The 64,547-nt window shown below is 52.8% G+C and overlaps 2 protein-coding genes across 2 annotated transcripts in view; one reads left to right on the forward strand and one right to left on the reverse strand.

Annotated features, from left to right (window-relative positions):
* The first annotated feature begins 9,786 nt into the window (after positions 1-9,786).
* BAZ1B (bromodomain adjacent to zinc finger domain 1B) lies at positions 9,787-60,633 on the forward strand. The gene is made up of 19 exons (XM_075439895.1): positions 9,787-10,025; positions 15,978-16,094; positions 18,198-18,342; positions 20,543-20,741; positions 24,777-24,898; positions 25,767-25,964; positions 27,692-29,384; positions 33,795-33,933; positions 34,432-34,562; positions 36,408-36,519; positions 43,809-43,907; positions 44,345-44,522; positions 45,524-45,709; positions 50,045-50,192; positions 51,757-51,904; positions 53,478-53,596; positions 56,273-56,424; positions 58,042-58,145; positions 58,620-60,633. The coding sequence occupies exons 1-19, from the start codon at positions 9,913-9,915 to the stop codon at positions 58,984-58,986; spliced, it is 4,470 nt and encodes a 1,489-aa protein (XP_075296010.1). The 5' UTR covers positions 9,787-9,912; the 3' UTR covers positions 58,987-60,633.
* Positions 60,634-63,851: 3,218 nt separating this feature from the next.
* The window catches only part of FZD9 (frizzled class receptor 9), a 1,726-nt gene continuing 1,030 nt past the window's right edge, over positions 63,852-64,547 (reverse strand). The window contains 3 exon segments of the mRNA XM_075440510.1: positions 63,852-64,328; positions 64,331-64,441; positions 64,443-64,544. Coding sequence (XP_075296625.1) covers positions 64,227-64,328; positions 64,331-64,441; positions 64,443-64,544 — 315 coding nt within the window. The 3' untranslated portion in view covers positions 63,852-64,226.

The raw sequence follows: 64,547 nt of genomic DNA on the forward strand, positions 1-64,547 counted from the left end.
CTTTCCACTACAGAGTTCTGTTTCTGCCCCAAAAATAATCCCTAGAGTTTGCTTTCTTGCTTTGAAGGTCAGACCTTTCTCTAGCTGGTTTCTCATGCCAGGGATCCTCTCGTTTGAGAAGATGCTCCTTTTGGTTGGCTCTCTTTGGGCTCAGCTGTCTCCAGACTCAGAAGCTCTGTCTGCAGTGTATTTGCGACCTGCAGTCTCTTTGCAGGTGCTCTGCGCAGCACCACATCACCAACACCAACACCGACGACCGCCGTTCTAGGAGAACGACAAAAGGAAGAAGAACTGGGGAGCCGCAGCCGAGGACAGCACCGGGGAGGTGAGGCACAGCAGCCTGTGCCCAAGCAAGTGACACTGACTGACGCGTTCGTTATCTGTGCCTCGCTGAGAGGGAACTGAGATGGGTTCAGTGATGGATTTCCTCGACAGACTCAACATTCTGCTTAGCAAACAGATCATTTGCCATCATCCCAAGTGTAAAAGTCATTTTTAGTGCCTCTCGATCTGTAACAGCAAAGGCAAGTCTGCAGTAATCCAGAATTAGATCTCAAGTTGTTGCTGGTTCTCTCCAGCAGCCTCTGTGATGGGCTGTGCATTAAGGACGGCTCCTCGCACCCTTCCAGCAATGGTGCCCCTTGCTCAGCTCTGCTCTTCCTCGCTTGAGCAGAAAACTGCTCCACTGGGAATGTCACCTCTCAGGGACCAAAGGGCAAGAAAGGTAAATGAGCGTGGGGTGGGAAACAGAGAGAAGACAGAGCTCCGGAGCCGGGCTGGAAAGAGGACAGGGAGCCCCGGGCAGGACAAGCGTGACTTGGGGACGCTGGTGAAGATGAGGGAGGATGCAGAGCGAGGGGGAGGATGATAACACCTGAGGGCTGTAAGTGGGGAGCAGAGGGCCAGATGGGGCTCCCGGCAGGGGCAGGGGTTGGCAGTGATGATGGTTCCCATCACGCTCTCCCTGATTGAATGCTAAAGGCACCAGCCGTGGCTCCACTTGGGAAGAGGCAGCCAACAGTCAGGCTCCATTACGGGGGGCTCAGTCCTCGCAAGGGTGCTTTCATCTGGCTGTGATCAAAGCCTTCAAACCCGGAGGAGCCGAAGCCACACAGAGACCTCGCATCTCCAGGTCAGCTGTGGTGATAACTCCTTGGCAGCGACGCCGTCCCATTGCTGAGGTTTGCACCATTAACACGCTCCCAGGGACACTTGCCTGCTGAGCACAGGCTGTTCTCACTGCTGCTGGCTCACCACCCCAGTTTCGGTATCTGACAGCCTAGGACAGACCATCAGTCCCTGCAGATGTAGACTTCTCCTTCCCCAGGAGAGCCAAACACACAGCCTGTGACTTGGGTTTCCTTGCAAGCCTCAAACCACTCTTCAGACGATCTCAGGCGCCGTCTGGAGACCTGCTGCAGGACCGCCATCTCCTGGGCACCCGGGACACCGGGTGTGCAGCAGCCCCAGAGAACCACCCCGGGTAACTCCGAGGCCGCAGCAATGGCTGCTACTGCCTACGAAGGGAAACCCAGCCTTTGGGTACCTCAAAAGCAACTGCAGGACGAGCTCCAGGGTCAACTCACTGCTCTGTGGCCAGCCTGTCTCCAGACACTCTTCTGTCTGCTACGGAAGCGAATGGCACCGCTGGCTCTGCTGCTCGGGGGCAGAGCTGGTTCCAGGCTGCATGTCCACCTGTGCCAAACCCCCCAGGGCAAACGGCACCCGGCGCAAGCGGGTGACACAAGGGTGCGTGCGCCTTGCGGACAGCAAGTGGAAAGGCCAAGGAGCAGAGGGCCAGGGGCTGCAGGAGGGACAGGGACAAGAAGCAGACTTCAGAGCAGACTGTAGCTCCCAGAGCTGGAGACCGGACAGAAACCTGCGGTTTGCCTTGGGACGGCTCTTATGAGATGTTCTAACTTACACTGAAATAAATCACATTTCTTAATAAGCTTGAACCACATTTTGGGACAGCTTCAGGATTTAAACTGTATGTAATTTCTGCATAAAAGGGGTCATTGAGGAGCAAAAGTGACTGGAAAAGCCATGAAAACAAAAAAAATCAGCCAAGTCCTGCTCCTGTTTCTCAACAGAGCTATTTTCCACAAAGACATGAAGACTTGTCAAACAGAGAAGCTGCATATTTAAATTTAAGCAATGGGCAAGTTTTCTATGTTATATGTATTTGTAGGAACATAAAATTGACATCTTCTGATATCTTGGGTTACAGCTGAGGCCTGGGGGCAGAGCACGAGAAGAGACAGGAAATCTCAATGAGGGAGTACGCGCAGCAGTTCAAAGCAGTAATGTATGGGATTAATCACCCCCCCCTCACACCCGGGGAAGTCAGCAGTGAGTTACACACACTCCAGGGTCCCTTCACACCGTTACAGCGACGGGAAAAGGCCTTTGTGCTCCTGAGCACCACGGAAGAGATCTCCATCAAACCAAAGCGGGCTTTAGCTCATTCTGTCCAAAGGGAGAGCGCAAACTGATTAACTCACAGAATCACAGAATGGTGGGGGTTGGAAGGGACCTCTGTGGGTCACCCAGTCCAGGGTCACCTACAGCAGGCTGCACAGGACCTTGTCCAGGCAGGTCTTGAATATCTCCAGAGAAGGAGACTCCACAGCCTCCCCGGGCAGCCTGGGCCAGGGCTCCGTCACCCTCAGAGGGAAGAAGTTCTTCCTCGGGTTCAGACGGAACTTCCTGTGCCTCAGTTTGTGCCCATTGCCCCTTGTCCTGTCACTGGGCGCCACTGAAAAGAGCTTGGCCCCATCCTCCTGACACCCACCCTGCAGATATTTATAAGCATTTCTAAGGCCCCCTCTCAGCCTTCTCTTCTCCAGGCTGAACAAGCCCAGCTCCCTCAGCCTCTCCTCGTAGGAGAGATGCTCCAGTCCCCTCCTCATCCTCGTAGCCCTCCGCTGGACTCTCTCCATAGCTGTCAAGAGCTTGGAGACCTGCAGATTAATGGTGCTGGCTGCAGAACTGTAGAGCATCAGCAGCACAAGCCGGCCCTGCCACACTGGAGACTGCGGGGAGCAAGAAGAGCTGGGTAGGAAACTCCCCCAGCCTCCTGGTGATGTACCAGGGCAGGGGCAGGCTCCTCACCACATCCACAGAAAAACCCCAAGCTCAGCAAAAGCACCAGCCTGAGCTGCCCGGTGCTTCCAGCCACTTCCAGCACCGCGGAGTTTGGGAATGGGAAGGGAAACGCACTGAGCTCGGGGGGGGTGCAGGGCATCTCTCCTAGGACGTGACAGCACAAATGGCACAAAATCTGCCTTTTTCCACATGCACAGCCAAGCTTTAGCTACAGCAGGGCTGTAGCAAAGTGCAACTCCTGCCATGCAAGAGTCAGCACCTCCCAAAGCCCCGCGACACTGGCAGCAGAGAACCGGCAACGCAGGGACATCGCTCCGGGAGACCAGAACAAGGCTGCTCGGGGCCCACAGGCATGGGGAACCAGGAGGCAACTCACTGACAACCCTAAGCACGCTTCTGCACATAAAGCCCTGCCACCTCTCCTGCCAGCTTGCCGGTGACGCAGCTGAGCTGGTGTAAAGCCGTCCCTGGCCAAGGGAGGAGAACCCATCTCACCCAGTGCCACTGGGTACTGGCTGCCACTTTCTCCAGCAAGGCACGTGGATTCTTAGCACACCAAACCGTGGGCCTCTTCAGGATACGCTTTCACTAGGGGCTTTGTGACCCTTAGATGACAAATCCCATGTGGGTGCAGAACATCAAATGCTCACCAGTCCTAACTCACAGTCCTTGTCCCAAATCCTGGACTCCCTTCCCTGTCCTCCCCGGGAGTGGGCCTGTTGGCACGGCCAGAGGCCCACTTGCTGCCACAGGACACGTACTGGATGGATCTTCCTTCCGTGCTTTCTACCACGACTTAGGGCACATCAAACAAAAAGCTGAATCAAAACACCACGACGGGCACGAGTCCTCCCAGGTCAGAAGCTGCAAACACTGAGGCAGTGACTGCACGCGTAGGTCTGTCTCCGCATCATGATCTGCTCTTGGATTTCACAGGTGTTTAGGGACACTCCTGCACACACAGACTTCTGAACTTGCCTTGTTGCCCATGTGGCCCTCCTGTGCATGACCAAAGAGCAAAACCTTTGGGCTTTTCTCAGGCCAAGAACGGCAACTTGGTGCCATTCTGATGGCATCAGCTCTCGGCAGACCACGCTGCTTCACAGCCACTCCCCACCACAGACACCCACGTCTGCGCTGACGACAAGACCCCTTTTGCTTCACCTTCAGACTTCACGCCCTTGGTTTGCCTACGGGAACTTCTCAACACCCATTTCCAAGCCCATCCTCTTCCCACACCAGGCCCTTTGCCAGGACAGGCAGCTGAGCTGCCAGAGGCATTGACAAGCGAGGCACAGCCACCAAGGCCCTGCTGACCTGGAAGATGCCATCACGCAGCCCAGAAGGGAGGCAGGAGCCTGGTGCAGACCCTGCCTCAGGCGTCCTCTCTCAGCAGCCCCTGAGGGAGCAGCGAGCAGGGCTGGCTGCAGGAGGTGGGTGTGGGGAAGGTGGATCTAGAGGTGGAGGTCTCTGCTCCTGGCCAGCCACAGGGTACAACAGCCACTGCGAAAGCTGTCTGGCAACCATTGGAAGGGCTAAAGCAGAAGGATCCAGGTGCGGAGAAGGACAAGCAGGGTTGGCAGACCCCAAAGCATCTAAGAGGTGCAGTGGAGTATGGGATCACGAGGGGGTAGCTGGGGGAAGAGAAGCAAAGATGCGCATGAGAAGGCAGTCCAATACCACTCTATTGCACAGCCTGCAAGCAGAGGCCACATAAATATTACTAATAAATGGCACTGTCCTTCTGAACTCATTGCCCGCCCCCTTCAAACATATGAACAGCTGAATTAAAAAAGATCAAGAGTCTATCTGGCCCAGCATCATCTCTGTGACAGCTGCCCCAAGTCTCTAGAGAAGCACAAGAACAGGGCAATGAGATGTTATAATTTCCAAGAGAACATCCAAGCCCCTAAATACCTTCAGCTGAGGGATTCTCTGGGCTGGACGTGGTTTCTGTCCTCCCTTGCCAGCTATTAAACTGGTGGGAATGGTTTCTCAGCTATCACAGGCTTTCCTTCGTGCTGGGAATCACATGAGGTCATTCACAGCGGCTCATGAATAGCAATGGGTCTCCTAAGCCCCCATGCCACAGACTCACTATGCCGTGCTGCCTTGGAGGGACAGCATTCAGGTGACAGGGTCCTTCCCTGCAGCGCCTGCCTGGATCCTCTCATGACCAGGCTAGAGTGCGGGGGCTGGCAAAGATCCTCCTGCCCCTCCCCTGCTTGGCTAACGCTGCAAATTGCTGTCTGGAGCAGGACTGCAGCGTGAGCAGCAGCGCTGCACCCAAGAGTTCAGGGCTGAGAAGGCATGGGGGAAGGCACGGCGGCAGAGTCTGCTGTTACCCGGGGACCTGCAACCAGCTCCCGTGCCCCTGGGTCCATAGCGCAGGATTTCTCCCAAGCACCACGCTCCTGGCTCTGGTACCCAAAAGGATTTCTGCCACTACAGCTGATTTTAGAAGCAGTGGTGAAACTACTGAGGCCGTGGACAGGTGGGAGGCTCCTGATTCTTCCTGCTGTGACAACAGAAGTGAGTCTTCATCCTAAGAGAAGACTCAGAGATAGCAAACCTCATCCTAGAGCACAGTCTGGGTTTTGTATACTTGGAGGTGCTTCGGCTGGGCACGTGAAAAGACTTCAACTGCAAAAGGAAAATTCTTGATTACCAAGAATCATTTTACTAAAAATTTTTGAAAGAAATGGCTGTTTTGGTAGGTAACTTAAATATGGAAAAAGAACAACAGCAAACTCTGCTCGTGCCTTGGCTTCAGGGATGTGAAGAGGATGAGGAAGGTCACTTTGCAGAGTGCAGCAAAAACACAGGAGAGCTGTCAGCTATGGGAATAAAATGAAGTTTCAAAGCTTTTGTGAGTGTGTGAGGAGCTAAAACACCTGCTACACATACCCTGCAGAGTATACCCAGGAAATAGGATATCTTCATTTTGGCTACGGATGCGAGGAACTGGCACTGCAGGGATCAGGAGACGCACAACTGTCTCACAGTGACAGAAACCAGGCTCTTTGCAACGCAGCGAGACAGCTGAGGAGACTCTTGCACCTAGAGGATTGCAAAAAACATGTCACAGCTCTTAGACACACGATAACATCTACCAGCACAAGGGTTTTGTAGCCTCTTTGAGGGGGTATCTGTTCCCTGAACCCTGCACAGATGCCATCCACCACTGTAGGCATTCTGTATGGGTGTGTACAATGTGGTGTTCTTGAAAAGGGCATTTGGCTGGCTGACCTTAGGAAAGTTGCCATTGCTCTCAGAAAGGAAATGGGCCCAGAACAAACTTTACTGCTCGAGCTGAGCGGCTGAGCACACAGACACACACCCAGGAGATGGGTTTGAGTCAGCGGGGCGCAGCCCTTCCACACACAGCGTTTCCCTTTCTGCTTGTAAGTGTGTTGCAGGGCACAGCATCTTTTCTTCAGCACAGAGGAAGGAGCTCAGTCTCTGGCAGAAAGAGCTCTGGAAGTCTGCAGTGGGGTTAGTCAAGGCTCCAGGCTGCGCCCAGGGGCGGAAATCTACAGAGGGAAATGTCTGGAATAGACAGGTGCATTTATCAGGTATTTTCTGCCAGCTGGAACATGAAATGTTGGAGACAAACATTCACCTGCTGAAAAACTGGCTGAGATGGAAAGCAGCTTTCAGGCAGAAACTAGGCTCTGCAGGCTGAGAGCAGCAGCCAGCAGCACTCTCGCTCCCGGGGACTCGCAGGGTCACTACCAAACAGGAAAACCAGAACCAAAGCCAGCCTTTGAGCAGCAGCTGCGTGGAAACACCTTCCCAAACCTCCCACACCCCCCCAGACCACGCGCCACTGCGGCGAGATCACGTCGGAGCTCTGGCTCGGCACATCAGGTAAACTGAAGAGATAAGGAGGATGGCATTTTAACGCCAGCGTTAGGGGCAGCCCTCCGGCAGCACGGACGCGCTGGCAGGCGGACACGCTCTGCGTATGGCAGCTACACGACCTTCACTGCTGCTGGGTGATCGACCTCCTCTACACCAGAAGAGAGCACCTGCTCACAGCGGAGCGATGCGCCTGCCCCGCGCGTCACAGCTGCTCGCTCTTCCTGAGGAAGGAGCTCGTCTTTCTGGTAACCTGCTTGGAAATGAAGGCTTCAGAATGAAAATCACGCAAGAAGGGAATGCCTCTGTTGGTCTGAACGGCAGGGACGCAGAGTCTGCTGCTGGGTCATTCAGGATAACTGGAAAAGAACAAGCTCTTCTTGGGATGCACCAATTTTCCTTCCTGCTCAGCTTTTTTAAAGCAATCGGCAGTGTCAGGAAGCAGGTGCTTTGTCTGCAGGGCAACCCCTGCAGGCTGTCAGGCTTCTCCTCAGGTCAGCTCAAAGGTCAGTGACTCCTCGCGCTCTGCACAGAACGGTCCTCAGGCAGGACGCCCGCCAGCCCCTGCTCCACAGCCCAGGGAAAACCCAGCACCCGCCAGAGGCAACCCCACGGCCGGCCGTGCACTGCGGGAGCAGAGCAGGAGGGGAGCCAGGACGAGCGGAGACAACAGCCGGGCACGAGGCCGCGGCACCCGGCAGGCGACGGCAGCAAGCGGAGCCGCGCAGACACCCAGAAGGCCGGCGCTGAATTCTTTCGGCTGACACGCAGGGGAGCTGCTTGGCCTTCAAGCGTGCGAGCTCTGGATTTAAACATGAATAGCCAGGGCTGCCTAGGGAGGGATTCTCGTATTCTGTGATCACACCCAAACGCCGCAACATTTGGCAAGCTCCCAGCTCCACCGGTTCAGTTTCCCCTCGTCAGGCTCCTCCGAACTGCTCCGAACTGCTCTCTGTGCCCAGCCCATCTGACCCCACCGCTCGTGGGCCTGGTGCCAAGAACAGGGCTCCAGGGACGGGAACAGCAGTGCTGCACCATCTTATGGGAACACTGCACCCAACACAACCCCAGCTTGCATTTGGCTTTTTAAACGGCCACATCGCAACGGCCCCTGCCCACGCCGTCATCCCACAAACAGGCTCGTCCTCCCGTTAGGTCCAACCCAGGAAGCTCCTTCAGGACATGAGTTTGTCCTCTGCATTGGTTTTTTTCCTCTGAATGAGACCCCCCCTCCCGATCGCCCTGCACCTGACCCTCCCTGGACACGCAGCCTCTCAAGACCTTGTACGCTGCGTGACAAATTAACAGAATTCAGCTGCTCTCCAAAACCAGTTCCTCATGAACCTTTCTCTACCTGACTGCCCCTCCAATAAACTGTCACCTTCTACTCGGCAAGACCCTCATCATTCGTACATACCGCCCTGGAAGTCACGTAACATTTCAAAACCACCAGATCAGCTTGCAGTGAAGCGGCACCACGCTTTAACGCATTTTTCACGCGTTTTCCCTGCCCTTCCCACGTGCTGAGGAGAACGGGGCTTGGCCAGGGAGGCGGCCAAACGCCAAGCCAGCGGGACCGGGACTGCTGGCCGGAGGCGGTGGAGACGTTCTGCGTGTCGGGGCCCGGCAGAGCTCCGGCTGCCAGTGAATTCCCAGGGCACTTCCACCGTCGGCTGGCAGGGAGCGGGGGGCACTCGCTGGTATCACCTGCTCTCTTCAGGGCCAGACCACGCCTTGGGGACAAACCAGTAACTCCTACGGTGACACCCTACGCAGTGACGCTTCTCCAGTGGCGATCCGTACCTGGAGGACGCAACGTTCACCCTCCAGGCTGCGCAGAGGCTGCACCCAGCTGTACGGCCGGTCTGGGGAGCTGAACTCATCCCGGGCAGCTCCAGCTGCCAAGGCGGCTTCTCTTCACCCCGAAGCAGCTGCAACCGGGCTGCCCCCCCCCCCCCCCCCCGGGGCCAGGGCTGCCCCAGCGGCCCGGGCTCACGGGCACCCGCTTCAGGACCCCCCCCACCCCGCTCCTCACGCCGAGACAGGCCTGGAGGGGCCGCCGGGCTCCGAGCCGCCGGGCTCCGATCCCCAGGAAGCCCTGACGGGACAGAAACTCCGCAAGCACCGCTCCTTATAAAACAAAACCAAAAAACCCCACCACAAAGCCAACCCCAAGCCTCTCCGCTTGCCGCCGCTCCTCCCCTCGCACGGGGGCAGCTCCCGAGGGGGGCCCGGGCCTCCCGCCCCCCACCGCACGGAGCCCCCGCCCTCGCCGGGCCCCTCACCCGCGGCCCCCCCCCAGCCGCCCCTCCGCCTCCCCGAGGGAACGCTCCGGTGGGCCCAGCCCGGGCCTCCCCCGACTCCGCGCTCCCCGAGAGGCCGCGCCCGCCGGCCGCAGGACCCCCACAGTCCCACAATGCCCCGCGCGGCGCGGCCCCTTTAAGAAGCGGGGGGCGGCCCCAGCCGACCGCGGAGGACAAAGCCCGGCGCGCGGCCCTGCCGCGGTACCCGGATGGGCGGGGGGACGGGGGCGCGCCCCGATTGGCCGCCGCGCGGAGGGGGGCGGGCGGATAACGGGGACACAAAATGGAGTCGCGCTCTCTGCCACTTACATAACGCGACCTCTCACCCCGCGCGCGGGGCAAGGCAGCTTTGCTGCGCCGGCGGGTGGGGCGAGGCGGCGCGTTTGGCGGGACGCGCAGCCAATCCGAAGCCGGCGGCGCCGGCGGTCAGCCAGTAGGCTGCAGGGGCCGCGGCGGCAGGGGCGGGCCCTGCGGGGCGGGAGGCACGTTCGGGTGCGCGCGGCGCGGCGCGGCCCGCCGCCCGCCCGGGAGGGGGAGGGGAATCTCCCGCCATTTTTCAATCCTCCCGCCCGGGTCCCGCCGCCGCCGGGGTCGTCGCGCGGATCCGCCGGCTCCGGCCGGGTCCCCGCCTCGTCCCGCCATGGCGCCGCTGCTGGGCCGCAAGCCCTTCCCGCTGGCCAAGCCGCTGCCGCCGGGGGAGCCGGGGGAGCGGTTCGTCATCCCCCACACGCAGGAGGCCTTCCGCACCCGCGAGTATCCGCTGGGCCCGGGGGCGCGGCGCCGGGGGGCTCCGGGGGGGCACCGGGCCCGGCCCCGCCGCGCAGAACAAAGCGGCAGGGAGCGGGGGCCGGGGTCTGGCGGGGGGGCCCCGGCCGCTGAGGGGGGGGGCCCGGCCGGGGCCGGCGGAGCTGCTGCCGCGGCGGGCGGCGATGCGGGGCCGGATGGCGCTGAGGCGGCGCGGCCGGGGAGCACCGAGCCGGTGCCGGGGACTGGCGGCGGGTTCGGCGGGCGGGGGGCCGGTCCCGGAGGGGTCACTGGAGGGGGGGGGGGGGGGTTGCTTTGGGTAAGGGCCCGCCTGGAAGTCCACTGAGGAGGGGACTGAAGCAGCGAGAGACGCAGCTGGCCGGGGCAGCCCCGGTTCCCGGTCGGGGCTGCTTTTCCAGGGAAAACGTTTGTTCATTTTCTTTTTGTGCTCCCACGAGGGTCGGGGCGAGGCAGGTGGCTGTCCCGGGCGGGCAGCTCGGCGGCGAGCGGCTGCTGCGGGAGCCCGGTTGGTTCTTTGTGCCGCGGAGGAGCCGAGGCCTGAGGAGAGGCAGGAGGGCAGGAGCGTACCTGGGAGAGCTGGGCAGCGCCGAAGACAAAGGGACTGCGGGACTTAGCGGAGCCCCGCGCTGGAGAGCGGCCTGGTCCTTCAGGACGCCGAAGCGAACGGGCGGTGGAAGCCCCGAGGAAGGATTAGATGGCTTCCGAAGAGGAAATGCGTGTCTGAGTGCGGATAGGCATCGCTAAGGCGTTCAGCCCGGTGAAGTGAGATTGGGGGGAGCGTTAGGTACTTGCTTTTTTAACAGTATTTTAAATTAAAGCGTTCAGTCTGTGACTCAAAAACCTGCGGTTGTGGTGTGTGCAAACTGAAAGTAGCTCAGTCACCCGTCTGACCAGGCAGAGGTGACTTCTTTCATGTTCCTGCAAGGAACGGTCAGTGATCAGACAGACGGAGTTTAATCCTAACTACTGCTTTTGTAAAAGATGGTGTGGCTGTAAGGTTTTTCTGCCTTGTAGGAGCAGCGCAGAGGAGTTACAGAGCACCTTTTGAGAGCACGAGTGTGTTGGTATCGCTCCTGCGAATCTGTGAGTAGATGGAGGATGTGTTTCTGCAGACACTTGCATGGTATTAACGTTAGGGGGGGGGAAAGGGGCGGCTTCTCATCCTCAGAAGGGATGGCGTTAGCTGCAGGGTCAGGAGGAGAGAGGAAACCAGTGCAAGCAGTGAGGTTCAAGGGGGGTGCTCTTCTCTTGGAGAAAGTACTGCACGGGATGCCGTGGGAGGCAGACAGCCTAGCGTGTTCTAGAAAGTTCATCTTGCCAGATAGACGTCATGGAGCTAAAAAGAGAAACTAAGTAACGTTGGGTTTCTGTCCTGCTTTGTTGACTGTGTATAATACAAGCTAGGCAAAAAGTGGAACAGAAAACTGCAAATGAGTCAGTAAGTTGAAGGGAGATGTTACCCAAGGAAGACCTGGAGGGGTTTTTTTGGTCACTTCTGTTTATCCTAGATAGCGCAGAGGGATGGCTCCTGTGGATGGGAAGGGCCTGCAGAGGAGGCGTGCCGAGAGGTACCCGAGCCTTCGCCCCAGCGGCGCGTGGGCGGGTTGTGCTGAGGCCTGGCAGAATACGGTCTCCTGAGCTGGAGAAACTGTTCATCAGCTCTTCCCCTAAAGGCTGTACAGGTTCTTGCACTGCACAGCTACGAGTGAGGTATTGGAAAGACATATAAAGTTCTTAAGGCTCTTTGTTTTTTTTTTAGGATTTGCAGCTGTAGGTTGGGTTGAACAAATAATGGAGACTGGGGTATTCTAGATGAGGAGAGGCGTCTGCCCCGTGGGCATGTGTTAAGAAAGCGCCTGGAAGCAGGGGACGGATGGATAGGCTGGTCGTCAGAGCTGGGGTGTTTGCTTGGGTCTGATATTTCCCTGTAGCTTTATGCGACTTCCTTTGACTGCCACATCTGCTGAAATCCTTTTAAGAGAAACCATGCTGGCAGAGCCGACTACATCCTGGCAAAGCCTTGGGCTGCTGGTGCACAGCTCACCCCGAGTGCTCACCTGATTGTGTGGGTGCGGGTGGATGGCTGGGCAGTCGGAGATGGACTCATCCTTGCAGGGCTCTGTGGGATCCCCTCTGAGATAAGGGAGGTTTCAGGCCCATGCTTCACGTGTGGTACGAGCTTGTCTGGTTCATGTCACCCGTCCAGCGGTCTGTGGCACGTGTACTGGGCGCTTGATACCTGCCAAACACCAGATTTGTTCCCCAGTGAGCAGGTCACTCTTTCATTAGCATGTGGGACTGCTGCAGCGTGTGTTCTGCTGTACTGGCTGCGGTTTGGAAAGCCACACTGCCAGCTCAGAGAAGAGGTGCTCAGTTCAGAGAGCTAACCATCCTGGGCTGGCGAGACGGGATTATTCCAGCCAAAGCTCTCCTGCAGCTGTCAGTGTGTGGCTTTGGGAAGCTATGTTGCTTTCCTCCCCAGGTAAAAGTTTGCTGTCTGTCTTTAGTTGGTGTTTTTGTATGGTAGGCAGCACAGACAACTTGAGGAATCGGACCACGTTTGGCACACGAGTTAAAGGCTGTCATTCTCATCTTCACGTGTGGTGTCAGCCAGTTCAACTCTGGCTGAAAGATGGCAGCACCAAAACGCAGTCGTGTCACGCTCTGCAGCTCTAGGAGAACCTTGCCACCCCCTCAGGGAGTAGTGTCCTAGAAATGTACTGGCCTTTCTGGTAAGTTTGCCTTCTTAGCTAATGCAAGTGGAAACGGTTAAGATACTCTAAAGCTGTTTTGGAGTTGATAGTCATTTCTGGGAGAGCATCAGTAACCCAGGGAGAAGTAAACTTTGTCTGCTTGGTAGTCATCTTGTGCAGTGATTAGCTTGTTTGCTTTTAAAGGTTTTTCTTTAAAAGGCTCCCTTGGTTTTAATGTAACTTTGTTTTCTGCCTGATAACAAACAGATGTGATGTATTAACTATTACATGGTGCGTAGTCAGCTGTTTAATTTAACATGTGTGTTATTCATGGCTTTTGCGGGGATGCTCACAAGTAGCTGGTGTCCAGGGTGTTTTTAGTTATTATTGTGTTGGGAATTTGTGACGATGGCAGCTCCAGCTGTGTAGAGAGATGGGTTGGTTGTGGCATACCAGTAAGCCCTTGCTTGTAGTCTTGAAATTTCTTTGGGTTTGTTTCCAGTCTGAGTGGAAAGGACAAATAGCATGTGTGGTGGAAAGTCTGAGCTATAGTAAACTTTGCAAAAACATCCTGCTGTGATTTGGCTTTGTGCTGGGCCCAGGATTCCAAAGCAGAGCCTGGCTTGGGAGCTTGTGGCAGAGCACAAAGGTGGGGTGGGCACTGGGGGCAAGAGTCTCGAGCGCTGTGTCCAGGGGTCAGTGTTAGACGAGCTGACCACCTGCAGGTGGAATTAAATTGCATTTGAGAGGCAGGCCTGAGCTGGATGGGGAAATTGCTATACATGCTGCTTTTAAATTTGGTATTGATCTGAAAAATATGGGTCCTGATACGGTGCGATGGAGCTTGTTGTGACAGGCGTGTACAGGGAGAGGAAAATTCTTGGGGAAAATTCTCATGGCTCTTCCTGTCAATATGGGAAGTGGTGTTGGGAAAAAAATGCAGCTTTCAGTTATTTTTCAGCTGGAGATGAGGGTTTATTTGCTCTCCTTGCTGGAATGAAAGGAACCTCCTCAAAGATCTAGAGAGAAGAACGTTGATAAATGTAGGAGGGAAGTTGACCATAACTTAATTTCCCAGTCCTATCTCAGATACTGTTGATAGTTAGCCTGCTGAGGGTTTGTTAAGGCAGTGTCCTGAGCTCTTGCAGTGTCTTTCCTTTAGCACTCGTGTTCTGGCAGCTGCGGGTCCTTCGTACCACAGGGGCGCGGAAGGAAAGCCTGGGGAGAGTGACAGGGGGGTGCTGAATGAAGCTGGAGACCGCTGTTGCTCGTATGTTTAGTCTCCTGTCTGCTGTGAGGATTGAATTTGCTTTTAACTCTTCTCCTTGTGGGAAAGGCATAGGAAGGAACAGTGTTATGGTTGCAATTCGGTCATTATTGAAGTGGTTAATTGCTATAAATACAGGGAGGACTCCTGATTTCTTGTTTGGAGACCCCTGGTTTCTTCTGTGATAGTTGTTTTTTTTTTTTTATTCCTCCTGGCTCAGTATCTCTACAAAAATTTAAGATCACCCTTCTGGTCTGGTCGGCAGTGCTGTGCAGATGAGTTCCTCTGCAAGCTGTGGTTGCTTCTTGCCTCTGCCCCACTGCAGCGATGGCTCTTCCTGCCCCTGCCCTGTGGCATCTCTCGTTTCTACGGAAACCTAAGGGTCTTTGAAACCCCATGGAGGGGTAAGAATTGACCAGAGGGAGCAGAACGTATTGGTGATTTGTTAGATCGCTGTTCATCCGCTGAAAGAGCGGGAGACTCCACAAGCTGGGGAACTGCAGGGTTGCTCCTCAGGTTTAAGACCTGCAGAGGGGATCGTGTCGGCAGCGGCAGCCGCCTCTGGAGGTGGCTCTGTTCCTGGCGTGCAGCGCGGGTTGGTGTGGCTGCGAGATGCCCGCATCTCAGCGTCCTCAGTGCCGCCTCTGGGCTCTGTTGTGCTTTACCTTGGGGCTGGGAAGAAGTGTCTGAGAAAACGTGCTTTGCTGGAGTTGTGATTGGGCTTCCTGATAGGAATCTTGAAGAAAAAAAAAAAAAAAGGTTAGTTACACTAAAATTTTCGTGAAAGACAAAGCGTATGCAGGATATGATGAGTGATTTGCTGTGGCTGGTGGCTCTGCCGTCGCAGGAGCGTGGAGCAGTCTGCTTGTTCCCGCAGAGACTCTCGTAATTAGTACTTGAGCTGCAGCGGGCTGAGCCCCGGTAGTTGTTACAAATATGCTTTGTGCTCTGTGCTTGCTTTGCTGCTGGAGGGGATGCTGAAGGAGAAGGGAAAGACGCTTTTCTCGCCTCTCATAATTTCTCCACTTAAATTACCATCGGTAAGCATATGGCAACTTAAGCAGGCTGGCACGGGGTAAATTGGTGTGGATTTACACTGTGCTAGCTTTTCTGATAATTGTGCCTCTACGTGTTCTACCCATAGAAAGTATGAAGTAGCTAATACCTGTTTACACCGACAGTTAATTACCGCTTAGGTGGAATGGGTCGGGCATCGCCGCGGGTGCTTGCAGCCGGGTGGCTGATGCAGTGGTTCGTAACGCTGGCTGCACCGCGGTGCCTTGCCTGCGCACCCGGGAATCCTGCCGGCCTGCGCCGGGAGCCTGGCCGGGAGCCCCGAGCGGGTGATGCGCGTGGTGAGAAGGGTCCGCACGTTGTGCTGCCGCGGGAGGCTGCTCTGGCTGGAAACCGAAGGGAAGGTGGCCTTTCTAGTGATTTCAGTTTCAAAGCTTTTGGGCTTTTCTGGGGGTACTGGGTAGGCTGATAATTTGCATCTAGAGGTTTAACACCACCCTGAGGCAGTAGCAGCAGTAGTTCCTGGTTCCCCAACAGTTGTTGCCGGGCGTTTAGCGGCCGTCCGTGCCGCGTCTCCTGCAGGTGCCTGTGATATTGCTTGTGCTGTTTTCCAATGAATTGGACTGGAAAAGCTGAGGAGTAACATAGCGATGCCACGAAACACAGCCATGTGCATTCCCCTTGTGCAGTTCAGCTGAACTGGCGGTGGCGTGGCCCCTTCTGTACGCCGGTACCGAACAGGACGGGCATTTCAGATGCAGAAAGCTCCAGTGCGTCCTGGTCTGAAAGCCCGGGGGACTTAACGCGGCGTCTCTGTGGCAGGCTCGGGGCCGGACTGTGCTGCGGCGATCCTCAGCCGTTGTGCGTGCCATTAGCAAGGGTTTAATTAAATTCGATTGTCTTGTGCTATCGTGATGATGCTCTCAACTGCATAAATCCTGTTTTCCTGAGCTGCCGCTTCTACAGAGAGTATGAAGCGCGTCTGGAGCGGTACAGCGAGCGGATATGGACGTGCAAGAGCACGGGAAGCAGCCAGCTGACGCACAAGGAGGCTTGGGAGGAGGAGCAGGAAGTTGCTGAGCTGTAAGTACCAGGGAAGAAACTGGTGTCTGCCTATCTGTAGGCACTGGGGCAGGAGAGCGGGCTTGGGAAGGATACCTGGTTGCGAGTCTGAGGTGAGGTTAGTAGCTTCTTGCTGGCTGTAAACAGCCTTGGGGATTCTGAAGTTGAAAGCAAATTAAGTCCAAATTTGGTGCTGTCACTAATGCAGTTGAGTAATGTACTTATTTAGTGCTGTGTCTTGGTATTACTTGAACCAAAATAGCTTGGTGCATGGTACATGGCAGATTTCGAAGCCCCTTGAGTAATGGGAATTTTTCAGAGGGGGAAGAAAATGAATCTTGAAGGAGCAAAAGTAAAAATACAGTAAGAAGAAGCCGTTGAAGTGTTTCACATCAGCCAGGTCCACAGCTGTAATTATTTTTTCAAGATCTGCATTGGAATCAGTTGTACTAAATAAAAAAAAAATATTTTGGAGTGAGATTTTGGGGATCTGCTCTGCTTGACACAATAAAGAACAAGGGGAAACCAGAAAGAGTCATTACTCTGTTCAGAGCACCCTGAGCCCCCAGTCTAGCACCGCACAGGCCCCACATCCGTGGTCGAGAGCCAGCGTGACCCTTGCCGTGGAAGTGAATCTTCTGTAAAGGCGCAAGCCCTTGGCTCGGCCAATGTGCGTCACTTCGTGGTTGCCAAGTTTTCGGAATTGTGCCAAACGAATGGCGTTGTTTCTCCATTCTGTGAGCTGGTGACTTGGAGTTCTGTGGCTTCTTCTTGGATTTACCGTGGGGGGGGGTGTCAGCAGTGCTACCTAGGAGGTGACATTTTCTGCTGCCTCTCTTTCATGAAGAATCCACAAAAGAGCGAATAGCCTTAGCCTAGGGAGAAGTTCCCCATCATTTGAGGTTAATCACATCCTTAAAGGCAACAAGTAACAATCCTGTTTGCTGGCAGTCCTGATTTCTAGAAGGGCTGAAGTACTGCAGTCTTCAGTCTTTCCTCCCTAGCATTCTTGTTTGAGAGGAGGGTGCAGAGCCAGCTCCCTGAGCTTATAGTCCTGAGTCAAAACCCCCTGGTCTAGTGTCACTTACGTTTGGTGAACAGCGTTGGATTGGCTGGCCCCTTCTGAAAACCGTAAGAAATGTACACGAAATAGAAATGGAAGATTTCTCAGTAACAAATTTAGCTACAGTCTCTCTAAATGTGGGGGGAAAAAAGACTCTGTCAAAGAAGATTTTGGTCTTGTCTCTTTGAAACGGGATTAAAAGCTTCCCAGGCAGTTTACTGGCTGCTTTAATACCTGACACTAGTCTGAATAAAAAAAGTTAATTTGGGCAGTTTGCTAAAGGGGTGGATTTGTTCATGGCCATTGTAGAACAGCAAATACAGCTGAGGATTGTCGGCAGTGGATCCCAGAGTCTGGGAAGCCAAAAGGGTTTTGGAAAAATGGAGTGTTTTGCTCCTCCGCACGGTAACTTGAAACGGACTTTACTTTTTAGCCAGAAAGCTTCATGCAATGTATTTCTCAGTACTCCTGTCAGCTAACTGACCTGACCTTTTAGAAAGGATATCAGTCGAGTAAATTTGTAACAGTCCTTTCTCTTCTGTGAATGGAAAAGTTTGGAGATCATGACATGGTGAAACACACAAAATCTTTTTCTCTGGAATGATAACTGGATTGTGCAAGCCTGCCTCTATGTTCTTCACTGTCTGTTTGGGAAGAAAGAAATGCTAAATGTTCCTCAGCATCATGTTATTGTTGGAAGCAAAAATTGTAAAATAACAAGTCTCAGAATAACGACATGGCCTTGGTATATACTGAACAACTAACGGAGAGGCAGTAATAAGCAGCAAGAAAGGGCTCCCCATCAGTGCTGCTCTTCCAGAATGCCTTATGGTGCTGCTTCTGGGAGGGACAAGTATGATTTGTGTTGTCATGCCACTTAACGCTTTGGGGGGTGCTGGGGGGAGGGCAGCAAAAAGCCCATGGATGTTTGCATGCAAATGTGGCATCTGCCTCCAACGTGGTCCTGGCTATTAATGTTCCCAGAATTGCGAAATAGAGGGCTACTGTGCGTTTTGGCTTTTATTCCCTAAATAATGCAAACTTCTTATTTGCTTGCTCAGCTTGAAGGAGGAGTTCCCCATCTGGTATGAGAAACTGGTACTGGAAATAGTCCACCACAACACTGTGTCTTTGGAAAAGTTGGTGGATGCAGCTTGGCTGGAGATCATGACCAAATTTGCAGTGGGAGAAGAGTGTGACTTTGAGGTGAGGATCTGTTTTCCATTTTATCCTATGCTTTTGCACAGAGATCCTTTGGGATATCTAAAGGCAGGAGATGGGAAGAATATGTTAGCCTCTTACATTACCAGGAGGATGGTGAGAATTTCTTTTCTATAGAATCCAATTTGGAGTGGTTCCATAAGCAGAGCCAGCGGATGACCCATACCGATGGCAAGAGAAAAACAACAGATCTATGTGTGTGTGTGGAGAAATAGAGATATATTTGTCATACTGATTAAATATGTTATGGTCTGTGTATATATTTAAATATATATAAAAATACGCATTTTAGTTAAAAGACATTAAAAATTATAATCTGCCATAATCTTTTCACCTACCATGTTCCCAGAAGGAGTAGTATTCGTAAACTGATGTGGCTTGAAGTCAACTGCTTACAAAACTGGGAATGATGGGGGAAACTCAAACTTGTTAAAAATAAGGGAAAGTTATAAAATCTTTTCTGTTAGCAGTCTGTTTAGGACATATTCTCTCAAGTGGCGCTGCTGAGAGAGCACGCTTGCACCTTGCACACACACTCTTTCCATGGACTGAGAAAGCAGCATTATTAAACACTGGAAGAACTTGGGGCTTGGCAGTTCTCTCTTCCTTAGCACTTTGTACAGAACTTCCTGTCCTGACTTTGTTAGGGACGGCTTCAGTTGTACAGAGCTCAGCGATTGTGGTGACAAGGTCGAGTGCTTATGGGTAAAGATAAGGGAGAAAGCCGACAAAGCAGACATCCCGTTGGGAGTCTGTTACAGATCACCCAACCAGGATGATGAGGTAGATGAAGTTTTCTACAGGCGGCTGGCAGAAGTCTCTCAGTCGCTAGCCCTTGCTCTTGTGGGGGACTTTGACTTATCAGACATCTGCTGGAAATACAACACAGCAGAGAGGAAACAGTCTAGGAGGTTCCTGGAGTGTGTGGAAGATCAGCTGGATAGTGAGCCTACCAGGGGAGGTGCCTCGCTTGACCTGCTGTTTACGGACAGAGAAGGACTGGTGGGAGATGTGGTGGTTGGAGGCCGTCTGGGGCTTAGCAACCATGAAATGATGGAGTTCTCAGTTCGTGGTGAAGTTAAGAGGGGGGCCAGCAAAACCACTGCCCCGGGCTTTCAGAGGGCGGACTTTGGCCTGTTGAGGACGCTGGTTGAGAGAGTCCCCTGGGAGAGAGTCCTGAAGGGCAAAGGGGTCCAGGAAGGCTGGCTCTTCTCCAGGGAGGAAGTCTTAAAGGCACAGGAGCAGCCTGTCCCCATGTACTGCAAGACAACCGGCCTGGCTGAACAGGGAGCTTGTGCTGGGGCTGAGGAAAAAAGGAGTGTCTGCCACCTATGGAAGAAAGGGCAGTAAATCTGCAGGAGTGAGGGGAAAGGCTAGTTTCTCCTGAAAATGGATGGTGAGCTACTGAAGGCAGGTTCTGCAGCTTGGGCAGTGCTTGGAACGAGTACTGCTTTGGAAAATCCAAACTAAGTGATGAATAGCAGGAGACAACAGCATATGGATGCTAAGGAAGTTCCAGTAGTGTAGTGGCTGTCAGTTTTATTACAGTGCAGTGCAACAGCAAGCGAAGCATGCTCTTGTGACATAACTTTAGGAAGGAATGTACAGTGATTCTTCCCCGCCACCGAGTTAGCCAGGTGCTGTTTGGTGGAATTCAGTGTAGTCATCCCTATTTCTAGAGGTCGCTTTAACCTCACTCAAGAGGAGTACAGGGGTCTCGTTAGGTCGTGCAGAGAGGAAATTGGAAAGGCAAAAGCCCAGGTGGAACGCAGACTGCCCACTGTTGTAAGGGACAACAAAAAATGTTTCTACAAATACATCAACAACTAAAAGAGGGCCGAGGAGAATCTCCATCCACTGTTGGTTCAAAAACTGTGTAGATGTGGCGCTTTAGGACATGGTTTAGCAGGCATGGTGGGGTTGGGTTGACGGTTGGACTTGATGGTCTTAGAGGTCTTTTCCATCTTTAATGATTCTGTGATTCCAAGTAGGAGTAGTAGAAGGAAAACTTGGAGTTGTTTCGTGAGACAGATCATGAACTTCTGTCAAGGAGGATGTTAATTAAGGGTTTTGCCAAATTAGTTTGTAGGTTGTCTTAGCTGCTTTTTTTCCTTCCCCGTAGTGTTAAGGCTCATTAGTTCACGTGTCTTGCTCAGGTTCAGTTTTCATCAATATTTCCGTGCAGGTTGGTAAGGAGAAAATGTTGCCTGTGAAAGTTGTGAAAATACATCCCCTGGAGAAAGCTGATGAAGAGGCCTCGGAAAAGAAGTCTGATGGAGCCTGTGATTCCCCGTCCAGTGACAAGGAGAACTCCAGCCAGGCAGCCCAGGACAACCAGAAGGAAGCTGTCCTGAAGGAGGATGACAACAGAAGGGAGAGTATGAGTAAGTAGTAAGACAGCACGCCAGTACGTAGCACCTGGAAGTATTTGAATTTACGTACGTCTTGGGCCTGGGCTGTGGCCGTTGTAGGTGGGGTGTAGACAGTGTTGTGCAATGCAAATCCTGAACTTGTCACTGTTGGTGGTGCAGCTTTGGTGGCATCAGTGCTGTTTGTTTTCAGCTGTTCTTGCCCATTTTCAAGCAGAAAATGTCCTGTCATTCTAAGGTGTAATATTCTAAGGTGTAATACTAAAAGCTGTGCATGAAACATAGAAGCTTTGAAAGTCCAACGTGTTTTGGTTTTTTTTTAAAAAAAAAAAGGGGGGGGGATCGGGGGGAACAGCGAAGGTTCATGCAGAATCATAAGATTCGGCTGTGATGTTCATCATCAGAACAGGTATCTCTAGTTCTAAAGCCTGTGGGTCTGCAGAGGCAAGCTCTAATTCTCTTTCATGTCCCCAGCTGACATAAAAAGTAGGGATTTTGTTTGTTTGTTTATCCCCTTTCGAATTTTCAAAAGCTGGGACAAAATTCATGCAGAAAAATGCAGATTTCATTTTCTTTTCTAAGGTTCAAAAAAAAAGCATGCTTTCAAACTTTGTTCCCCTCTTTCATAGCTGTTCCTCCTTGCTGCACAACGAAACAGTGGATGTCCAAGGCTTTTCTTGACTCTGAGAAGGTGCTTTTGAAAGAGGGGGGAAAAAGTTTCATATCCTGTGTAACTCCTTAAAAATTGAATTGTAAGATTCTTTAAAAGAGATTTCAAAAAGTGTTTTAAAGCAAACCAAACAAGCCCAACCCCGCAGCATAGTTCTAATCGGGATAGCTTTATTTTAAAGGCACATAAATGTAATAAGCTGTTCACACCTGTAAGTAGCTGCTCCGGCATCTGGGGAACGTGTCTGCAGCCGCCTCTGGTGGGGAGAAGAGGAAGCTCGGGAAACAGCCCAGCAAGTTAATAGTGAAGTCAGGAGTGGAAGGCAAGTTCTACCAAGCTCTAGTCCCGAGCTTGATAATTGTCAGCTGTTCCTGACCGGTACTGGAAAAAGTTGTGAGCTGTTTTGATATCATGGCAGTGCTCTGTACAACCAAGAAGGGAAAAAAAGCATTGCAGAGCAATCTGGCCTTACGCTCATGCTTCGAACCAGTGCTCAGAGAGGGACTAATGCATGCGCTTTTTTTTTCTGTTCAGTGGTCGTACTCTCAAACTACCCCATAAGAGGCATGGGAAGTACTTTTTACTTTAAAAATGCTCATTGACCAAATCTACAGCAGCATTTGTGGGCCTGGGTGTTTACTGAAGCCTGCCGTAGTATTTTGCTCGTCGGTGCGCAGCGTTCTCGCCAGCCGTGTTCAGCTCCGCTCTTGCTGGCGTGGCAGCACAGCACTCTGAGACCGGGAGAACGCTGCGGGAACGCGATTCCGGTGCCTCTCCCGTCTCTCACTGGGCTGATGGTCTGGCCCCTGCTGAGTCGTCGCTACAGACTGGGACTGTCCAGCCCTTTCTGTAAAAGATGAACCTCAACATTTTCAAATCGGAGATGCTGGCAGAGTCGTAACATAATCAGTAAAAGCAGTGAGCACTCATTCTTTTAACTCTTCTCCTTGCACATACGCATTCATTAAAAGGACATTTTATTGCTATAACGCTTTTGTATTCTGGGTTGTAGTAGAACATAGGTTCATAGTAAACTCGTGATATTCCAGAGTCCATGAGAAGAGCTGCGCAGCATCGGTTACACTTTTACAGCGTGCTGCCGAAGCGCCGCAGGCTTGCTTTGCTTTAGAGGGTTCAGGCCCTGGATTGCAGCTGCCGGAGGCTGCGTACGCTGTCGGGGGGGCCCTGGCCACGCTTTGACGCTTGGTTTCTGACCATGTGCGTTCTTGAGCACTGGTGATACAGGTTGAGGTCGGTGAGCATTGAAAAGCCATGACAGGCTCTGCGTCTGACGTCAGAGCTGTGTCTCTGTGCACACACGAGGGGGCAGGGTTAGCCTGAGCATTTTTAGTAATGCCGGTGTCAAACTCGCTGGTTTTGTTGGAGGAAAGGAGAGGCAGAGAAGAGAGCTTCAGTCTCTCTGGTTAGGAGTCTGCTGTGCTTCAGAAGCTAAAAATAAGGCTTTATACCAGCTTTATTGCACTGTATGTGTAGGCTCAAGTGGCTCTGTATTTTTAGTTGCTTAGGGAGTGAACTCTGCAAAATCTGCAGGAGTGAGGGGAAAGGCTAGTTCTTCCTGAAAATGGATGGTGAGCTACTGAAGGCAGGTTCTGCAGCTTGGGCAGTGCTTGGAACGAGTACTGCTTTGGAAAATCTGAACTAAGTGATGAATAGCAGGAGACAACAGCATATGGATGCTAAGGAGGTTCCAGTAGTGTAGTGGCTGTCAGTTTTATTACAGTGCAGTGCAACAGCAAACGAAGCATGCTTTCGTGAGATAACTTTAGGAAGGAATGTACAGTGATTCTTCCCTGCCACCGAGTTCGCCAGGTGCTGTTTGGTGGAACTCAGTGTAGTCATCCCTCTTTCTAGAGGTCGCTTTCAGGCCTGTTGCAGCAGTGTAACAGAGTCCTCCAAAGTCAGAGCCAGCACTGAGCAACGCAGAATTATTTCTTAAATACAGGCTCACTGTGCGCGATACGCAGATCCAGCAAAGGTGACATTCAGCCCGTTAAAAGGCATCGAGGCAGATCTCTGGAAGCAGATGTTTTACACAGTTTGGTATGTCCTGTATGCGACTTCCACTGTGCTGTTGAGCAGAGAAATGGTAGCTCAGTACTTGTGAACTCAACAAGATTTTTTTAATACAAATGTGGAACCACAGCAGACCAAAGTTACGTCTCAGCCTGACTTATGTGTCAGAGGACACTGATCCTCTCATCACACTGTCGCCGTTACAGAGTTCAGGGGGGGTTATTTTAAAGAGAAGCTTCTGTAACGAGCGGAGGATGCTACACTGCGTTAGCTGAAACGGATCACTCCTGTGGGAAGTGGCTGCGCACTTACGTGTACGGTGCAGTGAGCCTGGAGCAGCGGGGGTCTGCTCCCTGACCGAGGCACCTGACTTTGGAAGGCAGGCAGGCAGAACTTGCTTTTATACTGTGTGAGCTATAATGCTGCTGAAGCTTAAATGCTGTAGGGCTTACAGTGTGACAATGAGATAGAGAGAGAGAGATATTTGTAAGTCTGACTTAGGTCTAGCATCTACTTGTATTCTGCACGTACTTGTTAGGTAATTATTCTCATCATGCTTGCTTGAGTGTTTTCTGTGAGTCCTAGCCACAAACATAAAAACATTTGGGGATCACTTTGTTCAGTAAGCTTGGATTTTGTCTTAAATGATTAACATTTGCAACCTGAATTAGAAATAACAGACTCAACACCAGCTGGCAGGAAGATGTGATGCCTTTGTGCTCTTTCAGTGACATCCCTTGAGAATAAAAGGGCTGGTTGTAGAAGCGTGCTCAAAATCTCCAGCTAAACTAACCTGTACACACAGGGCTTGTAACTGTAAAATGCTTGATGGCCACCAAAGTTAAATGATTTTAAAAGTTACGTGGATTTGTAGTCAGCAATTCCTGCAGAGGGATTGTTTGAGATGCGGCGTGACAGAGACAGCTAGGGCTCTGGACAGGAGCTCCCTGAGCAGGTTGCTGGTTAGGTTGTGAAACCTGTCTCCCCTTCGTGAATTTTACAGACCTTTTCTCCCTTTGCACAGGTAGTTGCAGCTTACCCTCTGCAGAGATGGGTTTACATATTGCCAGTGGTCCTTTATAAGCAGGAAGGTCCTGGATTGAAGATGGGTGTTACCACCTCCTTCAGAGCTGTTTAGGGACTCCATTCCCAGCCTGCATCTTCAGGATGTTTCTAAAACCCAATCTGGGATTTTTTTCCTGATGTTCTAGTTCAACCAGACACTGCACAGATAGCAAGGGCTGGGGTGCTCAGTCCAACGGTGATCTGGATTCTTTAACTTTTTTTTTTTCTTTCTTTCGACATAATAATCCTAAGGCACTTAATGTCTTACCTTGCTTTATCAGACGATCGAGCACGTAGGTCTCCTCGGAAGCTTCCCACTTCGTTGAAGAAGGAGGAAAGGAAGTGGGTTCCACCTAAATTCCTGCCACACAAATACGACGTCAAGCTGAAAAATGAAGATAAGGTGAATTGTCTGCTTGAATCCTTTCTGTTATGATATGAATATGTGAGTTTAATGAAATAACTGCTCTTGGTGTGTCTGTACAGCACAATGCAGTACTTTTGGCCCGAGTCATGGTGTTGGAAGCGGGATGGCTGTAGCTGTCTGTGAGGCTGACTGGCCTGGCTGTTTCTGCATGTAACTGGGTTTTGTGCATGGAGACCCCTGACAATTCCCTGGCACCACGCACCGAGTCACGGTGCTGCAGTAGCTTAGAGTGGGTGCTGGTAACTGGCTAATCTCTGGCCAGGCAGTGGATGAAGCTTGGTCAGAAGTAGACTGGTTAAATCACGAGCGACGGTTGCCGCTCTCGTTCTAACTGAGCTTCTCTGCGAGTTGTAGGTAGCTGCGCTTTGGGAAGCTCGGTGGAGCTGCAGCACTGCTGCGTGCTTTTTGTCATCTGCTTGCTAATTTGACAAGAGAGACAGTGCTGACCTCGATTTAATGAGTACCACTTGCCCTTACTCCTGTGGTCTCAGGAAAAAAATCAAACCAAAATAAACATTAGTGTGTAAAAGCTTTTAAGTTAGTGGCAAGCACAAGCCAGAGGAAGGTCAGAGATAAAGCAGTGGGCTTTGGCAAGAAATCTGCAACATAAACTAACATTTTTTTACTTTTTTGGGTCACTGAATCTCCTGCCAATCTCTGTGCATCTCAGTTCTGCAAGTTCTGTTTGGTTTGTTCTGAGTCTTTGCAAGAGAGCTTTGAAAGAACAAAGAGTTTGTGGACATGAAGCAGTGCAATGGTCCTTGCTCCTTTTAGCCACGTGATATGTCTTTATAATGTGGTTAGAAGCTAAATGTTAACTGTCTGTCTGTCTGTTATCTCCAAGATCATCAGCAACGTACCAGCAGATAGCTTAGTCCGTACAGAGCGTCCTCCCAACAAGGAGATCCTGAGGTACTTCATCCGTCACTACGCACTGCGGGCCGGCACGTGTGAGAATGCCCCATGGGTAGTGGAGGATGAGTTAGTGAAGAAATACTCCCTCCCCAGTAAATTTAGTGACTTCTTGCTTGACCCACATAAGGTAAGAATTCCTGAAAGTACCTCCGTCGCTTTCTCACCCGTGCCCACCCTTAAACAGTCTTGGCAGAGACTTCAGTGTGCCGGTTGGGTTTTGGTGCTCCCAAGCTTGCATCAGCTTAGAGGGGTGCAGAGCAGGAAGGCCCACTCTTCTGCAGACTGACCCTTTGGGAGGTGACGCAGCTCCAACGTCTGAGACAGTGGTCTGCTCCGAACACTGGAGGTGTGACTGCCTTTTTTGACTTTCTCCACTAGTTTGTTTTACTCGCCTACGAGTAAAGGCATGATGTGAGGCAAATGGAAGTGCTGTGTTCCTTACCTGGTAATGTCAGTTACTGGGCCCTTTTCATGGGCACAGTGCAGAAGCTGTGTGTGACTTTGATGCTGGGTTCTTGGAGGGTGCTGGGCTGAGTGATGGCAGATACCACAAATTTTGTACTGAGTAAGTGGGAGGGATGTGGTTTTTTTTCCCAGCCCTGTGTAATGACCAGCCATATACGCTGTTAACCGAGTAAATGCTGTATCATGAAATCTGCTGTTTTAAAACCTGTCTTTGGGTGTAGAAAGCACTATTTTGTTCGTTTAGGAAACTCACTTTTTCATGGACTCTGTCAAGTGTTATTCTAAAACTAGAAGACCAATACTTGCTATATCCCTTTTTCCTCATCAGGAGATGTGATGAACACTGTTCTGTTCTAGAAAGCTTCTATGGACTCTTCTGGACACTTGTAAATTTGTTTAAAGGGAAAAATACTTTTTTCATATGTGAGCAGTGTTTGCCCTTGCTGTAGTATTTGGGGTCACTGCCTTAATAGAAATTAAAGTATTTGCTGGTGGTGTCCAGATTCTTGTCTTCAGCACACTGACAGATGGAGGTGTACCCTTAGTATAAGAGGAAGTTACGCACCTGTAACATCTCCAGTTTGACCAACCGAAGTCCTTAGCTTCATGTTTAGGGGTGGTGCTTTCCACAGCATGTTTTCCACGTGACAAAGAGATTGGATTTATATCCTTGTATTTTATTTTTCACTTCTTGAAATACTTTAGTGTTCTGGGTGCGTCCTGAAACTGATTTCGAGATGCTGAGATAGTGCTGAAATCAGTCTCTCTCTGGCTCTGGGTTAAACTGTTCTGTGCTAGAAGTACGCTGTCAGGTAGGTTATTTCAGCAGCTTAAAACCAGTCGGATATTCATCACATTGCTGCAGAACTGAATCCCCTCTCACCTTCATTCCAGACGCTGTCAGGCAGTTCAGAAGCCAGTCTCTGAACTCCTGTCACCCATCACTTCTGTGCTGCCTCAGTTTTCCGCCGGGTGGGGTCCCGGGCTGAGCCCTGCACGGCTCACTACGAAATCTCTGAGCAGGGGAATAGCTTTTCAAATTCATGTCAGCATTTCCCAGGCAAACCCACTCCCTCACTTTTTAAGTAGAAACAAAATGGGTTTATGCAGTGTAGTAGGAAACATGTAAAATTTTTAGTAGTATTTCATTTTATAAAGTTAAATGTGAACTTTCTGGAATGAGATAATGACCTCATAGCCAACACTGTGACTACAAAGTAGAATATCGAAAGCTATCGCAGAAGCCTGTTACCCTTAACGTACTGAGTACTCCTTGTTCATTGGAAAAAATACATCGAAAATTAACATAGGCAAAAATAATTGACAGAAAAGGATCTAGATAACCTTCCTTTAAATATTAGTATCAAATCATTCTTTCTTTTATTCTAGTATATGACTCTCAACCCCTCAACCAAGAGGAAGAGCTGTCGGTCACCTGACAGAAAACCTTCTAAGAAATCCAAAGTTGACGGACCATCCCTGGGCCAGCCACTGAGCCCTACTCTGTGGTGCCACGTGCATTTGGAGAAGTCTATCATTGGCTCCCCACTGAAGGTGAAAAACTCTAAGAATTCCAAATGTCCTAAAGAGGAGCTGGAAGAGGTGATGAAAATCATGTCACCTGCTAAACTCGGTTCTAGCTTTCACATTCCAAAGGGGAGCCGACTGGGGAAAGGCAGCAACAAATCCTTGGACAAAAAGCAAAGAGGCAAAAGGGTTCTGAACGGGCAGAAGTCAACGGGGAAATCAAAGTCTCCTAGGAAGGGCCTGAAGACCCCTAAGATGAAAATGAAACAAATGACACTACTGGACATGGCTAAAGGCACCACTAAGGTGTCCAGGGCTCCCAGGAACTCTGGAGGCACCCCTAGGTCTTCCAGCAAACCCCAGAAGCATCTGCCTCCTGCAGCACTCCATCTCATTGCCTATTACAAAGAAAACAAAGACCGGGAAGACAAAAAAAGTGCTCTTTCCTGCATCATCTCCAAAACAGCTCGGTTACTCTCAAACGAGGATCGTGCTCGTCTCCCTGAGGATTTGCGAGGGTTAGTACAGAAGCGCTATGAGCTTTTAGAGCACAGGAAGAAATGGGCCACCATGACAGAGGAGCAGCGAAAGGAGTACATGAAGAAGAAAAGGGAGAAGCTGAAAGAGAAACTGAAGGAGAGAGCAAAGGAAAGGAAGGAGAAGGAGATGAAGGAAAAACTGGAAAAACAGAAAAGATTCGAGGACCAGGATCTTAAAGGGAAGACTTTGCCAGCTTTTAAACTGGTTGATACTCCAGAAGGCCTTCCTAACACACTCTTTGGGGACGTGGCCATGGTGGTGGAGTTCCTGAGCTGTTACTCAGGGTTACTGATGCCAGATGCTCAATATCCCATTACGGCGGTTTCCCTGATGGAAGCACTTTGTGCAGAAAAGGGAGGCTTCCTTTATTTGAACCGAGTACTGGTGATTCTTTTGCAGACCCTGCTGCAGGATGAAATTGCTGAAGATTACGCTGAGCTGGGCATGAAGCTTTCTGAAATACCGCTTACTTTGCATTCTGCTTCTGAGTTGGTTCGCCTGTGCCTACGCAAGTCAGATGTGCAAGAGGAAAGTGAGGTCTCGGATAACGTAGATGAGAGCAAGGATTCGGCAGCTTTTGAGGATAATGAAGTACAGGATGAGTTTTTGGAGAAACTGGAGACGTCGGAGTTCTTTGAGTTGACTCCTGAAGAGAAACTGCGGATACTTGGAGCGCTGTGCCACCGGATCCTAATGACGTACTCGGTGCAGGACCACGTGGAGGCCAAGCAGCAGACGTCAGCTGAGCTGTGGAAGGAGCGCCTGGCTATCCTGAAGGAAGAAAACGACAAGAAGAGAGCAGAAAAACAGAAGCGAAAAGAAATGGTGGCTAAGAACAAGGAGAACGGGAAAGATGAAAATATGATGGGAAGAAATGAAAAGAAGAAAAATGAGATGATGAAAATAGAGCACCGGGTAGAAATCGAAGCTGATATGATCAGCGCTGTGAAGAGCAGGCGCCTTCTCGCCATCCAAGCCAAGAAAGAGAGGGAGCAACAAGAAATACAAATGAGAGGTAAGAAAAATACCAGGAGGGCAGAGTGTTGGTGTGTTGTGGAGTAGAGGGTAATAAGTTAACGGCAAATTTGACAGCCTATTTTCAAAAGCTTTATCTGATTTTAAGGGGTTTTCTCACTGTAGAAACTGTAATTCAGCTGCTGTGGTTCCTATGGCAGCTCAAAATCTAGAATGTTAAGAAAAAACAAGAACTGCTTCTAGATTTTTATCTGTGGACATCTTTTGTTCAGTACCTTTCTAATTCTGTCAGGGCCAGGAAGGTTGGAGAACAGAAAATCTGGGTTTGAGACAGAAAACAAAAAAACCACTTGTCTACATCCAAACATCTTCTGGCTCTTATGTACAGAGTAGATAGTTCCTGCATAAAAGCTAGTTCCTACAGCTGCTGCTGGCCTTGGTGCCACGCCTGTTGTCAGGCTGGTGCTAGCAGACGTTCTCCCAGGCAAGGACTTAGGCAATACATTTTAGTTTACAGTTTCTCACTTTAAAAAATTAGTTGTGGAGTTGTGTAAATATAAACTGTCCACTCAAACCTCTATAATTCCCAAGTTGCAATACCAAACTTTGTATGCCTCTGTGTAAGTAAAGTAGTGCTTTGTGCTAAGGAACATGGAATGAAAAGGAGAAAAATACTTTGGAATTACACTTCAGGGCCGTTGTGGTTGTAACCGTGGGTACTGGGCAGATGGAAGTGGATGAGATTGTTGCTTCCTTTCTGCAACAGCTGAGGGACGAGCATCCCTCCTGGAGCCTGTGCCTTAGCTGGAACATGGGAGTCTCTGTTCTAGGAGCCCAAGAGTAGGTAAAGAACGTGGAGTACCCTGGGGCTCCTAAGGGAGCAGCCTGGATACAACCATGCCTCACGTTGGTGGTGAATAGACATTTCAGAGCTTCTGTTGAGAACTGTGAGTCTCAGAAGTGTCAGTGAACTGCTGAAGATCTCCAGATCTTCAGGACAAGCCTTGTCCTGCTTCTGCGGAAAAACAGCGTATTAAATACCTGACATGCTGCAGCTGAATGGCCTCTTGGCCCCAGTTCTTGTAGTGTTCCAGTTGATGGACAGCAAGTTCAAGTTCATGATCAGATTTTACTGCAAAATTGAATGCGGTTTAGACCTCACTCCTTGGGATACTTCTTGTTCTCGCCTGACAATTTGCACTAGTTACACGTGAAGAAAAGCATTCTTACATTGACAGAGATACGAATTATTTGGCTTGCATGCTGAGGAAGTTTAATTCATTCTTTTGGACTCCACAGGGAAAACTAGGTCTCTGGCAGGGAAGGAGGGATTGAGCCTTTCACTGAGGTTTGAATTCGTACTGCTTTCTTTCCAGATAACAAACCCAACGTTTCAGGCGTCCAGGGCTGCTTTTACTTGTTGAGCAGTTGCTGCCAGGCACCCTCAGAGTGCTGGAGCTGTCGGTTAGCGGTGGTGGTGCAGCAGCTGGGGCTGCAGGGTTCGCAGCGCAGAGCTGCTCTGTTCAGGACTGCAGACTCGGGGGCTGGTGTGGTTTCAGCGTGTGAGAAACAGTTCTGGGTAACCACAACGAGAGCTGCGTCGGTGTGCTCCTGCCATCACCCAGGCTCTCTGCGGGCTTTGTCAGCGTACGGCCTTCTACACCACTTCGGTTGCATTTGCTTTTGTTAATGTTGGTATCTGGGGGAGGTAAGAGTCGTTGCTGAGAAAACACCTACTGTGCAGTGGTTCAATGTTCATATATAAAGGAACCACTGCACAACAGGTGTTTTGTCAGCAAGGACTCTTTTAGGTGTCTGGAGATGGCGTATCTCGCAGGCGGAGGCTTCTTTGTCACCGCTCTTCCAACGTGTAACACTGGGAGTGCTAACCTCTCTCAGGTTAAACCTATCACGATTGTGGCCAGTGCTGCCAAGCGAGTCTCAGCCCAAAAAAGAATGCAGTGTAAGAAAGCATAAATGTATTTTTTGTTCTTTCTTGACTTTAAAAGAAGTCAATACAGCATTTCCTGTTGAAGTAACATGACTTCTCGATAGTAAAAGTCAAGTCACTTCCATTTCCATGTTACTGCAGCACTTACTAATTGTTCTCTGCCTTATCACTCGTGAAGCAATAGCTCCCGTACAGCCTGCTGGAGGGGGATGGAGAGCTGGAAGCTTGCACAGCCAATGAAGCCTGCTAGAGAGGACAGTACCACCTGAGACTAGCTTGCCATCGTGACTGAAAATGAGATGCAGGGAGGAACCCTTTCGTTTGGTGTCTTTGGTCTCGTTTTGTTTGAACAGTTTTGACAGAGGAGAAAATTGAAGTTTCTGTTCTTTCCTTGCCTCTCTGTTGTTCTGGCACTTCATGGTACCTGCTGCAACTGGTCCCTGCAGTTGGACAGAAAAAATGCCTGTCTCCTGAGCGCCCCGATGCCCCGTGCTGCAGCACGGACCAGTTTGCTGGTGGTGTGGTTTGCTGGAGTCTTGGCCACTGAGGAGGAGGGAAGTGTGCCTTGTGCTAGCCTCAGGTGACACCAGCGAGTCTCGAGAAGGCGTCGAGGAGAGAAGCCCTGGGGGAATCACAGGATCACAGAGTAGTTTGGGGTGGGAGGGACCTTAAAGCTCATCCAGCCCTACCCCCTGCCATGGGCAGGGACACCTGCCACTGGACCGGGTTGCACAGAGCCCCGTCCAACCTGGCCTTGAGTCGTATCACCTCTGTCTTCCAGCAGAAGGTGAGGAGGGTGCTTCCTGTGGTATGGATTTCCTCACGGGGTTTGCGCGACCCCGACGCAAGTGACACGAGGCATTTGGTACCGCGAGAGCGGCTGCCGCTGCTTGCTGTGGTTTCAGTGCTGTGACGCCCGGAGAGGCCCTAAGGTTTAGGGAGGAGCTGGTGTTTGCAGACGTACGAGTTGTGCAGCGGCTTGTACCTGGCAGGTGTGCGTTAACAGGACAACTGTGCCATGCTGCAATTACTGCCAGCTGCTGTATTGTTGGTATATTACTGTGTAAAAGCTGTGATGTTGACTTGGTCTAACAAACGCAAGGGTATGTTTTTCAGCATGTCTCCTCTAATCAGTCAGGATTGATTACATTGGCAGGACTTCAGAGACTTACCAGGTATTTACAAATCAACTGTTACCAAACCTATCTTGATGCAGAAAATGGCTGCAAGAGAAGAGAGAGTAGGTGGTAGCCGTGGGAGAAGTCCTAGCAAGAGGTTGGCTTTCCCCCTGGGGCAGCAGCCAGCACACGACCTCTGTATGCTCGCTTTTGCCTGCCCCGCTCCACCTCACACCTTCCTTGCAGTCTCATTCCATCTGCTTGCCCTCCTTTGTGATGCAAAGACAAGTCTTCATTTCTTCATCCTTTTTATGTTTTTCCTCAGGTTTTCTCAGGACCCAGAAGAATGCTGCCCATAGTCTTTTGTGCGAGTCGGGAAGGGGTGGTGGCTTTGTTGGGCTGGAGTCAGGCTCGGAAGAGCCAGGGTGACTCAGTTTGACTTTTTGTTCCGGCAGCTCTTGGTGAAAGTACACCTATTCTTCAGAGACAGACAGAAGTGTAGGGAGACTCTTGAACCATTCTGAGAAGCGTAAATCCTGTTGACCTTAATGTTTTGTCTCTTGGCAGAAGCCGTCTTACTCCTTGCTCCTCACCTAGAGATGTGAGATGACATGTTTTGTTCAGTGAGGCTCTTGCCAAGGAGCCCGTGGTGCCAGGATTTAGGCCACTTCATATTTTTCTTTCCCCTCTTTTTTGTCAACAGCCGTGGATATTGAGAGCTACTGAAATTCCAACACGTCTGTCGTTAGTGGGAAGCCTGAGGTTTCTGTTTTCATGCTCTTCCACATCGTAGCGTGTTTTGGAAGGCATGAGGTGTTAGGAGATGTGGCTTGGTCACTGCTGTGAGACAGTTGTGCCTGGAAGAGGCCTCTGTTGTGCCACGTCTGGTGTTTCGGTAGGTGAGGCTGTGGGGAGAGCGTTCCCCGTAGCCGCAGCTGTGTCCATCGCTGTGCTGACCTCTCTGCTGTCACGGCTGGGCTGCTCCCAGCGCTGGAGCTGGCCAGAGCAGAATCCCTTGCTGTAGGTAGAGATCTTTGACCCCTTTGTTGCGTGGGATTGAACAGCAATGGATGCCACTTTGTTGATCCAGAATGAGAAATAATAATGAGGACTAATTTCTCCAGACAGTTTTCATCCAGACTTTCCTCTTTCCTCAGCCCAGTTCAGCCTTATGCCTTGACTTCTTAATAATTCTTGAGGTTTTTTTCTAGAATGGTGGGTGGAAAGTAAGACAAAGGGTGGATGGCTGTGCTAAAAGAATGGTAACCAGTCACCAATAAATTTTTTTTCTTTACCCCCATGGTGTAGTAGAATAAAAGAGAATATTGATGTCTGGATACAATGAAAGAAAGCTAATAGTCCTCTGTGCTAATTCCAACAGTGAGAATGGAGAAAGAAGCAGAGGAAGAAAGAATCCGGAGGCACAAAGCTGCAGCTGAGAAAACTTTCCAGGATGGAATTGCGAAAGCGAAGCTGGTGATGCGCAGGACCCCGGTTGGCACCGATCGTAATCATAACAGGTAGGAGAGGAAGCGATCCTGGGCTGCCAGCTCTCCCCTCTGAGAGGAGCTTTGTCAGACAGCAGCCCCACAAAGTGGTTGCTGTTGAGGGGGCTGGGAGGACTCGCTCTGTGCTGAGCTGTGGAGGAGAGCAGAAGTGAGTTTTTGGCGCAGACAGTGTAACGGCCTTCTCTGGTTTATGTGGCCAGCTTTCTGAGGCCTTCCTGTGGAGGTCAGGATCCACTAGCCAGCGGAGCTTCAAGTGTTTGCATCAGTGCTCAAGAACCTAATTACCATCTTTCTTTTTTTTTCGTGTTTGTTGCACAGGAATGCTCTTAGAATGGATTCTAATAAAAGCTTTTCATGTTGCTCAGCTGTGCTAATATGAAGATATACATGCATTCAGTTTTTGAGTCAAGCAGACAGATGCTTCTCCCCTTTGTGCAAATAAAGGCAGATGTGTGTAACTAGCCAGAAGAGGAGACAGGTACTACCTGTTAATGTGTATGTTTCCTGCAGGTATTGGCTGTTTTCAGATGAGGTTCCTGGCTTGTTCATTGAGAAAGGCTGGGTACATGACAGTATAGACTACAAATTCGTCCTTCCCCATCAGAAAAAGGAAGACTTTAAAAAAGACTACAGCCCAGGAGGTATGATCAGCCTGCTTCTCTGTGGCTATTTCCTTTGTTGCTATCTGACTGCTAGAATTCATGAATGTGAGAGAGAACTGTCTAGTCTGAGTGTTTTCATCGGGATACTCTGATTTAAGCCTTCTTTAAACGCTAGAAGCTTGCACACAGGAGGGTCTGATGCTTGTGATGATCTCCCTCCTGCTGCTGCAGGTCTTGAGACTGCCTGCGATGTACCACACAAGGGCCACGGATACAATCACCTCTCTCTTAAAAGCAGTGAGGTTGATGTCAGTTGTGGACTAATCCCTCTGGCTTACTCTGAGCCTGCTGAGTTGACAAGTCGTCAGCTGTGTGCTGCAGAGAGCGAGGGTGTCCATCACAAAGCTAATGTTCCACCGGTGGCAAGACACCCAGATTAACCTATGCAATATCTGCAGGGTGGGTGTCAGGAGGATGGGGCCAAGCTCTTTCTAGTGGTGCCCAGCGACAGGACAAGGGGCAACGGGCACAAACTGAAGCAGAGGAAGCTCCAGCTGAACATGAGGAAGAACTTCTTCCCTCTGAGGGTGACGGAGCCCTGGAACAGGCTGCCCAGGGAGGTTGTGGAGTCTCCTTCTCTGGAGATATTCAAGACCCGCCTGGACAAGGTCCTGCACAGCTTGCTGTAGGTGACCCTGCTTCGGCAGGAGGGTTGGACTAGATGACCCACAGAGGTCCCTTCCAACCCCTACTATTCTGTGAATAGTACCAAGCAGGACAGCCTTCTGGATCCCTGCAGCTCTGCTGACTGAGGCCGTTCTGGCAAACAGCTCTTTTGCCCAAGTCCTCTCAGCCTGCTGTTCAGCTTGTCCTGAACGTGCAGGTGAGGTGTGATGACTAGCTGAAGTTCTAGTGCTTCCTCTGCCGTGGAGCCTTGCAGGCAGAACTTGGACATGCACAGAAATCAGTCTGTGGGAAGGGAAACTTAACACTTCATGTGGAAATTGTTCTTGGTACAGGAGAGCATGCTAGAGTCTGACTTGTGTTGCGGTTTCAGTCCTGATCATTTCTTGCTTTTGGAGTGTCGTAGGCTGACATTGATGCCACCTACAGCAGGCCTGCGTGCGAGAGGCTGTACTGAGTTCCAGCAGCGAGCCCTCGCCTGGTGGTGCTTTCTCCTGGGCAGTGGGCAGGGTAGACATCTGTAGAAGGCTGGAGCAGGGCAAACCTGCAGCGAGATACTTCATCCAGCGTGTGACGTTCCAGCTGTTTGGTGGCTGGCTGAGCTGGAGTCAGTGGCCCTCGGTGGGGTATTTCCTTATGGGAACTTTGTCAAATATTGGCTGGCCATGTGTCTGTACACCAGCTTGCTTCCAGCTGTGTGAATTTCTCAACTGCTGCCTGTGTATTTACCCAGCTAGCGGGCGAGATTTCAGCACATTCCTCTTGAAACTTAACAAGCAAAGGCTTAAATAAGCAGAGGTTTGAATTCATGTCAGCCTGTTGTCTAAGATGATCAGAAATACAAATACATCCTATTTATAATTTGTTCAGTTCTAAAAGTACTTGGGCAGTATATAGCTAAAAGGTGAAGCCAGTTGTATGTGTTTGAAGTGGTAGGAATGCCTTTCTTAATGTCATGTATGTGCTTTATGATGCAGTAATTTCTTTAAAGTTCTGTTATCTTTTTTCGTATTTCTGTAAATGCACATAGGGTGATCTTCACCAAACTAATGTTGGATTGGTTTTCCCTGACAAATGTATTGCTGGCCTAGATGCTGAATATAAACACCTGACGAGATAGATTGGGTTTTGATGATAAAAATGCTCACTGAGGAGGAGGATGAATGAGAATACACTTGAGCTTGTGCTTTTCTCTTACAGACAAGCGGAGGAGCACAGCCACCGAGGGCAGAGCGAGCAAGCTCCACCGGTCTGTGCACGCTGCAGACCTGCCTGCAGAGACCACTGCGCCCAAGCAGGGACAGAACTTGTGGTAACACGCGCTTTGATAGCTGCGGGGGGCTCCGAGCGGAGAGGGCAAGGGAACTGGGCAGACTGCTTGGAATAGGCCCTTCTAGATACCTGTTACTCTTTCAGTACTTCACAGCTGGGTTAGCTTAGCAGCTCTCCAGGCTTCTTACTGATACTACTACTAGTAGGGAGTGGCTGGCAGGGCAGTCAGTCCAAGAGCCAGTGGAACCATTATAATCAACCTAATCAGCCGGACTTAAAGCCAGTATAAATTAAGCTGGTAAAATACTACTGTGATGTATTGCTTTTTAAATTAACAATTCTTCTGAATATAAAATATTTAAAAGAATTGCTGTGCGATTTTTTCAGTATTGGTAAGTGTTACTTTAAAAATGAAAAAAGAGAGGGGAGCAGTGACCTCGCTGAGTGTGCCCTGGTTTTCTTTCTTGGTTCATCTCGACAAACCTGCGTTGTGGCACATTGGGTCCTTGGGCGCAAGAAATCAAAGTCTTCGTTGAGATCTTTGGAGACAGGCCTGTACCCTGCGTGTTCTTGTACTGTGTGAGACATGCAGAGCCATCCCCCAGCTCCTTGTCCGTGCCTTCTCCGAGGCTTCACAGCAGACTGTGGTTGCATCCATTTGTTCTCCTGTAGCACCATATCATGGAATAGATTTTTGTTGCTACCAATAATTATAGCTTAGCAAAATTACTCTTTCACGTGACAGCCTGTTATCCCTTTAATGCTTCCCAGTGCCAAGCAGTAGCCTCCAACGTGTCTTCAGAGTGCATCAAATCTAAACACACTGCCTTTGAGCAAGCTGGATTGTGACTTGCTCCAGTAACTGGCCCTACCAGGGTCTTTTATCTGTAAAGGAAATCTCCTTTGTGTACTGTTGTCCTGTGTGATAAGGAGTGATCAGTAGTGCCAGAAAATACTTGCCACAGCCATACCTGCTAAACTGCCTGTGAAGGACTCTGTGGTTTTTTGTTGGTTTTTTTTTTTTTAGATAACCCTGAGAAGTACCTGTCACAAAGGACTTGCTCCTGCAGCTCCCCTGTCAGCAGTGGCTTTTCCTCAGACTTTTCCCCTGCTGATACACAAAGAAGGGTTACCTGGTCCTTGATAAATACCACCAGTTGCGAGCTTAGCTCCAAAGCATAGTTCCACTGCTGCAAGCTGGAACTACTTTACTAAAGATACTCCTGCTCCCCGACCAGGAACTGTTGGAGACTGAAATTTGTGGATGTCTTGATTCACCTAAACCATCAGCACCAAGTGCTGACTCTTCGTATTGCTGTCCCCCTGCTCTTTCGCTGCTGGCAGGTCAGAGGAGATGGCAGTTTGCTCTGCGTGCCTTCACTCTCTCCGGTATTGCCGTGGCGAATCTCCACCCCTGTGCAGATTAGTCCTTTGCACATGGTGTCACATGGCCAGGACTCAGGCAGCTGGGCCTTCCTAGGGAACGGGTGCTGAACAGGAGGTCGTAGAGGACAGTACGACCCACAGGAAAGTCCTCTCTGCTTGTCCAAACTGCCTCTGCTGATACCTGATCTTCATTTATCAGAGAGTGCAAGATGTGTTTCAGTAGAAGGACAAATTCTAGAAGGAAAACAGTAGCTTCAGCTAATAGTGCATATCGCTATGAACTGGAGACAGCCTAGAGCCAGATCAGATGAGTGAGGTAACACAGAATCCCTGCACCTTGTAATTCCAGGCCAGACCTGGAAAAGCGTTGTATTTGGTACTACAGTGTGGAATTGCTCAGTCAGTTTGGCGACTCTCAGCGATGTGCTGAGTGAGATGGGAGTAGTTACACAGGTGGGAGTGCTTTAGAGAGTAACCAGTGTGCAACCCAAGAGAAGCAGCTCTTCGAACCAGGTCCTGTACGCTCTCAGGACTGAATTGTGTTCTGAGAGCTGCTGTGTATGAAGTGGCCATAATATGCCAATATTTAAAAAAGAGAGCAACAAAAAGAATTAAGAAGGTTGTTTAAAAAAAAAACAAACAACTTTCAAAGAAATTGTTTTAAAGTTTCCTTACTAGATGGTCGAAGCAAGTGCTGCCTCTTAACTTTGAAAAAAAGGTTTGAGGACACTTGGAAACAAAACAGCAACAACAATAACAAAACATTCTCATTATGGTTCACATCAGGATAAGGAAGCTATTAAAAGTAAGAAGTCCTACCTAAAAACAGTGATTAAGTCTAAATGAAGGAAATAAAAAAGATGATAAATGGAAGTACAGGCTGAGGACGAAACAAAATTTTCTCTTTTTTTTTTGTCCTTGGGGAGCAGACTTGCCTCACAGGATCTGTTGCAAGAAGGCCTGCCTTAGGACAAGAGGGACGCTCTTCTCGCTAGGGAATAGTTGGCTAAGAAATACAGAACAAATTACAGAAATACTCTTAATTTGTATGTTCAGCAGGGAGACGGAGAGTAACGCTAGAGGAGAATGGGGAAGTCTCCTAAAGAAAGAGGATTTTCTTTTGGTACACAAAAAAAGGATCAGGAAATTAAACCAGCAAGTGGCAGTTTTGCAGTAGAGAGGAAAGCGCTGCTTCTGATCGTACAGCTGATGTGTGCAGCTCACAGCTGCTGGGGAGCTCAAAGCCCCAGTGGGACAGCTCGCTGGAAGAGGAGCATTAAGCACAAAGGTTTTTGTCCTGGCACACGAGGAAGTCCTCAAACCAGCAGATGCTAAAATCTGGAGGGGCCGGTCAAAGAAATGTCACTGCTTGCCTGCTCTGCCCTTTGCCACTCAGAAATAAGATCCTGAGCTGGGTGGGATTCTTTTTGGCCTAGCTTCTATGCTACGGTGTCTTGGATTTCTGTCCTTTCTGGTCCCTGCTAGGAAGGGCTGCTAGCAATCAGTGTTTGCTGATTTTTTTTACCGAGAGTATCGTGCCTGCGTGCCCTGTTGTGCCAGGCTGTCGAGGGGAAGCAACACAAAAGGAAGATCTGAGCCAGAGGTAGGCCTGCCTGCCCTTAACGCGAGCAGGGGGCACAACGGCAGCTGCTCAGAGAACATCACCTCTGCTGGCTTAGCATTCTGCTGGGCTGTCTGCAAGAGTTCCTCCTAGCTGGCAGGGCCTCCTAAAGCCCTTTCCTCCAACAAGCAGTAAGCTTCCTCAGCTGAAAGGCTTTTCTTGAAAGCTCTAGAACTGCAAAGAGCCTGTTTGTTAAGTCCCTGTCTGGCAGCTGTCACCTTTTACAGGTAAGCTTCTGCACAAAGACAAATGACAGCCTGAGAGCTGTTATTTCGAGGGATACCCAGTAACTAGACCTTTCCTCTGAGGAAATCCATATTCCTATTACTGTATTTTCCTCTGTGGTCTTTGCCATTGATCTCTCTAGTCTCAAGGATTCCCAAGAGCGTAGCTGCTTACAGAGGAGTCTCCTCCTTGGCTGCTTTTTGCACATTGTCCTTGCACACCCCGAGAAGCCCTGAGACCACACTGAAGTCCTTGGGTATCTACACCCCTGTGGTGTGGATACAAGGACTTGTGCAGCTATAACTCATCATGTTAGCATGTGGTGCATAGAAATCTCATTTCCTTGTGTTCTGCTTTAACTCCTGCTATCTGTCGCTTTCCTAGTAGTACATCTAACGTGGGATTGAGAGCAGCCCCACAGTGCACATAGAGCATCTTTAGCTTTACACTTTCATACTGTAGAGCGATGAGACTTTGAAATGAACACCACATTAACTCCATGAATGGTTGTATTTCACAGCCCTGCCCGTTTTCTCCTTGAGGAGGGGAGCTGGTAGGACATTGATAAAGGGAGAAAAAGATTCTATACTTCTGCTAAGAGCTACAGAAATGGTGTCTCATGGAAGTGGTTTCTGCTTTCAGTACTTTGTCCCCAAAAAGAAGAGGGCCCAGTGTTCTGTCATAGAAGTGCAGACGCTGAATCGTTGTTCGTATTCCAAATCATAAATGCTTGGTTACTTCTGTATTCTCCAGACAGATGGATCGGTCCCCCTCCTAACATTGTGCACCACTTTCACTGAAGTTGATGTGTATTATAAAATCTCCCCATTTAAAGCTTCTGGGCACACGATCCCTGAAGAAGTCTTTTGTCCCTACCAGAGTGCTTCGTTAGCTGTGTGCGTGCTGGTCTTTCCTGCAAGAACGGCGGGTTAGTTGCAGCCTTGGCAGTTTATTAGTATGCAGGAGACTTCTTGCTCATCCTGGTCAGAAAGCAGTTGAATTTTGGAAACGGTGGCATCTCTGCAGAGTAACTCCCGTTGTTCTTCATCTATTAGGAATACACCATGATATGGCGGGTCCCCTCAGCAGACAATTTGAGTTAACCGTGAGTGGGTGCTGGCAGACTCTATTCTCACGCCTATATTCTACAGATGGAGTTCCCCTGTTTCCACCAGCCCTCCAGAGCAGGTACTGATCCTGGGCTCCTCTAGATGTTGTCCTCTTGATTTCTTCATTCCCTAGTGTGCAGTCCAGGTTTTATACCTTTCTCTGTCCCTTACAGTCTGTAGCCTGAGAACAGATAGGAATATTCAACCTGAATGAGTACTGAGAGCTCCCTTTGACTTGATGCTTGTGCCTTTTGTCCCTTCTGTTTTGATTGCTGACCAGCCTGCTGGCTCGTGTTGCCAGAAATGTAAGAAGAGAATCTAGGCTGTTACTTAGGGATGCGGGAAGCCCTTCCCCCAGTCAGGATTCCCCCCTTTCAGATCAGTTTGAAGACCTCCACCTGGTCTTGACTCTCCCAAAGGCATCTTTCCTGTCACTCTGGATTGTGTTATTACCCTCTGTGTCGGGCCACGTGAAGGGCACCGGTTGCCTTCCCCTCCCTCTTACCGAGAGCCACAAGCGCACAGCCCCGTTGCTGTCTCCATCTGAAGCGCCAGCCCTGCGCTCCCAGCCTCGTGTGCTGGCTGTGCCCTGGCTGGAGGGGCCGGTGGCTGCCCTGGGCAGCAGGCAGTGAGTGCATGGAGCAGCAAGGCGTCACCGATCCAGCTCACACAGGTACCTCGTTAATGTGCTGATGTTTTGCACGTTCGAGTTCAAGCTGATGTAGAACAATTCCCTCTCCCAGAAATCCCAGTTCGTACTCTCAGGGCGAGTTGGGAAGGCTTGAGTACCTGGTGCAGATGTTCTCCCTTCCCTGTCTCATTTCCTTTTCAGCAGGAACAAAGTTGTGCCAGGGCTTAACCCTAGCTTTCTTAAAAGGATGATAACCTGCTTTCTCACGCTGGCCAGCAGCCTGTGTTGTCCTTCCCCAAACCACATGACGCTGGAGAATGCAATGTGCTGTTTCCAGTGCCCTTTTAACAGTAAGACAGAGCCGTGCAGGGAACTGCCCCCTTAGATTTGCTGCCATGGGGAAAGCTGAGAAAGCTCAAGCATGGTCTTCTCAGATATTTTTCCAGCTGGATCCCATGGTGTATCTCCAGCAGTGACTGATGTTGTGTCGTCATGACCTAGGCAACCTTCTCAGCGTGCCGGAGAAACAGTCCTCTGCTGGGTATCGGCAGGGCAACCGTTTTGAAGCTTGGTTTATGCCATTCCTGTATTGTGACAGACGCTTCATACTGAAATATGGCTTGGGACCAATCCCAAGATTTGCCCCAAGGACTGGGAAGCAATTTGATACCAAATGTTCTAGACAAATTTCTCTTTGTTTAGCAGAAGTCCTGTAGGCTTCAAAACGCTAGTCCTTGCAGCGGTCTGTCTGTAGACCTTCCAGTGAATGTAGGAATGCTAATGAGTCACCATAAGTGGTATCTGTAAGAAAGACACAAGTTGTACTGTTACAGGTCTGTGTGAGTGCCTGCTGGATCCCACCAGCAGCCCTGAAACGCTACCGCTTTGGAAGCGCCTGTGCTGGGCTCTAGCGGGTGAAGGAGATGTGGAGCTGCCCTGTCCTGTTTCTCGCAGGGAGGGTGTGCAGAGGGTAGTGGTGGCCAAAGGGTTTGATGTCAGTGTGCAAGGTGAGGGTGCTCCACAGGGCTGGAGTGTACCGAAGCAGGTGACTGGGAAGAAACTGTTCTTCAATTTTTAAACAATCAATCCTATGTTTTATTGGCATAATTAATTTACTAACTCAGTGCAAATTGTGAGGCCATTCCCCTAATATGAGCATACTAGAACTCTGAAATGTTTTCTTTTCAGATATGATGTTTAGTAAATATTTCTGCCAGAAAGATAAGCATTGCAGATGCTGTTACTCCAAGAGGAGCCAGCACAGCATCTTTCTCTAGTGGTTGCTTGGGTCATCTGAGCTTGTGCCCAAGAAGAGAAATTAGATCTGGAGTCTTCTCTGTGGCTGGTAAGGGTCACACAGTGGTCCTTTGCAGTTGTTTCCATATAAGGTTGATTTTGCTAGTCCCTCACTTCCCTCTTCTAAGGAGCAATCCTCTTCTAGAAGATAGTGATTAGTCTTACTTTCTGTAAATGAGCTCTGAAGCTCAGACTGAATCCCTGCCCTCATCAGGTGAAGAGGCTCCATGGCATCCTAGAATAGAGTTGGGGAAAAAAGGAGGCTAAGAGCAGAATTTCAGGCTGCCTTAAAGCTAGTTTAGATCTATACAACCCAGCATCAAAACTTGATTGTACTCTGGAAGTACAGAGAGAATGCCTTGTGTAGAGAACTCTGCAAAAGTCTTCCCCTTTTAGACTCAGCTGGCTGCCCGTAGTGTTGCTGTCCTGAAGGACTTCCTGAGCAGAAGGGTCTAAAGCTAACGAATGTGGTTTTCACATACTGCGTCTGAGCTTTCAGGTTAAGGTGAGCTGGTTAGAGAGGAGGCCTTCTGCTCTTGCAGAGGATGCAGCCTTCACAGGCACCAATCTACATCATCAGTAAGCGTGGCATAAACTAGGCCATCCCCTTTGCGAGGGAGTTCTTGGGTTAATGAGAGAAGTCACAGGGTCTGCAGAAAGAATGATTAAACTGCCGTGCTATGCGGTGCATAGCATGTTAATCTTTTCTAAAATGACATTCATATTACTTAAACTGACTGCAATTCAGTGAATCTGATCCCTGGGGTAGATGACTAAATTCAGATGCCAAAGTTTTCATAAACTTAATGGGGGAAAATCTGTAAATCAGTTCTGCTTTTTTGTTTTTCTTACACTGGAAGTGGCTATGTTTGGGCACCTTGAATTAAGGCCAGTCACAGAACGCTTACCCCAGCGTTACTGGAAGTGTTTCACCTTGCTCCGTGGGGTTGGGATGTAGGTTACCTGTCGTCCCTGCCTACTGCTACTTGTGAACTATTTAGCAGAAGGAACTCTCTTGCCACAGAGGTACGTTAGCTGATGTTGGGTGTTATATCTTTCAGGTTTCTCTGTGACAGCCAGAAGGATCTGGATGAGCTGCTGGATTGCCTGCACCCACAGGGAGCAAGAGAGAGCCAGCTAAAGGAGCGTCTGGAGAAGAGGTGAGCCTGCCTGCGTTTCCCCACCACCACCACGCGCCTTCTCGGAGCCAAAGCGTGTCCTCGTCACAGCAAGCCTTGCCATTCCTGGGGCAGCATTTTGCGCTTGGCTGTGATCTTGCCTGTGCTGAAGAGGGGAGGATACTGAGGATGAGGAGCTGCTGTTTTTCTTGAGCAGTAACTGCAGGTTTTTGATAAGTAATGCTCTAAACTGTGAAGAGGTTCTGTCCGTCTTTAAATTGCTTCTTGCAACGGGGAAGAAAGGCAGTGCTGTTCCACTCGCGGAGCCAGGACAGCCACGTGCTTTCATGCGTCTTTCAAAGAACGTTCTGCGCTGGTGGAGCGCGTGGATCATGGTGGATTCCGTTGTTGCCCCAGCACCCGCACAGCTCACGGGGCAGCGGTCTGCATGTATTCAAAGGTTGGTTTTGATTTTCCAGGTATCAGGACATCACGCATTCTATCCATTTGGCTCGGAAACAGAACTTGGGCCTCAAATCCTGTGATGGCAACCAGGAACTGCTGAACCACCTCCGGAGTGATCTAATTGAGGTTGCAACTCGGCTGCAGAAAGGAGGCCTGGGATATGTTGATGTGACACCAGAGTATGAAGCAAGAGTGAGTGAACAGGCAAAGTAGTACTGAGCAAGACAAGCGCGAGCTGATGCTTTCTGTGGAAGGTCTTGAGTCTTTTGTTCTCCTCAGACAAAGAGGATCAGGAAAGTCAGTTTTCTCATGTGTCCTCTATTTCTCAGCTCTTGTTTCGAGGTTACACAGCTGCTGGCTTGAGGCCCTTTTGGTGTAGGTGGGTCATGATGTTGGAGCTAGGTGTCCTGCACAGCTGTTAAATTGTCGTGTTTCCTTCATCTGCTGGCAGGCTTCTTTGTGGAGCGTTAGCAGAACTCTTTGTAGCTGATTTTTAGCTGCTGTGTCAAAGCCAGCATGTCTTGCTGAGACAGCAGTTTTCCATTTTGGAGGTTTTTTTTCAGAAGTCCAGACCACTTCAGGCTGTAATGACGGTGTTGCAGGTCCAAGACCTGAAGGGTGGGTTTATGGGTATGTCAGCTCAAGGAAGCTTCTGTGCGGTCAACTGAAGTGTGAATTTTTAGTGCTCTGGCTAGTTCAGCCTAACTCACCTGAGCAGTAGTGGTGTTTAGGAGGGGTAAATCTGTCTGGTGTGGGTAGAACACGCACTCCTGTGACTCGTGGGTGCTCCTCCCACCAAAGGACAGCGTTACCTGGCTTGGAGTGAGTAAAGCTCTGTGTAAGCTGTGTCCTGAGTCACTGCAGAGACTTCCACATGTGGCTGAGACTGTAAACGTTAAGAGGAGGGGAAAAGCAAAGTCACTAAAGGAGTGGAAGAGTGGCCTAATGCTTGATCATCATGGTTTTTTGTTTTCCCAAGGCATGATGCTTTTTTCCTAACAGTGCTATGCGTACTGATCAGTTGTGTAAGAACTCCAGCAGAAGCAGCAGCAAAATGCTGATTCCATAACCTCGTATGGTAGATAACAACACTGCATTCGGTATTACATGTATCCATTTGCAGGACAGACCCGTCTAAAACAGCACAGAGAGTAACGTCCAGCTGTTCTCTGGTCATGTGCTTTTCCTAACAGGTGTGCTCACTAGAGAGCTTGAAGGATTTTGGAGAGTGTGTGATTGCACTCCAGGCTGGTGTCGTTAAGAAGTTTCTGCAAGGTTTCATGGCCCCCAAGCAGAAGAGAAGGAAACATCAAGGAGAAGATTACGTTGCCAAGGCTGAGGAGATAGATGAAGACAAGAAGATGGCAGAAGAAGCGAAGGTATTGTTCAATACAGGGCTCTGTTTCAGTCTTGTAATATAACTCTTCGAGCAGGGACAATATATTTCATCGGGTACTGAATCCCGAGCAGCTTCTCCCCATTCCAAGTTCAGAGTGCAGTGGGTTTGTCATTTATGGGGACAGGTGTTCCCTGGTTATTTTGAAGAGTAAAGGTATTGGCAAAATGAAAATCATTCTGTGGAATCACACTTAATTATCTTTCTGTGAACAAGAAAAGGGTCGAGCCAAGTATTTTGACTTCCTTCACTTAGTTGCTCACACAAGTTGGGTACTTTAATAAAAGCATGTTAGGGAGCATTTTTAGAGTACTTAACAGGAGTTGTATCCATCAGAGAGGGCTGATGGTGACTTAATGCCTTCGATCTGTAAAGGGGAGGAGAGACATGGTGAGGTTTTGGTTACTGCAAGGGAGCTGGGTCCAGGTAAATATTGTCATATGCATGGAGACACCCACAGAAGATGCCAAACTGTGGGCTGCACACAGCTTGGCTTGGACATCTGGGCAAACAAGCCAGATGTGCCTGCGGTAGGAAAGTGCTGTTGTGAGGCTAAATACAGAGCCTTCCAAATCAAAGCTCAGAAGGGATGGAGAAGAGCTGTGGAGGATTTGGAGGAGTCCCATAGGCAGTTGAGCTGTACCAGTGTTTTGTCTTAGGAGGGATGCTCGTGCTCAGGGGTCGTTTCTGTGCACTGTGTGGAACGGGACATCAGTAGCCCATGACAAGACTTTCCCCACTGCTCCCTTCAAAGTGCTCTGCCCTGATTGATCACCGACAGCAGCAGAAGTAGCAACATCAGAATTGGATCAACAGAAGCATTTGAAATTCCCAATGTAAAAAAGAAGTACTAGATGCTTGACTATGTAGGGGGTTTTATTTTTTCTTTTTGTGTAAAGCTCCTGTCAGTGTTGTCTGAACCCTTGTTTCAACATCCAGTCTGCCATGCTGTGGTAGTGCCGGGTTAGCAGGATACTTGGATAGGCACTAGAAATTTTTGCATTCCTCAGTTGTCCTGAAGTGTTTAACCTTTGCTGGCTTTGAATCTCCCAGTCTCCAGTGCAAAGGGAGCAGAAGGCTACCTTATCCTGAAAGCTACCAGCAGAATACAGAGCTGTAATAATCAGTTATGTCTGGGGCAAAAAGTGGCTGGACCATCACGTTGCCTGTATCTACAGCAACACCGTATCATGCCTTGCGCTCATGGGCCTTAGAGCCATAACGATAACGGTCATACCTGTGGGGCATGCTCTAAGAGTAATGTCAGATTTCCTGCAGTATCTGAATGGGTAGTAATTCAGCAGCGTGAGCCCTGTATTTGAACCTTGGTCACTTCTCTACTATTGCTAAAGCTACATCAGCTTTAAAACCCAACCTTTTGTCTGCCTGCAAATGAGTCAGTTTGATCGTGAATGTTTGGCTGGTTTCTCCATGCTACTTCAGAGCGTTGCTCTCTTACCGACGCGGTTACGGAGCGTTGTTCGTCACAGCAAGGCCAGGCTCTGTACCGTGCTTCGTTCTGGCAATCGCAGGACTTTCAGCTACAGCAGCCAGCTTAGACACAGCGCTCTGTGCGGCCGAACCATCCTGATCTGTGCTTTCTGCTCCGTAAACCAGCTGGAACAGTAGGGTTGCTGAATGTTGCTGGACTGGTAATCAGAAGTTACTTGGAATTTTTTTCTGTTCTTACCCAATTTTGTCTAATGTGACCGCGTACTTAGCCGTACAGCTCGGCCTTGTAGGTGTACGGACACAGATTTCAGCATCGCCAGTCTGAGAGCATGGTCGTGCAGGTCTCCCTCCGGAGCACTGGCTCTTGTGTTGGGCTGATGGCTCTGGAGCATTTCTTTGTGCAGTGCCTTCTTTATCTGGCTCAGAGTTTTCTAGACATCTGTGGTGGTATAAGCAATGTTCAGCTTTTTTTGTTGGGGGTTTGGGTTTGTTTGGTGGTTTGTTTGGGGTTTTGCTTGGGGTTGGTTTGTTTGTTTGGGGTTTTTTGCCTCAGTTTATCTGGAATGAGCTTGCTTTTTGTCAAAGCAGAAAACCTCTTTAGATGACCTTGAAAGAGCAGCCCAGATTTTAGATATAGTTATCTGATTAAAAAAGCCCGTTAGGCTCTTGAAGACAAATGTCCTCTATAGGCCAAGAATTACGAAGCCTTTCAGAGCCACAACTGCACGGAGAGTACATAGCAGGTAAAATACAGCATAGCTGTACTGGAAAAACACACTGAATGTACTTGCTGACTATACAGGCGAAATTACAGTCCTGCGGTATGGTTATGTCTCATTTTTTCTGTGAGAAACAAGTTATGGCTTAATAAGCACCCGTTTGCTGACACAATTGTCTGTACCAAGGGTTGCTGCTGGCTCAGCTGCCCAGCTGGAGATCACGCTGCTGAGTGGCGAGAGCCTGCAGCGTAGGCCTGGCTTATGGCCGTTTCTGAAAATCAGTTTTGTGCCTCTGTTTAGGCAAATGTTCCCATCTCCAGTGGCAGTAGCGCTCTGGCCTGTCCCGAAACAGCACAGGGAATATGTGACCTCTTTGCAGCGTGACACGGCAGCACAACTGCCTGAGCATAGTGAGGGGCAAGGGCAGGTTACCCACCCTGCCGCTTGCTGGCAGCGCTGTGTGCAAAGGAGAAGTCGGGGGGTTCAGCCTTCACCTGCAGACGTTACCTGGAAGAGCAGTTGCCATTTCAGCTGTTGGGAGGGTTTTCTGTCATCTTGGGATGCCAGCGGAGAGCCTTCCTGCTGGAGGCTTGTCCGCCTTCCCGAAAGCAGGCATTTGCTGTCGCTGTGATGTTGAAACGGGACCGAGGTCTTCTCCGGCAGTATTTTTCTGGGGTGTTTTTGTTTTGCCTGCTAGATTGATCCTGTCCAGCCAGGAGGGTATTTAAGTAACTTCTTGCAGTCTCCTGTTTTGCCTGGTTGGCAGTCTGAACTCCCTTGATAACGCTACTGCTAAAATGCCACAGTCTCATGATGCTTGGGAAGCAGGGCTAAAAATCTGTTAAATTCCACAGGCTTGGGGAGAAAAATCTAAGCAAAACTTGCCAACAGCTTTTGCAGATTTATCTTGGCCCAGCAGTTACCCAGTGTGTTAACAGCAAAACCCATGGAACAGTTACTTGGAAAATCAATTACACAGTATGTGAAGCACCTCAACAATGTTCTGCAAAGAAATAGCACAGCGCAGTGCAATCTGCCACAGCAGGCTGCGCAGGTTTCCGTTGGTCTCGCAGGTCTTGGGCTCCAGGTTCCACACTAGCAATGGCAGCAAGGATGTTGGCATTTTAGAACAGTTTGTGTGTTTTTCCAAGCATCTAATACATGCTGTGCTTCCTCAAATTCGGTGGGAGGAGAATGTGCAACTCTGCAGAAATCCTGGGTTTTGTTTGGCTCCCAAATTGCTGTCAGCTGCAGAGTTCAGGTTTTCCCATCTGACACTTCACTGTTTGTTTTTTCATTCTCCTGGGGTAGAAGATCATTAACTTGAGTCCTATTATGTCCCTGTCATGTCTAGGCCATCACCTCATTGTTGCAAAGCAAAGGATTAACCCTGGAGCCGAGCATGCGGTGGCTCTGGATCACTCTACTGGTGCAGTTCCGATTTACCACAACGCTGTTTCTAAACCCCCAGAGCTGAGCTGGAGATCTCACGTGTGGCTCGCTGTGTGCAGGCGCCGGCAGTGGCCGCGGTGCAGATCTCGGGGATGATGCTTTCATCCTCACTTGCAGCGAACTCTGGGATTTCACATGTGCTGAGGTGGTCTCGTCTCGGGAGGGCGGCTGGTTTCATCTGTGGGGCTCCAAATGCCTTGCCTGTCAGTGGTGGCTGGTGTCAGGGTCTCCTTTGCCAGCCGGGCAGTGTGGGGGGCCAGGACAGCAAGAGTGGGTGTCCCGCCGATGGCCTGGACCCGCAGGAGGGCGGCACGGGCTGCTCCCATCCGCCACGGTGCTGCCAGCTCTCTCCTGAATCTCGTCCCGCATTTTACAGTCCTAGACCTCTGCCTTTTATTTGCTTAGCCTGATGATTATTTGGGTTAGACTTTCAGAGCAAGAATTTAGTGGAGTTCACATAGGTTGTTTCAGCCTGGCTGTGAAATGCAAAAGGGCTCTACTGTTACAAACAAAGTCTGATGCAGTGAGGCTGGCTATGGATAAACCACAAATAGGACTGCTGAGGCTATATGGAAGGAAAGAAATCCAGAGCTGAGCTTTGGTTAAGGGCCCCAGCTAAAGGGTGTTAAAACATCGTCAGACTGTAGCGAGCTGTGTCTGTGTGCTTCGTTGTAAGTTGTTAGGTCTGTCTGCAGGTTGCTTCAGCCATGGAGAAGTGGAAGACAGCAATCCGTGAGGCCCAGACCTTCTCCCGTATGCACGTGCTGCTCGGGATGCTGGATGCCTGTATCAAGTGGGATATGTCGGCAGAGAATGCCAGATGCAAAGTGTGTCGCAAGAAAGGTATGCATTCCTGCCCCACGCCTGCGTAACAGTCGGACGCTGTCACCTCTCCATGCCCTGCTTAGGCAACGTGCCCTTGTAGTCTGTCACTCTGTCTTTGGCTGTATTTTGAGTTTTGAATGTCAGGATTTCCAGTCAGAAGCATTGATCTCACAGAAGAATTTGACCCTGACTCCAATAAACCATTCTTACGAAACCAGTACACAATCTTGCAGAACATTGCAGAGCTGCTGTCCCCTGGGTGTTTAGGGTACTTGGACACAAGTCATCTACAAATCCTTCTGGGAACACTTGTGCTGCTCTCCATTCCCTGGTTTCATTTTTGAGTCGGAATGGTCTCTGAGCTCATCAGTTAAACCCATCTCTTACAGAAGGAAAGAGCAAGGAGAGGTTGGGCAGGTTATTCCTCTGTAGCCGAGTGGGAGAGCGCGAGGTGGGATGGTGCCGCTTTGAGGCTAGCGTGGGAGTGGAAGCGCCCGATGAGCTGGAAGCCTGGCCAGCTGGTAGGGCTGGGGCAGCAAGCGAGCAGGAGACAAGGGGCTGCCTCCTCTGTATGCGCTGTGGGGTGAAGGGCTGCAGGGTCTTGCAGGTGGAGAGGGAAGGAGCAGGAGAAGGGGTGTCACCAGTGACGGAGTGCTAGTATGTGTTCTGCCGTGACCTCTCCTTTTGGGTGGAAGCCACAGGAGGAAAGAGCTCGGTGGGACATTCTGCCTCATCATGTGCTTTTTGTCTCACTTTCTATTTGCTGAAACGCTGGTGGGAAATGAGGGCAGACAGACCTCGGGGGGAATACTGGGCCAAAAGGCTGTGCCATCCACCGCTTCCAAGAAAGAAGGGCTGCACTGGTGCAACGTCCTCCTTCACTTTGGAACCTCAGGGATACTCCAAACCAATGCAAAAACTGTCCTGTCTGCTGTTGAGAGGGGATTCTAGGCAGATATAAGAGGGGGCTCACCTGAGACTAACAGATTATAGTTTCACAGAATTTAGGAACTGGGATGTTAGAGAGAGAGAGACATGCTGGTAAGCTCTCTGCGGTTTCTTTTTTCCTCTTCAGTAAATGACATGGCTGGCTCGGGACTGTGTCCCCATTCCCCTGCATCAGTGAGAAGCACGGAGAGACTCATTCTGCTGCATACTGATTTTCTTTGTAGGCTTGCTACCTTAAGTAGAAAGAAGATGCTGTGCAGGTGGACCAGATTGAGGTTAGAAGAAGTGTAGCTGCGTTCATAGTTTCTTGGTAGGCCTTTGGGCATCTTTGCAGCAAATTTCTCTTTCCCTGTGTTTGGCTTGAGATGTAGCCTGGGTGGAGCCTATTTGGCAGGTTTCTGCCTTTGCCTCAAATGAAATCTTTGTAGGGCTAGGGACTTGGCATTGTCTTGTTTGTTTTTAAATGCTGCTGGTTTCCGCTGCAGCGGTGGATCCGGGAAGGAAGCGTCCCTGCTGTCCGAGGGCACTTTGCATCTTTCTCTTGCTTTGTCCTGACCTCCAGCACTGCAGCAGCTTCTGCTTCCCAGGTTGAGCAAGGCTGCAGCAGTGTTACAAGCAAGTTGCACTCTCCTAGGTGAGGATGACAAGCTGATCCTGTGCGACGAGTGTAACAAAGCCTTCCACCTGTTCTGCCTGAGGCCGGCGCTCTATGAGATACCGGAGGGCGAGTGGCAGTGCCCAGCGTGTCAGCCGTCCACGGCCAGGCGCAGCTCGCGGGGCAGGTGAGTGACCGGTCCAGCCGTGCTTCCACCCGCCTGCCAGACCAGCCTGAAACAGAGCCCCTTGAAAAGGTTTGAAACAGCCTAATTAACTCAAGGGCACTGGAACAATAGAAAAGCAATTTTTTGAGGCTGTGACTTCAGCGCACCTGTATTGTACTGACGCATGACAGCTTCAGGAGTTTTAATAAAGAACTTGGGTTTGGCAGTGAAAACATGCACAAAACATCAACCAAAATCAGACGTGCTGTTGTTTTCTGTGCCTGAGCAGCCAGTTGGGTTGCTTTTTCATGGGAGTGTAGCTGGTGGCACTGCGGCTCTGCAGTCCTGGGCTAAGTTACTATCGTGTTCTTATCAAGTTGGAGCGGCCGTAACTCCAGGCTGCAGCTCAGCCCCTACTGTGCTACTAAAAAGCAGCCTGCAGAATGCCACTCATTCCGGGCCTGATAAACCTTAACAAGGCAGGAATCCTTGTAGGGCTACAGAGGGAACATGGTTTGAGGAGGAGTCAAAGCTGCTCTGCACAGCAGAAATTAGTAGTTGCCTCCTGACAGCGAGGGGTTGAGTTGTTTTTTGAACTGCAAGCTGGAAATTAAACATATGCAAGATGTACGTTTCCGTTTGTAATGTGTGTCCTCTGCTGCTGGCGGCTCTGCTGCCCCTACCCGCTTGACAGGGCTTCAGGGCAGCTGTTGGAGCCTGAGATCGCGGCTCCTTTGGTGTGGCAGAGTCACCTGCAAGCTGCTCGGCTCCTGGAGGAGAGCCATCAGGTGGGGTAGCACCCATCTCGGTACCTGCTTTCTGCTCCTTCTTCCAAGCTCAGGCAGGAAAAAGCTGTCAGCCTGGGAGCCTGTACTGTGGGAGCTTATTCTTATTCCTTTTACTGCTCAAGATCCTCCTTCTCCAGAGGACTGAGACTCCCGCAGCAGCTTTGCCTCTGTCCCCTTTTGCCTGTGCATGCCATTTTGTTTTCCTGTTTTTGTGATGGTTTGAGTCCTTTAACAGACACGTGCGAGAAGTCAGAGCTGTCCTGGGCAGGGGGTCCCTGTGGCTTCTGACGTCAGCACGTGAGAAGCTCTGTTCACTAATCAATACAAGCTTAGCTGGGAGTAACACTAAACGAGGTGCACGTGACGGTGGAAGGAGATCATGGGAAATACTCTAGCAGAAACAAAAAAGCTCCCCTTTTGAAACCCCTGAGGCCAGGCCTGCAGTCCCAGGTGAAACAGCAGCGCGTCCTCTCGGGGAGGAGTAAGTGCACAGCAATCACAGGCTCAAAACCTGTTCTAGCGTGGTCAAGGTGCCTAGAACAGCAAAAACACACGGACTGAGCTGCTGGGGATTCTCAGCCCAGATGTTCAGACAGTAGCCTGGGAAGGGCCTTTTTAGCTGTAGCTACAACTTGATACTCCTGGAAGAGAGCAGACTGCTGCAGTCTGAGGCTGGGTCTTTGTTTTACGTGGAGGTGGTCGGCAGGTCTCTGCCTGGGAACAAGCAGGGCAGAGGGCCCCGGGCCACCGATGCGCAGGCATCAGTATGCGCAGTACAACAAATGTGTTTGCCTGCCTTACTCTAGGAACTATGCAGAGGATTCTGCTGAAGATGAAGGTGAAGAAGGCGAGGAAGCTTCTGATGAACCAGATGCTGAGGAGGAAGAGGAGGAGGAAGAAGATTATGAAGTTGCTGGGCTGAAATGTAAGGCTTTGACCACGCAGGAAAGTAACAGAAAATATTAAGACTCTGCCTTTGGTGTCCAAATTCTTGACCCTATTGGGACTTGAATTTTTTCCTCACACAGAACAGGTTCTTACCTGGGAACAGTGGGAGATGTCACAGGGGAGGGCTGCGGCGGTGCTGTACGTTACTGGGGGAGCCGGAGCGAGCTCTTGTCCCTGTGTGGTAGGGTCAGCGCTGGCAAACACTGGAGCTGCGGTGCGCGCTTGCTTGCTGCCCCGGGACGCTGCTGAGCCCCGGGGGAGTGCTGCGAGGCGGTCAGCGGCGGGGCAGGGTGAGGCAGCAGCTCAGCTATTGGTGTTGGCAGCCTCTGCGCCTGCAGGGTTTGTTGGTAAACTGGATGCTGTTAACAGATGCTGATGGAGTTCAACCACAACCCCCTCTCCTTGCTTTTCCCTTCCCACCAGCTCATAACCTCTGAAGTGCAGGGTTTTTAGTCATTTGGCTAGGAGTCAAGCAAGACCAGCGCTTCCTCGGCCCATTCCTGGGGGAAGGCACAGTACTCGAGGTGCAGCGTGGCCCGGGCTGCCAGCACCCTTTGGCTGTATACGGAGACCACTCGGGACGCAGAACAGGCTCATTCCCGGGCAGCTGGGGGGAATGAAACAGTGTTTTCTAGACTCCTCAGTGACTGCTTCTCCACTTAACCACTCCTCAGTATGTGTATCCACTTTGTTTTTAGAGGAATTTGACTCCTTTGGGCAACTTGATGCTCTGAAAAGATCAGTCTTGGAATGGCACGCTGCCAGCATTTGCTTTCTGTCAAAATGCCCTGGACTGACATAAAATTAATTTCAGAGTGTCTTAACCAGGGCGGGAGGCAGAGTCCGAACACTGGGACCCAAAGGATTATCCCACGTTCTTTCAAGGGTTTCCGTGCAGGTCTACCAGTCTTGATTCCCCTGCTTTATTCTGGTTTCAGGGGTGTTCACTGATACCCTGGCTGTGTGCGCTGCTTGTTGTTGGGCAGCGTATCCATGTCCACACTTGGAGTGTGTTCAGCCTGTGTTGCGTGGCCAAGTCAGGAGCTGAGCCAAGGTTTCCAAACAATAGCAAAAGAGGGTTGCAGTCACTAAAAATAAAGCGCTAAATGCAACCCCTGGTCTTAAAGAGCATTAACATGGAAAGGTCACTGTGGAAAACTTTTGTTTTAGTAGAGAAGTCCCATTAATCCTCACGGCGATTATCCTGAGGGATATAACCTAGAATGCGGGATTGTCAGACGTTCAGCACGTGCCGCGCGCTTGACCCCGCAGCAGAGCGACAGCAGGCAGCCGTCCCGCTGCCCCGGCACGCGCTCCTCCCGCGGGGGCCGGCAGGGTGATTTACTGCGCGGGGCTGGATCAGAGGCCACAGACGAAGGGCCGCAGCGCGCCGGGTGCAGCTCGCTCGGGCGCTTGTGACCAGGTGGAGGGAGCTTGGCTGGGGAGGGCGACCAGCGCATGCTCCTGATACAGAAGGATCGCAGGAGAAGCTGAAGACGGGGTGTGCGTCAGCACGCTTGCGTTTCCATCAGAGTGGAGCTCTGACAGGCAGACCAACGAACGGGCAAGTGCCCTTGGGTGGGGTGTAGCGCCGCAGCCCCCCTCTTGGGGAAGGAAATCCCATTGTTTCGGAGCAGCTCCCGGCTGCAGTAACTCGACACTGCCCCGGTGCACAGTTCCATTTCAGGGGGTTGGCAGCTGGCTCACCCGCTGCGGGGGCAATGCCTGGAGAAGCACCCGGACCGGTGAGGAGCAGGGGGGCAGCGGGAAAGCAGGGAAGCTGCAGGTTTCTGCTGCCGGTGCTTTCAGAAAGGACGGTGCGGCTAGGTTTGAGACAACTGTTCGTGCAGTACTTGCCCTGCCCTCCCTCAAGTTCAGGGGCTTGGATGTGTCAGGGTCTGGGCACTTGGTTCTGCAGGTAGAGGGGCTTTGTGTTACAGCCCCGGGCAAGCCTCGCCTGCCGCAGAGGAGCTGGAAGCTCCCAGGTCTCCCTCGCAGCTTGAGGAGCTGCCAGTGCGGTCAGCTGGCACGTGTGACCACCCTTCAGCAGAAGGCTGTTGCCAGACGGTAGCGGCCTGGTTTTGGGCAGGAGGCGATGCCCCACGTAGCTCGTCTGGAGAGGGCATCGAGAGCACGGCTGAGGTGAGCACAGGCTCACAAGAAGCCGGGTCGGTGCCGTCGGCTGGCTCCTCTGCGCTGTGAGTGAGGGTCTCTAAATACCATATAAATGCCTCTAAATATCTGCAGGGTGGGGGTCAGGAGGACGGGGCCAGACTCTGTTCAGTGCTGCCCAGCGACAGGACAAGGGGCAACGGGCACAAACTGAAGCTGAGGAAGCTCCAGCTGAACCCGAGGAAGAACTTCTTCCCTCTGAGGGTGACGGAGCCCTGGCCCAGGCTGCCCAGGGAGGCTGTGGAGTCTCCTTCTCTGGAGATATTCCAGCCCCACCTGGACGCGGTGCTGTGCAGCCTGCTCTGGGTGACCCTGCTTGGGCAGGGGGCTGGGCTGGGGGACCCACAGAGGGCCCTGCCAACCCCCACCGTGCTGGGACTCTGTGATTCTGTCCGCCTGGTGCGGGCGGCTGGGCCGGGGGCTTGTGATCTCCGCTTCCAGCTTAACCCCTTCCTCTAAGCCCACGGCTTGTGTGTTTCAGTGAGACCCCGAAGGGCGGCCCGCGGCAAGCAGAGCGCAGCCATGTACTCCTTGAGGCAGGGAAGGCACCAGAGGAAGAAGCAGTCGCTGCACCCTGCCCGGGGACCCCGGCAGCGGGCCGCAGCTGTCAACGGCGCAGACATTGACGAGCTGGTAAGAGCCAAACCGCTCCCCGGGGGCTGCTCGGGCGGGAGCCGTGCGCGGAGCAGGTGTCGCGCTCCCTCCCCGGCCCACAGAAACGGCCCGGGCCGCGCTGCGAAGCCCAGCCTGGGGGTGGGCGGACAAAGCAGGCGCGTCCGCAAGGCCCCGGCGCAAACGGAGCGCAGATATGCCAGGCATCTTTCCACAGCCACGTTCACACATTGTCCCCCTCGAGTAGCAGGCGGCCTGCAGCTTGCTAAAGGGTTTTAAATAGCACCCATGTGTCTCTGCCGAGAGGTGGGGGGACCGAGGGGGTCCTGGGCGGACAGGGAATGCCAGCAATGTTGGACCCTTGCTCCTCAGCCTTGGCCGTTTTCTGGCAGTTGTTGTCCGTGTGGTCACTCCCCAACCTCCGGGACATCGTTTGGCTGGTTTAGGTTTCACTTGACATTTAAAGAATAAAACCTTGTGCTCCTGAACAGAGCAGTCTGACGGGTGGGCGCGTGCGTGTGCGGCGGGGGGGAGCTGCGGGGTGCTGTGCTGTTCGTCGTGGGGAGGGACACGCCACCGGCGATACGTGAGGATACCCTGGCCCCGTCATAAGCCTCTGCTGGACCTGCCGTCTGCCCACTGACCAGCACCAGTACCGCTGGTGTATGCTGTCACTTGTCTGGAGCGGTCTTGATCGTGGTCTCTGGGCTCGCTGCTTCTCGTGGGGACGTGGGTGGGCTGGCTGGTGGATCTGCAGCGTCCATGTAGCGTTAGGCTGGAGGGCAGCCAAACCAGCAAGCCCAGCGTGGGCTGCCACAGCCCGCTTAGAGGGGTGTCCAAGTGGGGAAGGTCCTACTGGAGCAGCTGGGTCGTGGTCTCTGACAAAACACTGGTGGGGGGAGGAGGACTCTGCAAGGACACTCTTACTGTTGGCCTGGGGAGGGGCCCAGGCTGGCTCGGGAGTAGTGCCCCATCCTGGGTCCTGGGGAGCCTTCCCGCCGCCTGGCGTGCCCTGAGCAGCGGTGCCTCGCGAGCCGCGCGCCCCGAGCCGAGGGGATGTCCCCGGGGCGGTGGCTGCGGACGGGACGGCAGCGCTCGAGGCAGCAGCTGCGCTTTGGCATTCAAAATGGCGTGGTTGGCTCTGCACCATCCGTGCGGCAGCACGAGTGCTTTCCCCCTCTGCCCTGGCGTGCGGTCTGCCAGGGGCTCGGAGGAGGCAGGGCGAGGGAATCCACGCTCTCCTTCTGCCGCCGTTGATTCTCTGGCTGCTTGGTTTGACCGTGCTGTCTTTGAACCCGTCTTGAAGAAGCTTGCTGACCCCCCAGGGAAGGTGGGCTGCTCGGGAGCGATTCCAGCGGCGCTTCTGCACGGGGCTCCTGCTCTGCGACGCGGGCGGCCGCTGCAGGTCTCGCTCGAAGGTCCCGCGGCAGAGCCGTTTGCCGCTGGTTTGTTGTGGGGGGTGGCTGCATCTGAAAGGCTCAAACTTCGTTTCTGCACCCCCTGAGACAGCAGCTCGTGAGCGAGAGGAGTGAGAAGAAAAGCTCAGCTAAGAACCAGCTGCTTTGGCTGCAGAACTGTTCGCTGAGCGCGAAAGCGCGTCGCGGTCCCCTCCCGTTAACAGCATCTCTGTGTGGGCAGGTCCTGCAAACGAGGCGGACGGCGCGTCGCCAGAACCTCGAGCTGCAGAAGTGTGAGGAAATCCTCAGCAAGCTGATCAAGTACCGCTTCAGCTGGCCCTTCAGGTGAGGGCAGGCGGTCGTCTGCTCGCCGAGCGCGTCGGGGCGGCCCGGCCGCGCTGCCAGAGCTGCGTGCTGCCTGCGAGCCCAGCCTGCGGACGGGAAGGGAGGGAGTGAAGCTGCCTGAGGAGAAACCACCGTGCTCTGTCCTCTGAGGACGTGGGGCCCTGCTGAGGTGGTGGAATGGCGGGGGGTGGGCTAGGGTGGGGGTCTGCAGTGGTGCGGCTGAGCGAAGGTGGCCGTGCCTGCCGTGGGCCGGTCCCCAGGCCCGGACCTGCTCCCTGGGACGAAGGCCAAGCCGCTGTCCTCGCCGTCACCGCGCCGTGGGGCTGGCACATCCGCGGTGCTGCCTGGGCTGGGGCAGGGTGCGGGTCAGGGTGCCGCTCGCTCGAGCGCTGGGGTGTGGGTGGTGCTTGGTCTGTGCTGCCTGCGGCCAGGGCCCTCATTTCCCTCCTGTCTCTGGGGCTCTTCGTTCGGCAGGGAGCCGGTGACCACGGAGGAGGCCGAAGATTACTTCGAGGTCATCAGCAGCCCTATGGACTTCCAGACTATGCAGAGCAAGTGCTCCTGTGGCAGCTACCGCTCGGTGCAGGAGTTCCTCTCTGACATCAAGCAGGTGTTCGCCAACGCCGAGCACTACAACCAGAACAAGAGTCACGTCCTGTCGTGCCTGGAGAAGACGGAACAGTGTTTGATCGACATGGTGCACAAGCACCTGCCCGGCCACACGTATGCACGCAGGAGACGCAGGAAGCTCTCTGCCAGGTGCCAGGGACTGGAGGAGCAGGAAGGGGACAGCGAGTCAGAGCCCCTTGAACATTCCCGGGGACGGAAGAGGAAGAAATGAGGGATGGGGAGACCAGGGGGAGAGCCAGAGCTGGAGCGGGCCTTCTGGTGCTGCCGGGCAGCAGGATGGGTTGTCCGGAGGGAGCTGGGAAGCAGCAAGCACTTCTCCATTAATCCAGCCTTCCCTTTGGCCTGTCCTGGTTTTAATTTTTCTGCAATTTCCTCGAGTATTTGGTCATCCATTGAACGAGCAGAGATGACGTACTGCTTCCTGCAAAGCTCTCACGGGTCTGTCCGGAGGGGAAGGTGGGAGGGCAGGGGGCCAGAGCCCGGCCGGGCAGGGGAGCACGCAGCCCGCTCCGGCTTGGGCGCCGTCGGCTTCTTGGGCCGAGCCACTTCTCCCCTCCGCGGGCAGCCGGAGCGCGGCGGGAGCTCTGCCTGTGCTGGGAGACCGCTGAGCTGGGGCAGGGAGGGATCGTGTTGCTTCGTGGAAGGACTGGGTGCGAGCAGGCCGATGGGCCGCGAGGTCTTGTATGTATATATTTATATGGTGTTGGTTGTGAGCCCCCCGTGACGGGCTGCGCAGGGCGAGCAAGCACTTACTTGTATGGAGACACGGCTTTCACCAGCATCCTGACACAGTTGGCTTCGAGGTGCTCTGGCTTCTCCCCTCTCCCTTCTCTGGAGCCCTCTCTGGAGGTTGCGCTCCCAGGAGGCTTCTCCCGAGCCCGGCTCTCCCGGCGGACGCGCGGCAGCGGCCGGCCCGGCTCCCCGGACGGCACGGCCCTGCGGGCGAGCCGAGCGCCAGAAGCCTGCCGCAGAGCCTGGGTTTCTGTGGGGAGCTCCGGGGCAAGGGGAGCAGCAGGAACTCGTTCCGTGTAACTTTTTAAATTAATTTTCTAGTTCAAAGTGGCTTGTTTCTAGCTGTGACCTTGTACAAAGACCACCTGTAAGATACCGTTGTCTCGCTTTGGCACATGTACAGTTTCTATGAAATCGTGGTTGCTTTATATTTTTTTCCCCCCCTCTTTAAAACTCCTTTTCCCACCCGTAGCTGGAGTTACACGGGGGGACGCGCTGGCGGAGGGTCTCCCCGTCCCTCTCCAGCCCCGCTCTGGCCGTGTTTCACAGGAACCCCTTCCCCAGCGCAGCCAGGACCCTCCGGCCCGGCTGCCGGCCCGCTCTGCCACGGCCCCGCAGCGGGCCCCGCCGCCCCCCGTGCTGACTTTTCCCCAAGAAAGGGATGTATTTTTTTCCTCACCTCTCCATCATGCCACGTTTCGATCCTACAATCAGGGCTTGAACTTTTTAATTACAGAAGGAACACGGAGCGCGCCGGGCGCAGGGCTGCTCTGTCCTGGTTTCGTACCAGAAAAAGCAAAAGCAGCTGCTGCAGCTCCCGTCCTTCGAGAACAGCATCATCGACTGAAAAATTGCGGCCTAGTTTTGTGAACTTTTTAGTTTTTTGGGTTTTTTTTTTTTTTTTTAAAACCATTTGTTTTGGTTCTGGGCTGTCGGTGGCGGCGGGGACCCGGCAGGTTTCCAGCCTCTTCCCCTGGGCTCAGCTCCCTGCCCCACGGAATAGCACTGACGCTTGTGTCTCACACATCCCAGCAGAGGCGCGGGTCTGTCCCGGGCACAGAGAGCGTTTTCTGCAGGTCCTCCACGGTGACACCTTTGGAACTGTATGTTTTATAAAAATAAATGTCGGGGGGGGGGGGAGGGGGGGTTCTGCTAAGGGCTGTACTTGTAATAAATTGGAAACTCAAAAATAAACATTATGTACTTGTGTTTGTAAAGCCGGCTTGCAGCGAGTCCTTTGCGGGCGCCCGGTGTTGGGGGGGGTCTGTCGGGGGGGCCGAGGGCCCGGCGAGGGGCTGGGGTCAGCTGGCGGTGCTGGGTCATCGTCCCAGAGGCGAGGGATGGGGCTGTGCTCTTAGGGGAACACGGGAGCAGCCCTGGGGCTGGCCACCCCTCCTCGTCCCTCGCCTGGCACCTTGTCCCCCGGCCACCGCGCGCGGGGGTCCGGGGAGCCCTGCTGGGGGGAGTCCGGGGGTGCTGGGCTGTCTCTGCCCTCGCCCCGGCAGAGCTGCTGCGTGAGCGGGTGCTGTGGGACCATGGCCTGGCTGAGAGCGCCGAGGGCTGTTTCTGCTGGGTCCCCAGCGCCCGGCCCCGGTCCTGGCCTCCCGCAGCCGCCCGGGGACACGCTGGGCTGGGCGGCCATCGGCCGGTGCGGGCGCGCAACCCATCCTCTGCGGAACAAACGCCGCGGCCAGCGTCTCGCCTGCGTCACCGCCACCCTGCGAGGAGGCTGATGGCTTCCTGGGTGCCTTCATCCTCCTCCTCGCACAGGACCCGAGCCGGCCCAGCTCTGCGGGGCGGCCGACGGCCCCGATGGGGTGGAGGGCTCAGCGGCTCTGGGTGGTGGAGAGACGGGCGCGTGGCGGGACCTGGGCGAAGCAGCGCGACGCGGGCTGGGACGCTTGCGGGGCTCGGGGTGGAGGCCTCAGCCCAGGCTCTGCCCCGGGACCTTTTCGGGGCCGCGCTTTTTATAGCAGCCCGGCGCGGCGTTAGCGTCCCACGCGGGGGGCTATAAATAGCCGTCCCCAGGCCCGGCAGCCGCCGGCACCGCAGGCAGGGGACGGTCACTGGGGCCAACCCCAAGGGGCACCCCTGATTTCTGGGGTTCAGGATGGGGCCACGGGGACGCAGCGGGCGAGCAGCCGTGAGCTTGGCCCCCCCCGCCCGCCGACCTCCTCATGGCTTCATCATTAACGTTAACCAATTAACAGGCTGTGTAACTTGGGTTTTCCAGCGCGTTCCCAGGGCACAGCGACTTTCCCGCTGCTGCTCCAAACCTGGCGGAGCGTCCTGCCTCGCGGGGGGGTAGCGGCCGCAGCTCGGCCAGTGCTGGGGGGCACCAGGCTCGACCGCCCCGTGCTGCGCTGGCCCCCGACCTCGGGGTGCCCCCGCCGCCCTCACCTCCTGCCATGGCAGCGGTGCCCGAGCCGGGGGAGCCCCGCAGGGATGGGGCAGCCCTGAGCCCTCCTCGCCCCGCTCCGAGGGGCTCCCGCAGCCCCCAGCCCGGTGCTGGGCTGCTCCGCACCAGAGGGCGAGGGGATGCTTTTGGGGTGGGGGGGCTACGGAGCCAGGCCGAGCCCCCCAGCTCCGGGATGAAAGCGGCTGCGACGGGGCCGGCCGGTGACCCCCGCACACACCGCGTCTCCCCGGCCGGGCAGCCATGCCCATGGCCTCGACGCCGGAGCCGGCCGGGCTGCGGGGGCTGATAGCGCGTGGTGGTCGGGCGCCAGCGGCCCCACCGCCGCCCGATAGCTGGGGCCCAGCGGGACCGGTTATCGGCAGCGAGCTCCTGGCAAGCGCCGGGGTGCTCAAGGGCAGCCCGTCCCCGGCGGGACGCGTGGCCGCCCCAGCGCTGGTGCCATGCCGCGTGGCCGCGCGAGCGAGCTGGACGTGCACCGAGCCGGCTCGGGGCTCAGCGCCGCGGGGCTGCCCGCCTGCAGCCCGACAGACCCCAACACTCGGGCTGTGCCCCCGGCCCTGCGCCCCCTCCCCGGGCAGCCCCCATGGCGCCCAGCTCCCTGCCCCTGGACTTTGGAGCCTGTCCCGCAGCCGGTGTTGACTCTCCGCCCCAGGTCACGGCCCTTTTATCTGCCCCAACAAACCCGCTCCTGGCACCCACGAGGCTGCGACCCCCTCCCCCCCAGCAGCGGGGTCTCAGCCCTGGCACCCCCATCACCAGCCTGGGGAAGGGGCTGGGTGCCCACCGGCACCACCGGCCGGGGCCACACTCGTGCACGGAAGGCGCTTTGCCGCGTCCCCCACGGCAGCAGAAAGCCCCGGCGCAGCGCGGGGATGCCGATCCCAGCCCCTTCCAGCACCCCCCAGCTTGGGGGGGGGGGGGGGGGGGGGGGGGCGTCTTTGCACCCCTCCTTCGGCTGCCGCCCCGACGCGGGGCTTCGCTGGGGCCGAGGGCGGTCGGTGCCGGCGGGCGGCGGGCGCTAAGTTGGGTGCTGAAAGGCGGGTGGGTGGCTGGTTGGTCCCTGGGCAAGAGGGACGGGGGGTCCCAGAGACCCTGACTGGGGCCCAGCACCGCCCCAGCCTGCACGCTGGCTAATTAGCAGGCAATAATTAGGTGACGGACCAGGGGGAGCATCACCAGGGCTGCCCTGTCCCTGCCCACAGCCCCTGGCCCAGCAGAGCCATCCCCCCCCCCCCCCCCCCCCCCCCCCCCCCCCCCCCCCCCCCGCACTGGGAACCCACCGACATCCCCGCAGCCCCCGCAGCGACGAGCTGCCCCCTCCCCGGGGTCTGGGGGGGAGGCGGGCAGTGGCCCCCCCCCCCCCCCCCCCCCCCCCGAGCCCCTGCCAAGCCCCACGGCCAGGAGACCCCCAACCCCCCCCAGCCCAGCGACACCAGCTGGGGCTCGAGTTTCCCTGCGGACAATGGGGCAGGCGAGCGGGACGGTAACCGGAGCGGGGGATAAATAAAGCTGCCCAGAAGTTTCCATTACCCGCGCCCGGGGCTCCCGCGTGGGACATCAAAGCCGAGCCCTCCCCGCGCCCCCAGCCCGTCACCCTGGCTCCCGGCCTGCCGAGCCCCGGGTGCCGGAGCACCGAGCCCCCTCGCCCGGCACAAACCAGTGGAAAAGACGATTCGTTAGCGGGAGAGCGCGGGGGGAAAGCCCTCGGCGGGCGGCAGAACCGGCCCGGGGCAGGCGGACGGGGGGAGACCCCCGGTGCCGTGCTCCCGCCGCAGCCGGTGGCACCCTGGCACGGCCCGGGACGCTGCTCTGTCACCGGCACGAGAGCCCCCCCGCCCCGGCCTCGACGCGCTGAGCCGGGGGGGGGGGTCCCGTGGGGCTGCGCTCGACCCCCTCGGGTTCCTCCAAACGGCACCAGGCTCGGCTGAAATAACACATCCAGGGTTTATTGGTTTTTTTTTTCCATTCCTCGCAGCTAATGATTTAAAAAAAAAAAAAAAAAATCTAAAATAAATTACAGAATTAAATAAACACGGACCGGATTATTCCCCTCCCTGCCCCGTTCCCGCCGCCGCCCCCCCCCAGAAAGCGTTAGGAGTCACCGGGCTCGGCGACAGCAACAACAAAACAACCTCTAGGAAAAAGCAGCTACTGCTCGGGGCCGAGCGGTGCCGGGGTGGGGGTCCCGCCGGCCTCCCGCCCCCAACCAGTGCGTGTCCCCCCCCGCCGCTGCTCGGGCCTCTGCCCCGGCCCCCGCGGCGAGCCCTTACCCGCGGCGCGGGGAGCGGGCAGCCCCCGCTCTAGACGTGCGTCGGGTTGTCCAGGTACGGGTCCGCCTTGGCCATGTGCAGCACGACGGCGGGGGCTTTGTAGTGGCCGTGCCCCCCGCCGCAGCTGACCCCCCCGCTGCCAGGGCTTGCCCCTCGACCCCGCTGCAGGGCTTGCCCCTCGTCCTCACGCCCAGCTTTCTGTTGCACAGGCTCTGCCAGGTCTGCAGCGTCTTGGAGCTCCACACCCCACACCCCGCTGGTGATGCACCCACCCACCAGCGACATGAAAATCTTTAGCATGAAGACGGCCACGGTGGGCACCGAGGCCTCCAAGGAGCAGTTGGCAGCGCG

Source organism: Opisthocomus hoazin, chromosome 20 (assembly GCF_030867145.1).
Source record: "Opisthocomus hoazin isolate bOpiHoa1 chromosome 20, bOpiHoa1.hap1, whole genome shotgun sequence".
In the NCBI taxonomy this organism is placed as follows: Eukaryota; Metazoa; Chordata; class Aves; order Opisthocomiformes; family Opisthocomidae; genus Opisthocomus; species Opisthocomus hoazin.

Excerpts from the sequence above, each read along its gene's own strand:
- BAZ1B (XM_075439895.1), top strand. The coding sequence starts at position 9,913 with ATGGCGCCGCTGCTGGGCCGCAAGCCCTTCCCGCTGGCCAAGCCGCTG. Across the intron at positions 20,742-24,776 it reads CAACAGAAGGGAGAGTATGA|ACGATCGAGCACGTAGGTCT; the intron begins GTAAGTAGTAAG and ends TTGCTTTATCAG. Across the intron at positions 56,425-58,041 it reads GCGCAGACATTGACGAGCTG|GTCCTGCAAACGAGGCGGAC; the intron begins GTAAGAGCCAAA and ends CTGTGTGGGCAG.